Here is a 72089-nt window from a genome sequence, read left to right as displayed (position 1 = left end):
CACCAAGTTTCTGGTTCTTATTTGATACAGGAATTTTTGTTGTACCAATTAAATTGTTTGTTACTGTATAACTTGGCTTGGTTTTTTACACACAAAATGACACCAGAATTGCTGCGATCAGATGGGGCATTCTCTCGCTACAGTGGTCTCAAGCATTGTAAATCAATCAAAATCAGAAGTTCGCGGAGCGGCTTCCTCCGCCGCCTGATGAGGTTAGTACGACACGATTGTCGTTTATTTTCTTCCGCTAACCGATTATAAATGATTGCTTTAGTTGATTTCGAAAAATGGACCTGACAATTATTGGCCTCCTCCAAGGTCGTGCGATTTGATATATCTGGATTATTTGCTGTAAAACTTCGTAGAGTCACTGGTTTATGCTGATAAATCCAATGGAAGCCAATATTGTTCACGATATAGAACCAGTAGTGCTCAAATAAGGAACATCCAAATTGGGTGATCAGAATTTTCTTTGTCGAGAAACTGCGGTGCCATATTAATTTTAATGCCCTATAGATATCGACGTTTCGAATATAAAAAAATGTTTAAAAGTTGTAATATTAGTGAACATTTAAATGAACGTACCTGGTCTACTGGGCTGTATTGTCGATAGGAGGAGCCGGGTTGAGGATTCATATTATTGATTTGGCGAATTGCATCGTCAACAATTTCTTGTTTGATGATGACACCCTCATTATCATTCTCCGAACTTATATTGATCAGGCTGTCTTCACACTCCTGAAAATAACAACATGATTAATATTATTATGTAATAGTATCACCATTGTGATCAGCCAGAGTCAATCCATTTATGGATAAGACCTCCCACAGCTGTATCATCTGCTTTCAGTGGCCACCAATGTACGACTTCATTTGGCAAGTGAATGTATACTCACCGAAAGACATTCCAGCTAACTGCAGCACATTGCGTACTTTAATCTGCCTTTTTGTAAACATATCGTACATTGAGATCTATCGGGTCGTAACTGCAATTACATTAGTCTGAATGTAAAATAATTAACTACAATTTAATTAATTGCAGTAGACCGCAGAATATTGTACCATGTTAGAATAATCTTGTGTACTTCATCCTACTGTAGTTCTTAAATTTATAAATATATATTGTGGATTTTTGCAGTTCCGGCAATATAGTTTGAGAATTGTGAACAAACTTGCAGATGCGGCTTCATCGTTTTAATAGAAAAAAAACAAAATGCACCTTTTTCATATAAAAATTTATTAAAATAAGTGTTTTATATAAAAATTCTTTTATTATAGAAATAAAAAAAATCAATAAAAATAACATAAAAATAGAGAAATAAAGGAGAACAAATAAAATAACTTAATCATCAGTTGGATTCGAAATATAATTTATTTCAATGTCTGATAATTTAAATTAAATGGGTGTGTGTACTTATGTACGCACGTTAGAAGTTATACTTCTTTGGCGTAACAAAACAAAACGTGTGATAACCTAGATTTTTCAACTAGCTCTTAATTATCTTGTTAAATTACACATGTTAAAAAACGGGCCGCTTTTTGAAACGCCGTTGGTTTATTTCTATAAATTTTAACTTATATGACTAAATTATATAATTATTTATCGTTTTTTTTATTTTTAAAGTACCAACTGTCACTCTGACGTTTAATAGTTTGTTTAAGTAAGGAATTGCTAATGGCCGACAATAATAGATTCACTACCTAGGCAACGGAACAATTCTATAATATTATACTGTATTATCGATCATGATTAGTGTAGTACTGTGGTGTAAAAAAAGTGCGTTCGGCTGATGACCGAACAATAGGTGGTTCGAATCCAATCGAGTGCTTGTTTTTTCGTGTGAAAAAATAAATTATGTGTTACATATTGTCACACGCCAAAAATACACTCTGATCTGATTTTCCAAACGCGTCAAAAGAAGTATAACTTCAAAAATATATGTGCGTATGTACTTACTCGATAAGAATGAAAATCATCAGCAAATACGGCGGTCTACTACAATAAATATTGTACCAAAGATTAAATATTCTTTAGGCAAAAGGGGCTCATGTAAGATAATGCCATAATATAGCTCTAAATTAAAATTTTAAATATAAAATAACCATATGGACACAATTGTGTAAGAAGCTACTGCTTCCAAGTGGCAGTAAATGCCATATAGCATTAAAAAATAGGTTTTTTTTCTATCGAACTGCATTCATAAGACATTTTTGGGTTAATTTGCAATTACGACCCTATAGATCTCAGGGTGCGATATGTATTTACCTTACCATGTTAAACATACATAATTTTGACTCCTGAGAAAATATAGCCAATAGAGAAAATCTTTTTTGAAAAAAAGTAAGAATCAAAACTCCGTCTCTTGGGTATCGCGCACTGTGCATTACTACTATCCTAAGACTGCCATGCTTAATTACGACAAATTTTCACTATTGGCCTTTTTAATACGTGCTCATAAGCGCTCTCCAAAACTGAAAAAATCCGTAAACACAAAAATGTCGAGCCTCAGCCATGAGTGTTCGACCAAGACGAAGAGCGAAGCATAGTCTTTGCCGCGTTAAGCTGGCTCTTACGTTAAAATTTGTCCGCCTGCAACGTGTCGAATACGTCATCGTTATTCACAAAATAGACGTTGCCAAATGGAGGCTCTGCAGATTGGTTAAATGCGACTTTTTAATTTGAAAAAAAAAATGTATTGTTGCAATTGACAACAAAAACGAATTGGTCATTCTTTTGCCGACTAGCAGGCCACATACAGCTGTCCATGTGAGAAGCATGGCTTTTCCGAATTCGGTATAGGAACGCATAGCGGGTATGCGCACAAAACTGACAAAAGTTTCATCGCAATCGGATGAATGGTATAGGAACGCATACGAATAGAAGAAAAAAAGAAGTTTATTTGAAATAATTCAGAAACCTTCGCAGGTGTGCGCACAAAAACTCACCAAAGTTTCATCGCAATCGAACGAATGGTATATGAACGCACATGGGACAGACAGACAGACAAACAAACAAACATTCATTTTTATATATTATTATATATAGATATTACATATTTATAAAGCCAGTGTAAATATAAAAGTTGTTTATATAAAGTTGATCCCGACGTTCCATAATACCAAACTAGTGAACTCTATTGGCATTGGAATAAGGGTGAAATTTATATCTCTGTCAAATAGTATACGCCATAACGGTTTTATCTGCCCTGCGCTTCTGCTGATATGCATAAAGAACTGCCACTGGACCGCGCTCCTGCGAGAAGAAGAAAACTGAGCTGATCTACCACACTCTCGCGCTCGGTCCTCTTCGTGTTTATTCGTGAGATTGTAGAGCAACATAGTAAAGCCATCCTCTCACGTGGATACTCAAAAAAGACGAGACTGAAACTCCAGTATCCAGCTAATATATTTCAATGGCGGCTCGCTGACGGCAAGACAGGAATCTCTCAGTTTCAAAATCTCCGCAACTGAAACCGAGTAGACGCGACATGCTAGTCTCCTAGTCTCTCAGTTTCCAGTCACCCATTAAATAGTGGTACCAATATCAGTAAAGTCGATGAAAAATCATATATTCTTACCAAAATTGGTACCACTGAACTGAAGTACACAAGCAATAACAAGTGAAAATGGAAAGATGGGCAAACTGATTTTTTATTTTAAATATGTGGCAGGTGTTGATAAATACTCCTGCCTGTACAATTACAGGCTGCCAGAATATTCCCGTAAAGGTGTTACGGGAAAAGCTTAAGATGCAGTAGGAAAGATAATGGGTTTGACAGTTTGAGGTTATGAGATTATTGGGTTTCAGTAGCCCGGTGTGCGAAGCATGTCACTGGCCAGTTTATGAATTCCATCAACAAGTTTGTCGGATTTTAGTTTCTGCGTGAGACGATGGCCTTAGTCTAAGCTCAAGCAATTCAACCTTGCCGTGTTAGGAAAATACTCGCAGTTTGAAATAATATGTATGGAGCGACTCGCAACGACCGTCGCCGAGCACAGCGGAGATATTTTAGAGGCGCTGAGTCGCTAGACTAGCTCCTGGCGATTTTTCAATAAAATTAGTTTTGAATGTACATTTATGTGCTCTGTTGATAGATCTACCAACTTTTCCAGTTGAGAGTTTCAAATTCAAAAAAAAAAAAAAAATCAAAATGAATATTGACGTGAGTCGCCAAGCGCGCTCTTTGAAAAAATAACGCGTCACTAAATTGTCTCTTCATAACCGACCAATCAGACGCCGCCATTCAAATACTGATTTTAAACGTACTTTAAATTCTCTACACAATCGTGTCAAACTGGTTACGTGTGTGCAGTGAGAAAATCGTGATTTTGCTTCGTCTATTTGATTGTTTTTACTAATTAATAATAGATGTTTCATTAGTTAGTGTAAGGGAATCTCAACCAGGAGAATCAAGGAAGCGTTTGAGATATTTAGCTGGCTGGAAATATGATGCGGGCATTCCGAACATTAATTTTTGCTATAGTTGATTGAATAATCCAGTGGTGTCACATATTAATTTTTAGTTTCGTATGCGTTTTTGTATGCCGTTAATATTGAATATTAAGCGTGTTGTAATTAAGATTTTTAAATAAAAGTTTTTAACATAATTTTAGTTTGTGTCAAAAAATATTATTATTGGGCCCTTATTAATTGAACATTATTTTTGAATCACTTGACGACTTTCTATGCGAATCCATAATTATGATAAATTATTTAACGTAACCACCTTAAAGGTCTTTATACATATTTACATATCTATATTCAATGCTGATAACCCGTGTATAGGTTTGGTTGGACACTGCGCTACCCTAATATTGGTTTATGCCATAGACCAACTCAGATAATTTCAATAAGTCATAGGAAATGACTTACATGTTGATATGTTTACTCATAGGATTGCGTTTGGTTTAAAAACATACTTTTTGGGATGTTTTTATTTAGTTAAAAGTAGACACATGTTTCGACTTACATCATTAAATTCGTTTTTCGGCTTTACTCTAGTAAACACCGATTAAAATTATTTTTCGTTACCCACTTAATAGTCCCCATACAAGATACGAGAAAAAAATATTTCGAAAAATTTTGTATATGGCGATTATCGCTTATTCAAAATCTAATTTTTATGGACCCCTGTATTTTGAGTTAACGAGATTATACTTTCCTAATATTTTATTTAATCAACTTATTTCCATTCATCCCCAGAAATCACTTATTCTTTTATTTTGTATACTTCTGTAATTTCTTCTTGCAATTCATTAATAAACAACGATTCATTATTCCGAAAAATGCTTTTTATGTATGTATGTATACCACTTTAAAAGCTAAATAGATGCAATGTAAAAAAGATCTACCAGCTAGTAGGTAAGTGAGGCTACAAAATATTTGTTTGGCAAAATAAATTCTAAAATATCTATATTAATTGAAATAAATACGGGCCGCTACTGAGCTGTCATTTCCGGCCGACCATGTTCCCGCAAGTGCCAAATTCGACTCTATTGACATGGAATGTCAAAATGTGAGTAACAAATTTTGCTCCTTGCGACAGCGAGTGAGTCAAGGACGCTCTCCGGACAATCAAAATGCATTTATTTGGAATATTGCCGCATATCAATTGAATTTGACGTTTTATTTTACTTTTAATATTAACTGGAAGATACAAAACCACTTAAATTACACATAAAGTTAACACACTGTCGTTAACAGTTTTTCATGATTTACTCAAAACTCAAAAAAGCATCAGGAGCCACTCAGCGCCTCTAAAAAAATTTCATGCATTCGCCCATAGATAACGACACTCAAAAACTAAAAGCGTCTCTTAAACCGAATAGTCCAGTCAATCTGTACTTTTTGGTTGCAAAAGGTGGGGTAGAAGATTTTTTATTATTATTATTATTGTATATAATGATAATGAGTACGAAAAAAACGATTTTTCCAACTCGTGCCAAGTTTAAAATTTCGGAAAACTCAAATTCGAACGTGCGTACTGTTTTGGAAAAGGGTTCCCGCCTCCGCTCCCGTTATGTATATGCAGTCACGTCGATGCGCGACCGTCTATCATAACCCTTAAGTGTGCCAGTTCAAAGAATTTAAGCCTTCATTTTTGTCCCAAGCGGAGCCGCCGAAGTGCAAAAGTAAATGGATTTTATTTATTTATCGGCAACTATCAAAATGTATTTAGTTTGAAGAGTCGCAAGGGGAGTTGGGGTTGTCCCGCTCTCCGTACGCTCTGGTGAATTTAGTAAAGGCCTCAAAATTGGCGTCGGTTGCCACCATATCCGCGTGGTGTCCTATTGGGCCCGAATGGGGTCGGACCCGGGCAAACAACTCCGCTCGTTCGAGGCCCATAAGTGGACAGTCCCAGAGTACGTGCTCTGCGTCCTGCTGGTCATGTCCACATGAGCAACCCGACCCATGTCCTGCCAGGCCAAACTCCTGTAATTTGGCCGCAAAGTTTCTATGGCCAGTCAATAATTGACTGGTCCAGTGGGTCGGCAACAATCTCCTCGTCATATGTCTCGCCGAGACATACGGGAAGTAAAGAAATGTCTGGCGGCCCTTAGCGGAGGCCACCCATCTCGCCTGCCATGATGCGTATGCGGTCTTTAAAACCAGCTTAGTTACAGTCTTTCTGTATAAAACGCCCTCAACACTCAGTGGCGGTATCAAAGGAACACCGTCCAGTGTTGTACTGATCCCCCTCAGAAGGAGGGTGATCGAACCTCTTATTTGGACGTGCAGGTCAAGGGGTAAGACTCCCGCCAGAACCGCCAGGGCGTCTGTCGAAGTAGTTCTGAAAACATTGGTAAGGCCAATCAGGGCAGCCCTCTGGCCGCTAAGCAGAGCCCTCTTGACATGTGACAGCGAGGTTTTTGTGTACCAGACGCTGGAGGCATAGCCAGCAATGCCCATGAATATAGCCCCATAGGCAATCTTCAAGGCACAAGGCTTTAGGCCCCAGTTGTTACCCGCTAAGCGAGAAACCGTTTGATAGGCGGAATTGGCCTTCGCAACAATTACTTGGACATGTTTCAGAAAGGTTAGCTTATCGTCCAGAGCGACCCCCAGGTAGGTCACCACACGAGAAAACCTGACGGCGAAGTCGCCAAAGCGTACACTAGGTGCTCTTTTAACAATGTTTATTCTCGAGCTGCCCTTGAGGAGGACAGCTTCTGTTTTGCCAGGTGCAAAAGTGAGTTTGTTACGTTTACCCCAGTCAAGAATTCTCGACAGCGCCTCCGAAGACACGCGCTCGAGAGCGGCACGACTCGACGAACCGACTAGCAGAAGAAGGTCGTCGGCATACGCCACAAGCGCGCATCCCTAGAACGTGCGTACTGTCAATTATTCATCCCATACGTCATTATTCATAACCTCAAAATATGCGGTGTTTGACGTTTGTCATACCTTCTGAAGAAACATCCGCCATCACTAGGTTACACAATAAAAATAACCAACACGTTTGTTCGCCGGGAGACTCACTAGGCGACTAATAATCACGTAGCGAGGCGCAAAGCGTGCAGTGTGGCCGTTTCGATAGTACAGTGTGCGTCCGTATAGTAGGATATGTCACCAAGCACGTAGCCACCAAGCAAGGCGCATGCCTATGTGACCTTAGCCTAAAGCATTCACCCTAACCTTAACTTAATCTAGTATAGTTAATATAGTAGGTATTTGTATTAAATTTGTTTGCCGTTGGCCTCCACTATACAGACAAGAACCGTGATTACTTTTGCAATACTTATTTCGTAAAATCGAATGAAGAAGCTCTGTATACTTACGTTTGTATACAGTTAACTGTATACAAACGTTACTTTGTTTGTTCCGTCCGATATTAAAACAATATTGTCTTCAATATTTTGTTGTTCACTTTGTAGATTAGTCGTGGTTAGTTACTGCGCATTTGAAACAGAATTTTGAATATCCTCGCCTAAACAAATTAGAAATCTATTTACCTCTTTTATGTGGATACTATTGTTGTCCTCTATGTTTTCCTGTTTGACTGACACGTCAAATCGACCCTTGCTGTTGGAGTGATCTACGTCAATCCATTGGTATGCACCGTCGCTGATTACCACCGCCGTTTCGTCATGTGATAATTCACCGGTTTCTTCTTCCATTGTATGCGGTATTTGATAATAAACTCTGTCAATCGCTTCACGACCTACGTCTAACGTGTTTCACTGGCAAATGTACTATGCAGTGTTGCCAACTAAAATTTTCAAAATTCAGTAGATTTTTTGATTTTTTCTTCAAAATACCAGTAGATTGACAAAAATGTATGAAATTCAGCGATTGTGTTTGGTGAAAGCGTGCATATTGACATAATCTCACATAAAAGTGACTTTTATTCATGACAAATATCATAATTTCTTCTTTTCCAGACCAAAATTTCACTAGATCTACTGAAATTTCAGTAGACATGGCAACACTGGCTATGCGATCAACCCAGTGTTGCCGACCAGATATTCGACGGTATGGTTATGGGGAAAATACAATATTCTTTCACTGTTACATTCATATTATTCTAAAACATTTGTTGGTTCTTGTATATTTACAGGAAGCCAAATAAATTTTGAAAATAGCCGATTAGGTATACTGCATTATTAGGTCAGTGATCAGATGACAAAACCTGATATGTGCACTTTTGTTAATTAATTGTGCAGGAGAGCTGTTTTAAATTTAGAGATTGTTTGAATCGTTCTGGCGAATATGTCTTGAAAATAATTTAATGTAACGATGTATTCGAAATGAGTTTTAGATATAGAATAAATATTTCAAAGTTTTGATTCCCCACGTTTGGTAGAATAAAAGATTTTCCAGATTTTCCAAGTTATCGTGTTTTGCCATCCTATGTTCCAATATGTTATAATTATATGGTAAGATAAACCAACATGATATGTGAGGTAATTGGATAGTAAAACTTCAATAAATAGCTTTAAAATATATATTATGTTTAATGCTTGACACAAATTAAAAATGTTACATAGGTACATATTGATACAGACATTGGCATCAAATATTTTCAGAGGGTTGCAAAAATAATTCCTAATGAAAATTTTCCGTTCCATGAAATAATATGAATTCAATATTAGGTATGTTCTTACAGGTAGATATACTAATATAAAGAAACGATCAAATCATTATATATTTTTTTAAATTTTAATCCGCAACAATATCTTTTACGTCTACATTGCCCTCAAGCTCATTGCCATCAAAGCCATCTAATTTTTATCAACTTCAACTTATTAATATCTTCTTTATCTTATTTGCGATGAATTTGTGAATTTGTAAGTAGTTAGAAAAAGCAAAAAAATATTTTGGGACATATTTATCACTTCAAACGGCTTCCGATCTATGGCAACTCTTAAATTGGAATCAATCCCGGAGTACCATATTTTTTAAGTTCTTGTCGTCAACCTTTTTTTGCTATCTCTATTCTTGAATGGTCACTATCCCAATCGAGTCTAGTATGATAGGATAGAAGAAATTTTTGGTCAATCAGCTTCTTCATCGAGGTATTTTTTATAATGCATAAGTAAACATATATGCCACATTAATATTTCTGTTCTGTCCTTCTGCAGCATCTGAGTATGTGACAACGTGTTTGATTTCAGGTGAAGGATTCATGATTTTCTGAAATACACATGAATACGTGTATTAATTAAGGCTCTAAGTACCAAAAACAAAAAAACTGACATTTTTATAGAAAAGTGTTCTACATACTAACGCCAATAACTTCAGCTATGGTCTAAGTGCCTCAAGCAAGTCAAAAAAATACAGTAAAATATTTAAACCTGTCGACGTTGTAAGTCCGTTGGCCTGTTTTATTTATAATGGTGTAAATAGCACTACAGTGGTCAACTTCATTCAATATAAAATGGCTGACGATGGTGTGTTGACACTTGCGAGTTCCTAATATCTAAAATTATAGAAGCTGCCGTGATTGCTTCACACTGTAAAACCACATTTTTCAAAAGGTCTGCTTCATGAAATTTTACTGCAATGACTCGGTATTTTGTATCTACAGGCAATACTACTTTTTGGTACTTAGAGCCTTAATTAATACACGTATTCACATGATGCGATGTCTTTAGAACCTCTCCACCGGTTGACTCGTACCACATTATAACCTTCGGAGAATTCTTGAGAGAACATTCTCTAATAGTTAAATTGTACATAAACAATAATCTTTTATAGTACACAATATTTGTGGATAATAGCAGACATGGTAGAATCTGTTGTAAACAACTATAACTAGTTGGTTTGATATATTTTCCTTAGCTGTAGTTTTATCTCCTGGTTTACTGTAATAACCTGTATGTGCATCAATGAAATGTGCATTGTGTTATTTGGAGATTTAATTCCTAGCCTCTTTGATAGATATATAACGTTTACATGTAATATATTCATCGCCTTATGTATCTAAATAAGATTTATTGAATTTGAAACCCGTTTTGTTAAATACATCATAATATACAGTTTTCACACTTCCATTTTCCAACTTCATTGTTTTATATTCACCATTACATAATTTTAATATTTTAATGACTTGGAAAGCATATTTAAATAGGAATATCTTCACAGGAGTAATGGCTCTCGTGTTTTGGACGCTTTCTTGTAAATGCCTCGATCTGGACTCGTTCATCAACCAATTTGTTTTTTTGTGGATATCTTCCTCTTAAATCTTGTCCATGAAAGCCATCTGGCGATGAATTTGTCAGAATGAATTGTTGTAGTATCTGTTAATTCAGCATCACTAACTGACATTTGAGGATCAGATTTGACGGATTTTTCTGGAAAATTAATTCTTACACCGACTTCCGGATCATTATTTGCACCTAAAGGTATATAGAGAGAGGTAGGTATTTTTAAAACTACGTTACCTATGAGAGTATTCCTCTAATAGATTTATTAGGGTTTTCTTTATCCTACTGTTTCTTCGTTATTCGTTAGTTCCAACCATCTTGTCATCTTAGCCATCTTATAATACCTACCATGATGTTAGCAAACAAAATATCGGATGGCAAAATCACAGTATTGGAACTTTCGAAAATCAACATTTTGGGGATATAACAAAATGCCAACGCTCATAACTCCAATACTAGTGGGTCTACGATATATTGGGTTTTGCCATCTTATAGATCTCAACGAGAGGAATCTGAATATGGTGATAACTCAATTTCGTCAAAAAGTCAAGTTATCAGGTTTTGTCATCTGATCACTGAGGTTAGGTTGGGTTTGGTTTCCATTCTTTAATATAATAATATTTATTTTGGCCCTATACCTACCTTATGCTTCAAATACACTCTATGACGATCGGTCACAATATATATGTCGAAAAACCCGTTTCTTACTCTGGATACCGTGAATACACATAAAATAATATTTGATTTAGGTACCCTACCTACCTATATTATAACATTGAGAAAAGGTCGAATAATATAATGCAACATTTTCTCTATGTAAGTCAGGTTTCTAGATATTTATAAAATAGGTAGGTTCCAAAGAGATTGGACTCCTCCCCAGAGGTAGCACACAAATATCAGTGTGTACTCGTTTTGTGAGAGAAAGTTCTATTTCTCTGAAATTAGGTACACTTTGCTACAAATGGGCCATACTCGGACATAAAAACGCCCCACTGAGTATTTTTTTTTATCAACACAAACTTACAACCAATTTATGATAAACGTATTTTCATTATAAAAAGTTCCCGCAATAAAAACTTTATTAGGATTCAGGGTAAGAAAAAATAATGCAAATGGATATAAGTATTTTATTTTTAATAACACAAAAAACACAATAATATTATGAAAAATTATACACAAATCAATGGTTAAATATTGGAATAAGAAATATGGTCTTGTTTTTACATATTGTTCTATATAAAATAACATAGGTAGCATTATTGTTTAGATAAAACGGTTAAATAAAAAACACAAATAATTACAGTTAACTACAAACAAAAAAAAAGTTTATTATATTACCTACCTATTTACACATGTGTATTTTGAAAATATTTTATGAAATAAAAATATAACATGGGTTCGTTTTTGACATATTGTGTATAAAATTACTTGTTTATATTAACCTATTAGACACAAAATACAGGTAGGTATGTTGAAAATTTGATTATATAGTTAATTGCAATATTTTATCTATTTAACATAATATTATTATCAGAGAAGCCCTGCATATATATATATATATATTTTTAATTTTGGATGCATACGAATGCCTCCACTTTAGTGCAGGGGAAAATATATTTAACTCTGAAAACTATTATAAATTTATCTAAATAATGAATGTCATTAACTAGTACTAATATTTTTTACTTTGAAAAACAAATCTTATATTTTGGGTTCAAAATAATATTACGAGTGCGGCCCTGGCACATGGCATTGGAGAGTAAACATTTGACGTTTGACATAATTGTTATTGTAACATATGTTTTAGGAAAAACTATCAATGTATAAATAATAATATCAATATATTGTTCCGAAATGCTGTTACTCCTTTGTATTCTTCCTTTAAAAACACTTTTTTAGCCGAATAACATCTGAAATCTTTGTAAAATACAATAACAATATCCGCTATGTTTTTTTACAACACAAAAGCAAGCGATAGTGTGTTTATATCAAGACATTATTATATAAAAACAACCTTTATATAACGAAATAAGGTAATTAATATTTTCAATACTGGCAATACTGAATTTTATAATATTAACTTAGCTGTCAATATTTGTATTTCTTGATGCGTACCTATTATAATAGATTATATAATAAAGTAAGTAAACACGAAAAATGGATATAAACCGTGAACCAAATGAAGAAAAATGTGGTGCAGAAAGACAAATGCCGAGTCTCATTTGGTTTGATGTTCCATTGACCAGTGGAGTGGACATAAAAAGCGAACCAGGTGAAGGTGAATCTAGCACAGACGGAATGCCGGATCTGGCCTGGTTTGATGTACCAATACAACCTTCAAATAACCAAGATGGCCATACGTGTGTCAAACAAGAAACTCTAAATGAATCTAATTGCAGTTTCGAGGTTTGTTTTTGTTTTCACAGTATGGTTTTCTAACTGTTGGTACCTACCTACTACATTGCAACGTTTTTATGGGTTTCAAGTGTTTGCGAGTTTGTGTAGGTACCTATCATATTTATTATAACGTATTTTCTTCTTCTGCCGTGTCCAATACTTATGTGAAGCATATTGACACCACACGGTGCCTACATGAATTCCAGTCGTGTCATTATGCCAGAATTCTATAGTAAAGTTCTCTTTGCAAAATGACATCTCCCGTGATGTCTACATATTGATATTATATTGTAAATATTTTCCGGTGGCGTATTCTTTATCGAATTTATTTCAATACTACGGAGGTGGCCACGTGGTCCAGTACTTAGCCCACTGACCTTTCATCCGGGGGTTCCGGTATCGACTCGGTGAGGTCACAATATATTTGATGTAATTTTCACAAAGCCTGGCTGTTTGTGATTGTTTCATTTATATTACAAACTACATAGCTACCATTGGGATTCACGGCCTATTTTGGTGTTATATAGTAGTATATTGGTATAATATTTATATATTACAATGGCGAAGGTGGACTGGTAGGCTGTTAAGATCCGCCATAAATAGGGCACACTAAACTTTTCCAGTCATACGTATTTGTTTTCATTGAACTAAGACTAAAATTTACAGGTGAAGACTGATGATGGTTAGTTTTTTTTAAATTCAATTAAACCCTGCGAAACTAAGCCATACTAGATAATACTGAAAAAATATTCCTCTATCTATAAAATATCTAAAACTATGCCATTAAATCTTATGTACATAATTTTGGATATTTTATAGATGGAATATTATTTTTTATGGTGGTTTGGTTGGCAAGGCTTAATGAATTTTAAAAAAACTAACCAACATCATACGTAATAATATGAAGTATTCTTAATCCAACGAAAACAAATAAGAAAGAATGAAAAAGTCTGCACTATTTTGTCGGACCACCCATAACATACGAACGCTGTTAAGGTTTGCTTTGGCCGGGCTTAATTGATTTTTAAAAACTAACCATCATCTGTAAATTGTAGTCTCAATTCAATAAAAACAAATGCGTATGACTGACAAAGTTTAGTGTGCATTTTTTATGTCGGATCTTAACAGCCTACCTCCACCCTTCGCCACTGGTATATTATAACATTGTTAAACTGGTTAAACTGACGCCCTGAGGTAGTCTTCGAATGCTTTTCATTTCAAGTCTCAAATGTTACACAATATTGTTAAGTTCACCTACTTATTTTATTACCTATTTTAAACTGACATATTCAACAAAAATATTAAAAAAAAAAAAAAAAAAAAACGTACCCATCATCCACTGAAGATTGGAGTATTTCTAACAAACTTACTCTCAAACAAACTTACTTACCCGTAACGTCCAATTATGGCAAACTCAGTGAATAGCTTACTGCAATTATAATAATTACTTCCCAAATATTATTAAGTATCTCAGTCTGTATCGCTCCGTGCAACATCTCATTCTACCATGACTCGGACCTTGGAATCGTAACATAAGTATTATAACTTAACTACTATGACATACTCTCGTACCGACTGTTTATGCTTCATATAAAACTCGCTCCTCTATTCATCGGAACAACCACCAAATCGCGACTTTTTTATCCACAACACCATACGATGAACATCCACAGTGGATTGCATTAAGCTATTTACTGATTTTACCATAATTGGACACTACGGGAAATGGATATTAAAGAATGTGTAATTGCGGTGTTGTATTTAATATCGCCGATCATTATGCTGACACGGATTGAGTTGTTTATCCCCATAAATTTATTACTGAATTTGCTGCCCTTTATAATTTACTGCACCTATGTAACACATGATCTGTCTATCCCCGCATTGGTCCCTCCCTATTATTTATTTTGATTTTGTTACAAAGTTGTCACTTCCCTCCAACAGGCAATCTATGATTCGATCAATCGATCACATGGTAGTGCTGAAAATTTGAGGCTGTTTACCGGTGAGATTTGTCTTAAAGAAGTCACAAATCAACTTCATTTTGGTATGCATTGTAAAAGTTTAAATAAGAAATTTATATACCTACTTACATGTTTTTTTTAGATTGACATCAAACCTGACGTCGAACTGATATCTGAAACCGATCCTCTGCGTACACAAGCAGTCGATAATAACTGTCAATCATTTGAAGAACCCAGCCAATGCTCGAATGCCCCAATGCTGCCGAAGGATTTACAGGTATAAACATACGCATAGGTAAGATAGCTTTGCCACGTGGTCATAGTCAGAGCAGAGTAATGAATAAAAGTGATTTAAGTAAGTGGAGCATAGTAACCGTAATAATAATCACAATAGCCGTTCCTAATTGGTGCACAAGAAGCAAATTTGTCTCTGCATTCTCATGATGTATCTGTGGGGAGTCACCACTGTGGGAGTCATGGTGTTGTGGATGAAGAGGTCGTCATAAGGAGAGACGAGAAGTCGAAATTTGGTGGTTCAATGGATGGAGGAGCGAGTTTTACTTGCACAGTAAACAGTCGGTAAGAGAGTATGTAACAGTTTTTATGTTACAATACGTATTATACTGTTCTGAGGTCCGATCTCGGTAGATAAGATGTTGTGCGGAGCGATTCTAAGACAGATACTAGCAGACCGGAACTTATATTCGAGTGACATGTCCAATGAATTATGATTCGCTGTTTATTGTACTCACAATCAAAATAATATCTTGAAAAGAATATTTAAGAAATAGTTATAGTAATTGAGTTAGCTACTATATTATGGAGTTTGCGTCGTCGGATAAAGATGACTATGTGGAAAAATGGATATCGCGGAAACAATCTGCAGTAAGCTATTTACTGAATTGACAATAATTGGACACTCCGGCAAATGGATATAATTAGAGAATTTCTAATGTAGGTAACATTTATTTAATATCGTCGATCAATATTCTGACATGGATTGAGTTATTTATCACTGATCTATTGTTTACTATACACATTGACATCGAAGGGTTTATATTAAGAAAAAGTCTGTTTTAACGGTAATAAAACCCCAGATTCGATCAATTGAATATTAGATATATTTTACTAACAGGTACCTACATTTCGGAACCTCCTAAAAAATAGCATATTTTAACAGTAGTTTATATAATAATTAGAAACCACAATAAATCACAGCAAAAAACCAAAAAGAATATAATAATAATAATTATTATATTATTTTTGGCATTTGCTATGTAATATTGCATGTATATACCTATTTCAAACACAAATATTTTGCATATAGTGGTTTCTGATATAAAAATGATTTATTTATAGGAAAATTTCTTCGCCGCTTGCTATGCTTAATATGTTAATCTTTTCTTGGATGACAATTTGTGGATTATTGTAATTTTGTCCCCATAATATGGCCAAGTTAGTTTTTTTTTTGATACCACACAGAACTTATTCCTTTCTATTTGATTTTTGCTTCGACATTAATACCATAACCCGGTCAGTCCTAGGAATTTTGAAGATACGTCTATACTCTTTATATAAAGTCACAGTAGATTTCAATCAGTCAAATTCAGGAATCAGGAAACACATTCTTCATAGTAGAAAGGTATATTAATTAATTAATAACAATGGACGAATGTGTTTATTTTTTCGTAGGTTCTTACACAACGATGTTTCGATGGAAGTCAAGGTACAAGTGGCAGACTACAAAGCAACCAATGCATATTAATACAGTCTTCAGATCCAACAATAGACGAAGAAAACATCAAAAGGGAATTCTTATTTACAAATTCTCCAAAAATGTTAAATAAAAAGTCTCGTACCAGTAAAAAACTTGAATGCGATGAGTGTACTTTTACATGCAAATCGTCTCTACATTTAACAACACATAAAATGAAACATTCTGGTGAAAAACCATTTAAATGCGATGAATGCTCATATGTATGTTCGCAGTCTTTTAGTCTAAAAAGACATAAAACAACACACACTAATGAAAAAATACACAAATGCAATGTGTGTACATATACGAGCAAAACGCTTCAAACATTAAAAACGCATTTAATTATGCATAGTGATGAAAAACCATTTACATGTGAAGTATGCACATTTACCTGTAAAAAAAAATGTCAATTGAAAATTCACAAGATGACACATACTGGTGAAAAGCCATTCAAATGCGACGTGTGCTCGTATAGTTGCAGACAATATAAAGATTTAAAATCACATAAATTGAGACACATTGATGATAAACCATTTAAATGTGAAGAATGTTCGTATACGTGCACAACGACTCGCCGGTTAAAAGTACACAATACACATACTGGTGAAAAGCCATTGAAATGTGATATCTGTTCTTACACTTGCAGGCAATTGGAACACTTAAAATCACATAAAATGAAACACAATCAAGAAACACCGTATAAATGCGATGTGTGTTCTTTTACGTGTACTAGGTCTCAGCATTTAAGAATACACAAAATGATACATTCTGGTGAAAAACCGTATAAATGCAGTATTTGTTCATATCAATCATCGCGACTAGGTAATTTAAAATTACATAAAATGCGACATACCGATAAAAAAACACATTCATGCCATGTGTGTTCTTATACATGTATACGGTCTCAAGATATGAAATCACACAAACTGACACATACTGGTGAAATGGAGAATGTCTGAATTTGTTGCCGTAGAAAGAAGAAGTTGCCAAAAAAAAACGTAACCAATCATTTGTTTATACATTCTGATAGCTTTTATCTATCAGCACTTCTAAAGACGAATAGAGAGAGCATAGTGGCGATATATACCTTATTCAAGTCATAATTCGAAGTCAACTTTACGGTTTGTGTTTATTTTTACATATTGATGTTACAATATATTTAATAGTATATTATTGTAAACAGTCTTCCGCAGTACACTCTTCAAAAGTTTGACAACGACAACTTTAACTAATACCCCGTTTACACATGCATGGATATACTGCTGACAGTAGGTATAATTGCGGCCTTAATAATAAAATTCACTCGTAAACACGTTATATCTTGGAAGTTGCAAGGTTCTATGCATTGATCAAAAAATATAGACAGCGGTATAGCATATAAATCCCCATCTCTGTAAGAAATAATACCTACTTAACTGAGGGTCGTGAATACCATGATGTATGTTCGAAATAGTTCCTCCAGGTTAAAGTACTTCGGGTTAAGAATGTCAAATTAATTATTGTATAATTGTATAAAGGGCGCCACTTGGCCAGATTCCTCCCACGGCATATTTCAATACACGGGACATATCAGGACAAGAATTAAATAATAAAACCGTTTAAATACGTTCCAAGATGGACACTATGAAATTTATTGAAACAAGTAGAAGCAACAAGTTACATGCGGATCCACCGCCAAAGTATAGTAATAAAGAGTTACAATTTAAATTGAACAAATGCCACACCTAACACAACAAAGCTAGAGTTTCTGTGGGGAGTTATTACAAAGTTAAGAATAAGGAATCTAATCCTGTAGACAAGTGATATAATAAATACCAGTTGAATGCGTCCGCCATTTTGGGGCGACCAGGCGTCCGAAACCCGGCACCTCGTTCAAAACTGGACTGTCCTCGTTCCACTCCGGATATTGACTGTCCCGAAACCGCACCGACGCGCTCTAAGCTCACAGCCCAGAATTGCCAACTTCAAGATGCATGCCGTGCAGTCTGCCATGTTAACAACGATTAATTTCCGAGGCATAGTGTTGCCATTAGAAATGTGCAAACGTTTTTATTCTAAGTTACTTGAATAAATTACGTTACAATTTACACGTAATTATTTAAACTTGCATAGCGGATGCGCGTGCTCAGTAGAACGATAGTGGCACACCTATCGGAAATAGTATGAACTACACCACGCAGAACATTTTTTAAGTTAACAACTTTTCACAACCTATCAAATAACACCATACAACGACTTACGCTTGAAGACTGATTGGCGAGACAGTCAGCACTTTTGCGCGATAATTTAAAATACACACTATCGGTGTCAGTGAAACCATGCACGTGTCCATGCGCTTATAGGGTGCAGTGATTTTCGATTTTAATATTCGATACAATATACTCACAATGCGCCACTAGCAGCAATGCCACGTCTCAGGTTTTTGTGTTTTTAGTAATATTGTGAAAAAACTTTATTAGCAGTTTTGGAAACTATGCCACGTGAGAGCAGGGAAAAATACTTTAAGATCATAAGTGACGTACGAGCTTCGAGAAAATGAAATGCGAGCATGCCTTGAAGAAAAGTTCGTCGGGAAATACTCGTTTGTTAATATAAACTGTTAAAATAAAGATATCGAAGAAATTTCTTCTGAACACTCTCTAAAACAAGCTTAAAGGAAACCTCATAAGGACTCCAAGTCTTTACTGCCAAAAGTTGGTAAGTCTCGAAATCATGTTATGGAGCAGTGTTTCCTAACCTTTCTACATCTGCAGACCGGTGAAAATATGATAAACATATCGTGGACCGTTATTTCAAAAATAAAACTAGTATTTATATATGAATGTGTTTAATAGTTTTTAAATCTTGTATTTATAACTGATGGATATAACAGACATTTAACAGTGAGATGGAGAAAATATTCAGATATTTGTTTGTAAATAATTTTTAATGATAGTGGGAAATTTGCTGCAGCATCTTTACTAGAATAGTTTACGAAGTACTGTATTGACATCAGTTTCTCTATTTAATTTTAATTTCTGACATGCCTGATAAAGTCTTATAACATCAATCTGTAAATGAAACTTGGGACAATAATTTAAGTGATTTTAGTGTTATCAAAAACTGATTCGTATGTTTAATTTTTTAATGACAATTTGCTTGTGGTTTTTGATATAATACAATTTGTAGTAAATATATTTGATATAATAATGTTACTCTAGAGTAGGTATCAGAGTTGATATTTGATTTATACATGTCTAAATTTAGTGAATTAATGGTTTGTAATTTATGTCAAATTAAGAAAATAAAATATAATAAAAACTGAAAAATTTCTAGACAATTCATTGTACCCAAACGTACGATTATTCTTGTGTTTCTAGTTTTTCTCTCGTCAAAGGAAGCGCATAACTCATGTTTGAGTCCAGTGAATAAATGCAAAGCTTTATACCTACCTAGCAAAATGAACCTCAATAGTAACAAGTCATCATTTTCTTGTTTTACATCAAAATTACTATCTGAACTTCTTGCGCGCTGTAGGGTTACATCATGCCAAACTGGGATAAGCGTATATTCTGCTAAACCAATCTTCCAAAGCTATTACGGTTTGGTTCGGGCAGGGTTTAATTGATTTTTAAATACTAACCAATATCATCTCTAAATAAATCTGTTATGTTCAATAAAAACAAATACGTAGGTATAGCCAACAAAGTTGAATGTGCACTATTTATGGCGGATCTTACCAGCCTCCCTTCACTCTTCCATGCTGCTTTATATAAAGTATTCAACGGCCTTCCAGGACGTTAGAATTCGGTCGACTTGAAGATCAGGCAAGCCAAGTTTCATGAATATTATATAAGTCTGTCTTTGTTACGATTTAATGTAGGTATTGTCCCAGGTTACAAAAAATTGACAACGATTATCTACAATGAATGTAATATTTTAGTTCATAGAAGCTGCATTAGATTTGAAAGTATAATTTTGATGTCAGTTGATTCAATCTCCATTAGATTCCTAGGTCTCAGGTAATAATAACATTATATTATGGGCCTCTACAGGGTGGAGGTTTGTATTAACATTTTTTTTTGTTTTCACGAGAAATGGAAGTTAACCACTTTCCCAACTAATTGAGTACATACTCACAAATTTGAAAAACAATATGTTTATTTGCAAGACCCAGGATTCGTATCTGGGAACCACAACGTTTTAAGCTGATCGGCCATCGTGGGCATATAATTCGTATGCTAATATAGTAGGTACCTACTTTAGTTTTGTACTGAAATGTGTCATTCTATGTCGTTTGAGATTACTAAGCTGTGAGCATTTATGTGAGCAAACGTCGCAATGATATGGTTTTTCGCCGGTATGTGTTAGGTGATGTATATTGAGAAGACGAAGATGCGAGCATTTAAATGCGCATATATTGCATTGGTAAAGTTTTTCATCAGAATGTGTTATTTTGTGAGTTTTGAGATGAGAAATATAAGAAGTTTTGAAAGAACATACATCGCACTGATAAGGTTTTTCACCGCTATGAGTCAATTTATGTGTTTTTAGATTGCCAAGCCGTGAGGATTTAAACGAACAAACATCGCATTTGTGTGGCTTTTCACCACTGTGAACCATTTCATGTTTTTTTAAATCCCATATTTTTGCGCATTTATATGAACACAGGTCGCATTGATATCGTTTTCCAATGAAATGTGTTATTTTACCTGATTTTAGGGCTGTAAACTCCACGCATGAATTTTTGTGATTTTCTAGATTCTTTAGTGACCCAAAGAATGCGTAACAAATACTACAAGTAAAATAATGTGGAAAATATTTCACTCTTCTCAGCTTAATTCGAACCTCCTTTGGCAAGTGAGGTATGTGTAGGTACTTCATGTTTGATGCTTTGTTCGTCTAATGTTACTTCGGCATGCTCAATATTCCCATCTTGGATTTTTTTGGTTCCAGAATCCATGTGTTCGATAACATCATCCCGCCTGTCAACTGTGTCCTTCCTAATAATGCCCAGTGGAGTATCATACTTGGCGTGACGTTGCTGTGTGGTGATCTACAAAAACATTTATCGTCGTGGTAAATGCAATAGGTCGTATGTCAAAAAAATTTCAATTTTGTTTTATTGCACCATAGTGACCAGCCCAGTCATCTACACCATCTCCAATAGGTCTTATGTCGTTAGACCAATAAGAAGTCGACTATCCCAACACTTGCAAAAAGACGAACCGACACGTCATTGATATTGGTCACGCCAAACAGTCGTATGTCAGAGCTCATCATAATGATAGTAATGTTTTTGTTTGTTTTTATTCCTCGTTCTTGACTTTATACTAAAGAATTCGTCAAATAATACGATGTAAGTAATTTACATATCACTGTTTTTTAAAATCTACTTTATAATTACATTATTGTCGTCAGATTTAGTAAAATTTTCAAGATTCTTTCTACAGATAATCTGACATTACTTTTTGTCTCAAACTAAAGAAAAATTCTCCGCCGTATATATGGACCGATCAGGGACGGCACCAATTGGAGGAGAAGATATATTGCTGAGCTCTACGGGCTATACGAAGATTGCAGCGCAGTTCAATCAATTAAGATTCGGGGACTGCGATGGCTAGGTCATGTGCACCGTATGAATGTACGTACGTATGATGTCCGGCAATCCAATCGGGCGTAGAAGAAGAGGCAGGCCAAAGATTCGCTGGTTGGATGGAGCTGCCAATGACTGCCGTGTTCTAGGGGTACCAAATTGGAAAGCGGCCACACTGGATAGGGACAGGTGGAGAGAGCTGTTGGAGGAGGCCAAGACCCACACCGGGTTGTCGTGCCCCTGATGATGATGATGACTTTTCGTCTCATTTATTTATTGCCAAAGTAATTATTTGTTCACCAATCACGATTGACAGTTTTAATAAGACACTGTTTATTTAGTTAAAAATTATTTAGTAAAAAGCTATTAAAATGATTAATGGAAGTTGTGGGCGGTACTTGGTATATTTAGCAGTCAGCAACATTACTTCACCGGATACTAATGGTAAGAATAAGTATGATTATGTCACCACATAACAATAAGATGTGGAGTGGAGATGATATTTTGCTGAGATGCATGCATTAACGATTATCAAATTTAAAAATTATTATTTTCTTCAGGACCTCAAATAACCTGTGAAGTCGTAAGAACCACTGACGATATGGCGTTACAAGTTGAACCTGGGAATGCAGCGGAACTTGAACTCTTAATCTTAGAGCATCCATTTGAAGTCACTTTTCAAAATATTGGTTCAGAAATAGAACTCGATTTCGCTGAGGTTAATAATACTTTGACTATCGAAACTCCAATTTTAGAACAAGCCGAATCATTGCTAAGGCAACCTTCGGAAATAAAGATAGCAGAAAACATTGTATCAACACAATCAGCCCCGAGATAAAATATAGATTGTGATATGACGATGACTGAACATCTAAGTGGCCCTGAAAATTTACTATCTGATATCAGTAGTGACTCTGAAGCTCTGTATCAACCTGAATCAAATCAATCAAGCTCATCAGAAGACTTAGAGGAGTTTGCTATGCAGTCTGACACCCATGGTGACGAACCTACTGAGCAAGTCAATCAAAGAAAACGAAAAGGGCAAAGCAATAATTGTAAAGAGTGGAAGAGGCAAAAAAAACTCTCAACTGCTTAGACTATAGATACATCTCAACTGCTCAACTCAACTCAATCAGCTCAACTGCGATTGCTAGGCAAGTCTTATGCAGGTTTTGAGAAGTATGAAGAGTCCGGCAAGGGCGGCAAGTATAGACAGAAAAGTTTGGTATCTTTGACATACGACCTATTGCATTTACCACGACGTTATTCAAAAGAATTACACTAAACCTACTGTTTACCCGTCTTGGATAGGCATTTTAATAATCAGTGACGTCAGGTGAGAGTAGGCAGGTCATGCGTTCCATAGGGGCACATTATAAAGGTAGGCATATGAAGGAACATAAACATATTACAATAATCTGTGGCCTTCACGGTGCAGTGCGAAAGACGTTGGCCTTTTATCCGGGAGCTCAGTATTCAGGATGAGTACACAATATATCTATGTGATTTTGTCATACCCTGGGTGTTTGTGTTTGTTTCACTTCTATTACTAAATATTAAACTGTTAAACTAGGTACACTACTGTCATTTTTGCCTCTAAGTATGTTGGAGTAGTAGTGTGGCTTTCATTGTGGGCGGTAGGGGTTTTAAAAATATTTTAACAACTCTATATATATAAAAATCTCGTGTCACGATGTTTGTGGTCGAACTCCTCCGAAACGGCTCGACTGATTTTTATGAATTTTTTTATGTATAATTTTTAGGTATGAGAATAGGTCAACAAGTATATTTCATACCGCTAGGTGATTCGGGTATCTCTATCCAGAAAAAAATTTCTTTAAGGCTCGACCGATTTTTATGATTTTTTTTATGTATAATTGTTAGGTATGAGAATAGGTCAACAAGTATATTTCATACCGCTAGGTGATTCGGGTATCTCTATCCAGAAAAAAATTTCTTTTATTTTTTTGACAATTTTTTTTTTGTATTTTTTTTTTATTTGGCATCAAAAAATACGTATAACCCTAAATTTTCACCTTGCTACCTCCACTCTCCCATTTTTTAATCGCGATTTTAGTATTTTTGTATGAACAAATGAACCGTCGTTCGTATTTCAAACAGAACGAAATTATTTATGTTGTTGAATGACAGATGGCGGTACGTCCGAGAAGAATTCACGAGAAGCGTCACGTTATTTTGACAATTCATTCGGCATATCACAAGGCAGTGTGTGCAAAATGTTGTACGATTTATTTTAATTTATCTATTTGTGTGTGTGTGTATGTGTTGTGTTACAGTGTACAATGCCAGCAAGACGTAAGGGGGCCTATTTGAGCCGTCAAACGAATAAAGCAACAAACATGCGAAACATTAGAGCAGAAATCACAGACGAACAAATCCAACAAGATAACGAAAATGTGCGTGTGAGCATGTCGCGATTGCGTGAATCTCAATCACAAGAGGCACAAGCTGAAAGAAATCAACAACAACAATTGGAACGGAGACAAGCGCGCCGGTTTGCAGTTAACACGCGCAGAGCAAATGACCGACAACGCCAACAAGTACATCGAGCATTATCCGCTTCGTTCCTTCGTCTTGCATTCGAATACGAGCCAGATATTGAATATTCCGCTCATCCGAAAGTGCTGATTGGTGCTATGGACAAAGAATGTCCCCATTGTCATGCGCTAAAATTCAAACATGAGTCAGCCGGTATGTGTTGCGCATCAGGAAAAGTGCAACTACCAGAAATTGAGACACCACCAGAACCATTGAACGGCTTGCTCATCGGCACGGATCCAGATTCAAACCTGTTCCTGAAATCCATTCGCACATTCAATTCATGCTTCCAAATGACTTCTTTCGGAGCTACAGAAATAGTTCACAATACTGCGGCAAATGGTCAACAATTCCATTCAACGTTCAAAATCAAAGGCCAAGTGTACCACAAAGTAGGCTCATTGCTGCCAATGCCAAACGAACCACATAAATTTTTACAAATTTACTTCATGGGCGGTGAGGACATCAATCGCGTAGATGCACGTTGCGGCTACAATAACCTCAATTTGCCTAATGCTAGGCGCATCGTCGGCGAACTGGACACCCTATTGAATGAGCACAACGAATTATTGAAATTCTTCAAATCATACATGCACGAATTGCAAAGTGACAACCACGCTATTGTCATCAATCCTGATAAAACACCAGCTGGAGAGCACGTGCGTCGATTCAATGCGCCTGGTGTTGACGACGTTGCTGGAATCATGGTTGGCGACCGCACATCGCCGCGAGAAATCGTGATTCGAAGAAGAAACAATAATCTGGAGTTCATCGCTGACACACACCGTTCATACGACGCTCTCCAATATCCGCTAATTTTCTGGAAGGGACAAGACGGATATTGCATAAACATTAAACAACGTGATCCCGCCACAGGTAATTCATTCATTATAAACATCATTATTCATTTTGAATTAATATTTATGAATGAATTAATATTTTTGAATATGTTGTTACAGGAGCCGAAAAAGCCAAAGTGGCAGGAGATTACATCTTTGCTATTGCCAGGCCAAAATGCAATACATCGTCATGATATTACAGCACGTGTGTTCAAACAAAAATTGAAGTCTTTAATGAGCTTCATTACAAAATTACACGTATTCGGTCCCACACGTTGCTGGATGTATTCGGTAGAATGGCAAAAGCGAGGATTACCTCATGCACACATTTTGATTTGGTTAGTCGACAAAATACGCCCTGAAGAAATCGATAGTGTAATTTCCGCGGAAATTATAGATCCGTCTACTGATCAACTACTGTTCGATATTGTTACCACAAACATGATTCATGGCCCATGCGGTGATCTGAATCGTTTATCGCCTTGCATGGCAGATGGAAAATGTACAAAGCGTTTTCCTAAACATTTCACCAACGACACGATCACAAATGTCGACGGATATCCAATGTATCGTCGAAGAAATACTGATAATGGCGGACAATCATTTACACTAAATATCAACAACGCAGACATTGACATTGACAATCGTTGGGTGGTACCATATTCGCCTCTGCTGAGCAAAACATTCAATGCTCATATCAATGTTGAGTTCTGCAGTTTGGTGAAGAGCATCAAATACATTTGCAAGTATGTGAATAAAGGCAGCGATATGGCTGTATTTCAAATTCAAAATACCGATGTGAATGCTCCTCGATTGAATGACAACGACGAAATAATGCGCTACCAAATTGGCCGGTACATCAGCTCCAATGAAGCTGTCTGGCGTATCTTTGGTTTCCCAATTCATGAACGGGACCCAGCAGTTATACATTTAGCCGTCCATCTTGAAAACGGCCAGCGCGTATTTTTCACCAACGAGACAGCAATTGAGCGTGCCATAAATCCACCAAAAACTACACTCACCGAATTTTTCGAATTGTGTAATCGTGCGGATACTTTCGGTGCCTTTGCACGAACATTACTCTATTCCGAAGTACCTCGCTATTTCACATGGAATCAAACAAAAAAATGGATGCCCCGCAAGCAAGGCACACCAATTGTTGCGTGCCCCGGCCTATTCAAATCAAACACTTTGGGCCGAGTATATACAGTCAATCCAAGGCAGATTGAGTGTTTCTATCTGCGACTGTTGTTGGTTAATGTCACCGGCTCATTATCATTTCAAGATATACGCAAAGTGAATGGGCAACAGTATCCAACATATAAAGATGCATGCCTTGCACTCGGCTTGCTCGAAGACGACAATCACTGGGACGATATGCTTGCTGAAGCAGCATTGGGCTGTACAGCAACACAAATTCGTCTACTATTCGCTATAGTGTTGACTACATGTTTCCCGGGACGAGCAGACACGTTGTGGGATAAGCACAAAGATTCAATGACTGACGATATATTGCATCGAATTCGTACACGGCGCAACGTTCTAACGATTACATTCAGTGACGCTATGTACAATGAAGCATTGATTACTATCGAGGATCTTTGCGTTGTCATTGCCAATTTACCACTCAGTCATTTCGGTATGAGTTCGCCAAATCGAAGTACTTCTGATTTAATGGACACCGAAATGAATCGTGAACTGCAGTACGATACTGCAGAAATGGCAGCGATTGTTACTCGCAATGTCCCACTACTGACTCATGAACAAAAAATCATTTACGACCGCATTATGCTGGCAGTTTTGGCGGGACAAGGTGGATTCTTTTTTTTGGATGCACCAGGTGGAACTGGCAAAACATTTCTCATTTCGCTAATTCTCGCCAAAATACGATCAAATAATGGCATTGCATTGGCTGTTGCATCATCTGGCATTGCAGCAACTTTATTGGATGGAGGCAGAACAGCTCATTCAGCATTTAAGCTGCCACTGAATATTCATAATAACCCAGACGCAATGTGCAATATAAAAAAACAATCGTCCATGGCCACAGTGCTGAAACAATGCAAAATTATCATCTGGGATGAATGCACTATGGCACACAAACATTCTCTTGAGGCGTTGAACAGAACACTTAAAGATATAAAAAACAACGACAAACTATTCGGCGGCACTCTATTATTCCTTTCAGGTGATTTCAGACAAACACTTCCCATCATTCCACGTTCAACGTACGCTGATGAGATCAACGCTTGCTTGAAATCATCGCCACTGTGGCGTAATGTTGAAAAGGTCCAGCTAAAAATAAACATGCGCGTGCAAATGTTACAAGATCCATCTGCTGACACATTTTCGAACCAATTGTTAGATATCGGCGATGGAAAAGTTGCTGTCTATGAAAATACTGGATGCATAAAATTGCCCACTAATTTCTGCAGAATCGTTGATTCGCAAAATGCTCTCATTGACCGCATATTTCCCGATGTACGCACACAATACATAAATCATGCGTGGCTAGCAGAAAGAGCCATTTTGGCAGCAAAAAATGTGGACGTTGACGATTTAAACTTCAAGATACAGCAGTCATTGCCAGGCGATTTGGTATCATACAAATCGATCGATACAGTTTGCGATGTCAACGAAGCTGTAAATTATCCAACAGAGTTTTTGAACTCACTGGATTTACCAGGCATGTCAACACACCTTCTACGACTGAAAGTTGGATCTCCGGTTATTTTACTTCGGAATTTGAACCCACCACGGCTGTGCAATGGCACGCGATTGGTCATTAAAAAATTGATGAAAAACATTATCGAAGCCACCATTTTGAATGGCAAATTCCAAGCCGAAAATGTTTTGCTGCCACGAATTCCAATGATTCTTACAGACGTGCCAATTGAATTCAAACGCGTTCAATTTCCTATTAGATTGGCATTCACAATGACAATCAATAAGTCGCAAGGCCAAACTATGTCTGTTTGCGGCTTAGATCTGGGCACACCATGTTTTTCACACGGACAATTGTACGTGGCATGTTCTCGCGTGGGCAAACCATCGAGCTTATTCGTGTTAGCTAAAGACGGACTGACAAAAAATATTGTACACTCAATTGCTCTTCAAAATTAATATTGATTTTCTTTATTTCATTTTCCTACTTTAGGATAAAAAAATTATAATTTTTTTTCACTTTACATTTAACTTTTAAGAGATCAAACAATGAATATGTTATCGGCGGTCATCGTCTACAGTGCTCCATTCCTCTTTCTGTCATAGATATCATCCCCACACACTTACAATACATTCGTTATTTTTTATTTAACAACCAAAATATTTACTAGAAATAATTTAGATGGCAGAACAACGTTTGCCGGGTCAGCTAGTCGCTACCTTAGTATTGGTTTGTGACACAGACCACTTTTATCAAAAAAAACTTTTTTACGTAAAACGATCATTGAGTATTGTTATATTACATATCCAGTGACAAAAGACGGAAAAATATTGAAATAAACTAGTTTTAAGTATATTTTTGTTCCAAATCCATAAAAATAATACAAAAGATTGGATTGGTTTGTTCCATATCCGGATATAGAACAAACCAATAGTATTAATTCGCTACGCTATATTATAAGTTGTATTGGTTTGTTCCATATCCTTTTCAACCAATGGCATTGCGCATTTTATCTGGAAGAATGTGGACAAAGAACAAAACAATACATAATTTAGTGAGTTTTTTTAGTCATAGTTACATTTAGTTACGTCATGCATAACGTTTGACTGGCTTTAATTTGTTTGTGATTCGTCTTGTATTGTTATAAATAGATATTTTAAAGTAAATAATGGATTTTTCTCCATCTCCCCGTAGAATTTCTGATAATATTTGATTTGGAAAATGTTTTTTTCTCTTCCGAAGGCAAACGTATAATTTTTTAAGTCTTAACTACAGCTTATTGCAATATAAATAAAAATGTATACGATTGTTTTTGGCACGAATTCCTGAATGGCAGATCTGGAAATATTTTGAAAATACTGCCGCAGATCATTCGTGACATTCCAACCGTAAATCATATAGGTACTTAATAATTTTATGGCCGGATAAAAATGTGTAGGTACCTCAAAATAAAAATTTCGTTATGTCAACTGCTCTCCTTGATATAGGTATTTTCTAATATTAACGTAATTGAACAAAAGTTTTCTGAACCTGGGCATGGAACATTACAAGAGGTATATACTGCTCATAGCATAATTGAACGTTTCCTAAGAAATTGGGAGATTTATTCTCCATTTTCATTGATTCGGTAGGTACTCAGGTATATTGAAAATAATATCATCGAAAAAATATGTTTTTTTTAAGTTTTACAGATGTTAGAGGCTGATTTTTTCGACTACCTCCCAAGCCATTGCAGCCTCTTATGCTTTTACTAATATGCAATTCACAAAATTAAAGCATTTAAAATACGAAAAACAATCTATTCTGTCAAATGTGAAATGGAAGATGGATTTCAATGATGACTTCATTGAAATAAATTTGATTTGTCATAATATAATTATCCCTCCCAGTAGCTCTAGAAAAAAAATGGGTTCCTCTTCCTATACAAAATAGTAATTGCAATATTTTACCTCAAATTCCTATTTAAAAAAAATATGTTCCAACAGAAAACAAGAAAATCGTTGACATTGATTAGTCACAAAATGATAAGGATTTCTTCAAAGCATTATATGCAATAAAAATTAAATTAATTTTTTTTTCTGGAAACGTTCAATTGCCTTATTTCCCTTTATATTTCTTATTTTTTCAATGATATTGTATTATAATTTACATTATCTCCTTTTTCAATCACTTACCAAGATTAAGTATTTTAATATTCTTATTGTAACAATTTTTCTTATCGCAATTAATGATAAATATAATGACCTATAATGTGTCTATTATTATTGACGAAAACACAGTAACAATGAAATATTACGCGCATTGTAACACAAAAATAGGAAAAAATATTATCTTGGTTTGTTCCATATCCATAATTTGTGCCATATCCACAAAAACGAAAAACATTTTGCATTTTGTGGATATGGAACATAACAAAAACGTAAAATAAAGCATTACGGTGTATAAGTGCCATGTAAAATCACTATTTATAAGATATATAGTAGAATATAATAATATCCCAACAGAAAGTTTGTTTCTAAACCAAACGCAATCGTAGTAGTAAGCATGTGTACATGAAGTGCTCGTTTCCCGCTGATTATTGAAGTTATTTGAATTGGTCTGTGTCACAAACCAATAGTAGGCTAGCGTAGTGTATAAATAAAGATAGATTTAACTAGGTACAGTAAGTTGTTTTATAATGATTTACTCTGCCAAACATAGAGAAAGTTAGACATAAAGTATTTTGTAAGTAATTATTATTATATGCTTTAACTTGCTGTAATTCTGCTTTATAAATTTTATTATTCGAAATTTTACTACTAACAGAGATACAAAAGTGGGCGGTAGATATACAAAGGTTGACTGAGAGCAGTGGCGTTTTTCCTTGAAGCAGACGATGCGCTTACTTAACTAGTCCAGTCAAATTAGACCGAAAAATACGTTTTGGTTGCAAAAAGTGGGGTAGAAGATTTTTTTTCCCTCCTTGTATATATGATAGTAAATAAGAAAAGAACGAGTTTGCCAATTTGGATGACTTCGGCACAACTTTTGGCGGGTAAAAAACCGCAAAATTTTGGGATTTTTTTTGGTTTTTCACTTATATCTCAAAAACGGTCGGTCATAGCAAAAATATTGTGATATACAATTTTAAAGCTTATTGATTGAGATTGACTGGACTAAATTGGAAAGTATCAATATCATTGTTAAAAAAAGGAAAAAGTCCTGACAGCATAACTATTGTATTATTATAATACCCGTCTTTGTTATAGGAGTTGCCTAGAGTCATAAATTATTTAAGTTAAACATATGTCAATAATACGTCATTCTAAGCTTGTCCTCCGTGCTGACAACCGCTCTCGGTTTATGCACTGACGCTCATTCAATGTTGGTGTATTTAAAGATTGCAACACGTCTACAATGTGTGCTTCATTTTCGTAAGATACTCACACATTCAGTGTACTTACAGCCTCAAAAGTGTTGTTTTTCCAATACTCGATGCATGGCAGAGTTCTGTCACGAATATCATCTGTAAGGGATCTTGGCATTACGTTTGAGAGTAAACTGACATTTATTAGCCATATAGTTACCATTTGTAACAAGGCGCTTAAAATGTTGGGCTTCGTCATGCGTACTTCCCGGGTCTTTTCGGATGTTACGGTATTAAAACTTTTATTTAATTCTTTAGTTCGAAGCAGACTTGAGAGTGGGTCTATTGTTTGGGCACCGCATCAGTTGAAGTATGGCCTTATGGTGGAGAGGGTTCAGAAGAAATTCTTGAGACTCCTTTATTTGAGGTTGTACGGATACTATCCGTGGCTTTATCCAACTGACTTTCTCTTAGGCATGCTTACATACTGCAGTTTGCAATTTAGAAGAAATCTTTATTTAGCTATGTATTTTTTTCGACTTATACGAGGTATAAATGAGAACTCTGCCATTCTGGGCAGTGTTGACCTGTGTGTCCCTGATAACTATCTTAGAAATAGAGAACATCAGTTGTTTATTCTCCCAAGGTGCAGAAACAACCTGCCACTGGTAATGCCAATTGGGAGGGCGATAACTATGTTCAACGAAATTGCTTCGGGTGTTGATATATTCCACCTACGTGAGGATGAGTATAGGTGGACGTTATTTTATAAATTTTTAAAATAGGGTCTGCTTAACTCATCCGGTGTATTTCCATGTACCTATATAATTAATATTTTTGTATGTACATATTTCTACTGTTTAATAACATATTATCTATCTCTTTTTTATGTCATGTTGTGAACGTCTTAAACTTATAATTTGTAATGTCCACAATATGTAAAAATAAATAAATTGAAATTGAAATTGAAATTGAATTCTATTTATTAATCTGTTCTGTGGTTATAACATAACGTAATTTCAGTCTAATATAGATTCTGGGCCCCCAATAAATTTGACACTTGATATAGATTTTGTAAATGAGATGCAGGTAAGTAGATAATAATTATATATTCATTGTTAAAAATTGATTAGATAATAAAAATAATATGTTTCATTGATTTATCACATTGTATTTTATCGTATAGTAACGGATTATATTTTAATTTACGCCAATATTTATCGGCGATATGATTAAGTGCCTATACCATATCGCTATGTACCCACCTAATTAAATCCACGAAAGATATTTGAATATATTTTGTTTATTTGCTCGGACTGATAAGAGTGGTAAACCATAATCACTCAAATAAGATTTATTCTCTTCATTCCATATAATCTCTTTACATTATATGTAAATAGGTACCTACCTAAGATAACATAGTTGGGTTATCCTACATCGTTTATGATTTTTTTTTGGTTCATAAATACATAATAATATGTCTAAACACCTAATCAATATCTTACAAATATTAACTCTTGATAAATATTAATAAATAATCTTATTAAGTGGATACCTCGATGAAAGATGATGAATATTCATAATTATCAACAGGAAACAATTCACCGTTGGACAAATGCCCTAATTAATCATTACAATAAAGTTCGATAGTTTTGCCAGTGATAGAAAGCGATGAAATTTGCTAAAGGTAGACTCTAATGACCCGAACACATTACCGTCACTGCATGTCCTGTCACATGCGCTCACGGTAATAACAGTTTCGATCTCCTCTTCCTAAAATTTTTGAATTCCCGGCATAATTATAAGTTTAAGACGTTCACAACATGACACGAAACATTATTATAAAGAAGAAAGAAAAACAAAAGTAATAAAAGGGATAAAAATGACAATATAAAAAGAGAACATAATTAATATAAACATACAAATGCAGTGAAAATACAATTATACATATATATACTAATACCGACAGAACTGTCTGCCTTCAGCAAACGGCCCCTGAACGCTGAAGAATCAGTCCACCTTAGAGGGTTAGAGTGGCGTGATATAGACAGGTCGATCGGGATTGGTTGAGATACCCCGTACAATATGTCGCATAGCCTGTCGACGCTCCAAGGCCAGGAAGCAAACAGGATAAATAAAATTTAAAAAAAAGCAGTAGAAAAAAGACCTTTCGAGCGAGATGACGTTATGTTAAGAAGGAGTTGTTAAGGTGCGAGTAAAGATAATAATGTTAAAATAAGCTATTGTATTAAATTTAAGTTATTGTGAAGTTATTTTATATTTAAATATAACAGTTTTAACGTACGCTGAGTTATTTATTGTGAACCCTTCCTTACTCCCGGCAGTTAAGAAATAACGGGAAAGATGTATCAAAAAAAAATGTGGTGAAATGTACGAGGTAGCAATACCTAAGTTCAAAAAAGTACCAACACCGAGTGTGCTAAGGAAACCCTATTTTAAGAATTTATAAAATAGCGTCCACCTAAACTCACCTCACGCAAGTGGAATATATCAACATCCGAAGCAATTTGGTTAAACATTTTTATCGCCCTCCCAATTCCCATTACCAGAGGAGGGTTGGTTCTGCACCTTGGGAGAATAAACAACTGATGCTCCCTATTTCTAAGATAGTTATCAGAGACACACAAGTCAACACTGCCCAGAATGGCAGACTTCTCATTGATACCTCTCGTATAATTCGAAAAAAACGTAGCTAAATAAAAAAATCTCTACAGAGAGGTCCAGAAGCGTACAGAGTAACATAGCGTGATATGGAGACGTGCATACTATGCATAACGCGTACCTATAAAAATAGGAAAATTGGGTAAGACAACAACACATATACCCCTCCAAACCAAATCGCCCTGCACTACATCCGGTCTTAATCAATCGTATTACGAAACAGATTTGAATGTGAAGTATCATTAGTTATTTATACCGTTAACTATCTCACAAGCAATTACCCAAAAATGAGGGCACTCCGCACTCACGTGTGCTTTCACTGACTTTAAGTGAAGGGTAGTCATGGAAGAGAGGAGGACGCAGAAAAGATATAAGTAAATGAATAATACTCGTAAATACGCCAATAATATAGGTAAGTGTAGAATTCGCAGTAGACACCGATGAAAACCAATAAAATAGGATTTTGTAGCGACTGGATCGGACGGCCCAATGAGCCCAACACAGCTGGTTAAACTGACTTGATCAGTTCATTCCTTTCGGAATACATTTCAGGGCATTTCCAGCGAATATGGTTTGCACCCTGTACTTCTCCACCACATGGACATGTTGGTCGGGAAATAAGTCCAAACTCTAAAGCTTGCCAGCGAAACCACCATATCCAGTCAAAAATTGATTGATGTAGTGGTCCGAACACAGTGCGGTTATCTCCAATCGCCATTGTACATTCGGGAACACCAATCATGTGTGCCTGTCCTTCATGGATACATCCCACGTCCTCTGCCGGGTCGACACCACATCCACAGTATGTACTTATTGGCCGGTTCCTCATAAACAGTTTTTGCTGCTTCATCCCATTAAATGTATCCAAAAGTTTCCTTTTTCATCCAATTTGAGATTATAATCGGATGCATTTGGAATTAAGTAATTAACTGTGGTATTCAGCGACATTTGACAGCTCGCTGTTAACACTCAACGTCATGACCGGCCGTGTTAAAAAAATATCACGACTGACAGTTAATTTCCCGGGACAATTAACTATCTGAATACGACATATCTTAGTTATTACTTTTAATTTATTTTAATGGAAGGGTGGAGATACTCACCTTGTATGAAAAACCAATTGCATGGTAATCTTAAAAGTGGTAACAGGCTGTGGAGATCTGACATAAATAGTGCACAATAAACGTTGTGAGTCATACTTAACTGTTTTTATTACATTAAGGGGGGACATGCTCGTCGAAGGTCAAAATTGAGTTTTTATTGTATTTTCAAACCATGATCCTGGACACTCCTTAAATGTTGTAGATAATCTTTTTTTATATTTTGAAGCCTTATTATCCTTTATAGTTATTTTAAACATTTGATGACTGCATAAAGTATTTTTGTTACATAAAATAGTATTCTTTTAAACCTCTCGCTCTAATGTTTTAGAATATAGTCATATTTCAGTACATAACTGTGCAGTGGTATTAAGATTTTTTACATTTATTAATTTTTAAACGCATTTATAAAACCATTAGTATAATTTATTACGAGATAATTTTTGTAAAATATTCACGATAAAAAATTATATTGATAATCTCTGTGATCCCAAATTTGAAAAGAATTAGGTATTTTATTATTCAAAAAGTCGGCAAGATTAACACATTTGAAGATGATTCTAAAGATACTTATTATAAGCTATGTCTTTGACCATCTAAGTGTGATAAACATCTTATGAATAATGATTGCTTTATAATAATTATTGACCTAAGAATAAGGTAGTGTTTTTTTTAAAATACGCCATTTCTTTTGTCATTCCCCAGTGGTTAAGCTACAACATACGGCCGTAGCCATAAATTGACAAACTATAATTGATGTAGGGAGTAAAATGATATTGACGCGCGTGTGGAGAAGAACTAGATGCCTTCCGTTTAATGTCAGAGTTTAAAATCGAAGATCCAACTCAATTTGTGAACTTTGTGAGAATGTAAACTAGTTTGCAAGATTGGACCGTTTGCCAAAAAACAAGACACACAATTTAGAAATGCCATAAGTGTAGAAAAACGATTAACAGTATTATTGCGATATCTAGCAACTGGAAAGAAGTCAATCATCCTTGCATATTCAATAATAATATATTATCGAATTATATATTATATTACGTAATACGAGTGGGCCAAAATGAATTAATACCATTTGAAGCGCATTTTTTCTTCACAGACTGCATCAGAATTAATCGTATGTGCCAAGAACATCATCATCAAAATCCATAGAACACGGCACATCTGATTTATTTCTCACTGTCTATGATATTTGACCAATGACATTGTATTTGACAGATCGCTACAGTGCATTTATTTACGTGCGTTGGGGTTAGAGTTGTTTTGAACAAAAAACTCCCACAAATCAATATTTATTGATGAAATACTTCAATGTGTGTTTGGTCCAATGCGAATATGAGAATGTGCCAAATGTCACATAAGAATATACTTATATTGAATATGCAGTGACGGAATATTAAAAACATATTGTATAGGTGCTTTGACATGTTTGTTCACACAAATATTTTTACAATTCTTGGTGATTCGTACGCTAGTCTTGGTTATTTATTTAGTATACCCAAATGCACAATCAGTTTGATCGTTCCAGAGATCTGCCAAATACTTGTCGATGTTTTGGAAAAGGATTACATGTCAGTAGGTTCAGTTGGTATCGCAGCTGTCAGTTTCGTTTTCAATATAGGTAGGTAGGCGGCTCTCGTGGTGCAGTGGGTAAGGCGCTGGCCTTCCACGCGAGAGTTCTGGGTTCGATTCCCGGTCATGACAAAAACATTTATGTGTTTTTCTCAAAGCCTGGGTGTTTGTGATTGTTCAAAAATTACTAACAACCACCTTGTACGAAAAAGCAAGGACATGGTAATTAATAATTCGAAAAAAAAAATATAGGTAGGTAGTGCACTATCCGATGGGCTCGGAGATATTATAAGGGATTATGGAAGTAAAGAGGTTACTTTTTTACATTTTTCCTATTGTTCCAAACTATATTGATGCCCAATTACTTTGAATAATCGAGACTCTACTGTACTTACCTTTTTCAAGTTTCAAGGTGACAATTTATATTACTGCGTTAAACATGACTGACAGCTAAGCTTAATTTTTGGGATTGCCTTCTTGCTGTGCTTGGTCGATAAACTTGGATTACAGGAATTAAATTAAAGCTGACAGTAATGTATGTGGTCTAATAACTTCCAGGTAGACCTCAGTCTCTTCAACTATTTAGGCATTTACGTTTTAATTTATCAACTTGAACGTGTCTGCCTTTACTGCCTTACCTGTTGGTATTGCATTTTAGCAAATTACAATATTTAATCAATAATTATTATTTATAGTGTGTTTTAGGTGCACGGATGGGAGTACCTAATATATAATAAAATATCTTGAAAAATTATAATAGATTTCCTGAAAAGTAAACACAAAACCTAGAAATAAAAATAGTAAGATGAAAAAAAAAATGGTTTAAAATACTTAAAGATTAACAAAAAGACGAGGAAACAGTAAAAACACTATTGAAACACAATTGAAATTAATAATAAAATACAAAGCAATGTACGATTAATTCCCACCCAAAGATTAATCATTGTTCTAATGTTTTTGAAAAACTTGTGTTAAAATGATATAGTATACAATATAATAGTCTCAATAGAAAACTGCATGATATGGTACTATAATAAAAGCGCCGTAATTTTGGATTTAAATATGATAAAACAAAATTACTTAGGTCGCTTGTAATAAGTTATTTACATAGGTAGTTATTTGGTTATTAACTCAAACGTATAGAATTATTTGGTTGACCACAACTGTATTTTTAAGAAACCTATCAATATATATGTATTTAATTAGAAAGTCAATTTATAATAATATTACCGTTGATTAAATATAATTTATTATTTTTATAATCAAATAAATTCCATCTACATATCACTAGCCGGTGCAAAAATATTTGAAATTGAATGTCGGTAGGTTCAGTTTCGCAGCTGTCAGTTTCGTTTTTAATATAGTGCACTATTAAATGAGGTTGATATTCAATCTGAATATCAACCTCATTCGACAGTGTACTATCCGTTACGCACGGTGATGGTAAGGATGAAGAGGAATACATTCCTGCTCGTATCATTTCCTCTTCCTCTTCAGTTACCTCTAACATCGCCAGCGTTATTTTTCTTTTCATCTTTTTTCTTAAATATTCAGATTTCGTCGTTCTAATTTGTGATGCAGTAACATGCCGAAAATGTCATTGTCATCATCATCCTGAGAGAGTATGTGTGTGGATTTTTGCATTAATAAGGCATCACGATCGTCCAGTGTCCTCTTTCCTGGTTTTTTGTTGGCCTTTCTTGTATTATCCGCCCTTTTATATTCTGGTTTCGTAACTGAGGACGATCCTTCAGCTTGTTCTCCAGTTGTTATGTATAATGTACCTATCGTCTAATTCGTTTCTATTTGTTGAAGCATCGTCCTAAAAATAGAAATTATAATAAATAGGTTGTAGTTTGAACCGTTACAAATAATTATTTTGATGTTTTTGTAGGCACCATCAAAATTTGCAAAATTGCAAAAATTTTCAATTAAAATGGAACTTTCCCCATTGCTTGGGTGCTATAGACAGCAAACATGTTGTTATTCAAGCCCTCAAGAAAAGTGGAAGTTATTATTTCAATTATAAAGGACAGCATAGTGTTGTTTTAATGGCGATTGTTGATGTACACTATAAATTTATCATAGCTTCCGTTGGTGGAAATGGCAGAATTTCTGATGGTGGAGTTTTTTGAGCTAGTCGAATTTCAAGTTACATTCAAGAGCAAGCAAACAGTTTACAACAAACACCTCTTGTTGGTAGAAATATTAAAGTTCCTTATGTCTTTGTCGCTGATGATGCGTTTCCTCTTCAACCACATATAATGAAACCATAATATGCACATAAACGCAAGGATCAATGAGAATTTTCAACTACAGGCTTTTTAGAGGAAGAAATGTTGTCGAAAATGCTTTTGGTGTAGGTACTTTTTCGTGGAAAACTAGCTCAACGTCAGTTAGGTTAATTTAGTTCAAAAATATTTTTAAGATTGAATTTAGGCTTGGAATGATCTAAGCTGATAACTTTTTTTATATTGATAATTCAGATAAGCCTGTTCTGACTCCAAATAGAGAATCAAAAAATGGAATTTTTCAGTCAAATAAAAAAAAAATCACAAATAATCAGTCAGGCTAGTTCTGCAATAAGGGGACGAAATATCTATAGTTATGTATGATTTTTGCATAAATTAAAATTTAAAAAAAATATTTTTAGATATTTTATAGATAGACAAGTATTTTTTTGCTATTATTTATTATGGCTTGGTTTCGCAGGGTTTAATTAAATTTTAAAAATTAACCTACACTATCTGTTAATTAGTATAGTCTTATTTCAATGAAAACAAATACGTATGACTGGCAATGTTTAATATGCACTACTTATGGCGGATCTTAAGAGCCTACCTCCACCCTTTGCCACTGCTGCTTAGTTTCTTAACCGTTGACGTCACCAGGTTCTAGTATTGGTCGCCATAATGACGTTGGATGCCACAATGACGTTTCCAGATTGGCGGCTTAGCTCGCTTATGGAAGCCAGAAGTATGTAAGTAGGTGGAGCGTAGTAGTACCACCACTAATAGTTCTGAATGAAAACTCCAATTTGTATTTTCTAACTTTATTAGCTTCGTCAAAAGTTCACATAATATGATCACAATTTTATTACCATAATTTATTATATTATTATAGTTATATAAACTTAGGGAAACTATAAATAGTTTTTCCGCTAAACGTCACATAATATAACGTATTGTTAGTATAGCCAATAATAACTACATCCAGTTTAATAAAAGTTTATTTTATAGGACCATGAGGTCATAGAAAATAGCTTGAAAGGGATAGAAAATCTATCTGTGTTTCATGCTTTATGAAAAGTTAAAGAATCGCGTAGTATTACCATATGGAGCAATTTTCTTTGCAAGATTTCCCAATGAACATTGGCGTACTGGGGTTTTTTTCTTATAGGTCCCAATACATAGACTAACAAATTCTTTAACAACTAATTTCCGTACGGGTGAAATTTTACAAGCGGACAGGTGTGGAATAAACGCAAGCTCTATATAGCTTTAAAATGGCGTACAATGGTAACAATAATTCGGCTTACGGGAAGTAGGAAAATTTATGAGTTTAATATCCCGATACCATCCCTTTGCAGGCCTCTAGCTGTCACAACTTCCCCTACCCTGAATTATGAAAATAGCCCAATCAAATTTAACCACGTTTTTGAGGAAGAAATTATGAACTAATTTTTACTGTCTGACGAAGCTATCTAACGTACGGCTTTCCAATCCGAGATTTAGTTAAATGGTTTAAGTCAGGGATTGGCAGTTTGTCAAGTGAGAAGAGCCAAATTGTCAAGGAGAGCCATATATATTGATACCAGATGAAGGTCTCCCACAGGAGACCACCTCAAAGGGCGGACCGAACCATCAACTTTTACAAAACACCATAGCCTACGTCCACTCTTCACAGCTCTCGCGCCCCTCAGGAAGCGGAGCCTACCTCCACTGAAATTTTTGAATTTCAAATACGTCCGCGCTCCCGCCAAAAAACAGAGACGCGGTCTGTCTAAAACGGCCGCTAAAGACAGCGCCACCGTTAGAGGGAGAGCCAGACAGAACAACAAAGAAGTCCGTCTATCGCAGCCCGACGACGAACAGCACCCGCGCCCGCCGGCAAATTCTTCGGGCCTCTGACGTCCTACAGCCAACATCTCCCTCGCGTACCACAGCACAACACCGCCGCGACCGCCATTTTTTGACTATTCGCGCATCACCCTCGAGCCAGCGGCGTACCTACGATCCAGCCAAGCCGTACACCTACTGCTGTGGCCATCAGCATCATTGACTTCCGTTCTTGACATATCATTAATTGCTTGACTTACAACTTATCTTCTGTGAATAATAAACCAGGATCAACAGCATACACCGTTCTTTTCTGTCTCCCACACCCGTCTTTGGCCATGACATTATCACGGTCTGCCATCTTCGTCTAAGCGCGAAGTAGGCCGGTGATAATATGAAATATACATACTTATATATAATTTAAATTATTATTTAGAATAAAAAACCCAGTGACGATAAAATGCTCTAGTCTTTACATTGTTTTACAAGCTTACAGTACACGAAATGGAACATTTTACAAGCCGGAGCGCTCGTTAATTTGCAGAAACTATTAACAATATAGTTAGGTAGGTACATAATATTCAATTATTTGTGTAAAGAGAATTATTATTTCCGGACTCTACATTAAATTAAATATATAGATAGGAACGTCTTTCTACCGATAACATAAACAATATTTAACTTATAATTCATCTTAAAATCCCTTAATTAACAGTCACCTGTATCGCCCGTCCACATCCCTCGCTTTAATATTTATCAAATCCATTATATTATGTTACAATAATTTTAACCCTGTTTATTACTAATCTATACCTGCTAAACATTTTTACATATTAAAGTAGAACTTTAAAATAAGTATTTATTTATTATTATTGTAGTTTTTACCTAGATTGTTTTGTCACCTATATGTGCATGGTCTGTGACCGACTTATTCCTTCTACAGCTCACCTTGAGAGGTCGTTAGATCCGTCAAGCTGAGCTGTAGGACTTTTGTACATATTTAATTATGTTTAGCTTTGTCAAGGGTCATCGTCTTTTACCTAGTGACAGATTTGACTATGAGGGTCAGATCAAAATGGTTGCGTCGCCAACTACTCCACCTGGGGGTTACCCACGGAGGGTTGACAATTTATGTTCGTATCATTAGGTATAGTGGGAAGAGCTTACTCGGTATAACGTTACTTGCTCGTATCGATAGTCTCACTAGTATAATACTTCACTCTTTCATTTCGTTACAATAAACCATAAAGTTTGTAACAATAATAGTATAATAACTTATTCATTTTTCGACAAACATGGCACCAAAATGAGGAAAGAGCGACTTTAATCAAGAAATAATATGTTATCCCATATCCACTTTCCCCATACCCAGGCGGACCTGCCTTCCTTCATAATTCCCATCCTATCCATATCATGAATCCTACCCACTCCTACATCCATTTTCATACGTTACAATGTCATTATTTACATAATTCCCATCCTATCCATATCATAAATCCTACCCACCTTCACATCCCATTCTATAATGTCATGTTATTTACATGGCCACTTTTTTTATGCTGGCAACTCGACGCAAAAAGACTACATAAGGACGCATGCGCGCGTCGAAAAGTTTGAACAAAGTTCGTTGAACTATTTCTGGCGCCAAGCGGGAACGCTTTTTAACGAGAAGCAGGAGCAGCGTTGCAAACCGTACTATAATTATAGTATTTGTACTATAATTTTGGTCCGCGTACTATGTACGATATAAAACAGGTATAGTACGCCCAAAATACTATAATTTTGAATATCGGAAAAAATATGTAAAAAGTAGGTACCTACTAATATTACGATATTATTTCCGTTTGATAAATTGGTGCAAAGTACTATAATTTCGCAATATCTATAAGAAGATTTGGAGAACTTGGATAAAATTGCTCGAAAAACGTAAAAAAATCCCTTGACTTTGGTTAAAAATGAAATTTCTTGAATTCTTCGGTAAGCATTTTTGGTCGGAAGAGGGAGGTACCTACATAAAAAAGGGTCCTGGAGTTTCTTAAATTCTCCGTTAATTTTTTTCTGAGAAATAAAAAAGCTATACATTTTCAATAGATGACAACGCGTAGGTACTGCATATATTTTTTCCCTAAATACTATAATTTTGAAGGCTGTTAGCGTGCCCGCTTGGCGCCGGAAATAGTTCAACGAACTTTGTTCAAACTTTTCGACGCGCGCATGTTTTCCAAAATCACCTTTTATTCTTAATCGTTATGATCTTAAATATTTTTTTTTGCCTCAAAATATCAATCTTTCTGATGGGAGCCCGTTGTGTCTAAAAAGTAGAATTTCAAAAAATTATTGTCACAATTATAATATAAGTACATAATTTTAAAAATACTACTACTTGGGCCTTCACAGAATACTACTATAGGCCTCTACAGAATAGAGGTCGTATTAAAAGATTTTGTTTTTACGAGACATGGATTTTAGCTACTTGCTCAACCTATTAAGTCCATACTCCAAACACAAATTGACAAACAATATGTGTAAATGCTAGACCCAGGATTCAAACCTGGGACTCACGACATCATAGGCCGATGCTTAAGCCGCTCAGCCATCGTGGGTGACTAAAACAAGAACAATGATAGAAAAAAAATAGTATTTCATAACCATTTACCCAATTGAATAAATAGGTCACAGAAGCTTTAAATAAATGCAGGTTAATAATCGAAAAAGGACAATAGTTGGACAAATTTAGTCATCCAGTGATATCCAAGACGTCCGCAAGGTAGACCGAGAGGCCGCTGAATCGATGAAATGATAAAGATCTACAGAAGTACGTGTCAACGCAACACACAGGACCAAGATAGGTGGAACCAGCTTGGAGAGGCCTTCATACAGCAGTGGCTAGATTCGGGCTGATAATTATGAATTAAGTCATAATTTTATATGTACGTAACATTAATTTTATTTTTTTTCTGACCATGTTTGACCCTAATAGGATCATATGGGCCTCCACAGAGTAGAGGTTTGTATTAACAGATTTGGTTTTTTATGAGAAATGGATGTCAGCCACTTGCTCAGCCTATTAGGTCCATACCCTGACTCACACACAAATTGAAAAACAATATGTGTACTTGCCAGACCCAGGATTCGAACCTGGGACCCATGGCGTGATATTCCAACGCTAAAGCCGCGCAATTAATTAATTTTTTCTTTCGACCATGTCCGATCCTGATAGGATCATATGGGCCTCCACAGAGTGGAGGTTTGTATTGACAGATTTTGTTTTTACGAAAAATGGATGTCAGCCACTTGCTCAACCTATGAGGTCCATACCCTGAGACACACAAATTGAAAAACAATATGTGTACTTGCCAGACCCAGGATTCGAACCTGGGACCCACGGCTTTATAGTCCAACGCTTATGCCTCGTGGCCACCGTGGGTTAGTGTAACATTAATTATTAATAAACTAGCAGAGCCAGTTTTAGCGCTAGGTCTTGCAGACAGCGTGGCGTCCTAAAGACATTAATGTATTTGAGGTGTTGGATTTTAATAAAACGATGGTAAAGGAAATAAAAAAAAAATAATTATATGCATTATCAGCGGTGAAGTTTTCTATTAACAATAATTATTATTTTTATTAGAAATATAAAATTATATCACTACGCAATTAATTATGAATAGCAAACAAAAGACATAAGAAATTTTCGAAAAACTATTTATTGAAACTACTTTCTTTTGAAGTTAACATAATACCTGTCACGTACGTAGACATCACGCAAGATTTTATTTAAATGTACAAAACTTTTATTCGATAATTTAAGATTACATTGTGACTACTTCCCGATCGTACCTTCTGCGCGGCAGCACCGTTAGTCAAACACGTTCGAACTTCGAAGCAAACAGAAACGAGAGAAAATTAATTCATTTCCGACACTTCAACAAGGAATATTAGTAAGTTATAATTATAGTTTCCAGAGCGCGTGTTGCATGCTATAAAAATTTGCAAATACAAGAAACTATTTTTTAGTAGAAACGTACTCAGGTACTCAGATGTAACCTGTTTCAAGCAATTGCAGCCACCGTTTTGCAATAAGACGGTCCCCAGGGTCCAAATATCTCGAAACCCAGAGGACAAACGACATCATTCTCTTAGCTCATCATCGCTCTTAAAACCAAACATATTTTAAATAAAATCATTATATTGTTTTCACATAGGCACGAATTGAAGATTTAAAATTAAAACTGTTAATAACTGAAATAATTGTATATCAAAATACTGAGAAGTTTATAAAAATAAATTTTAATATTGACACTACAATGTATATAATGGAAATATGTCACAAGAATGATTCTTTTTGTGTCTTTTCATGTGACCAGACTGTCAATGTGTTATCACATCGGTCACAGTTAAATGGCTTTTCACAAGAATGGATCATTTGGTTATATTAGTATGTATTATACAAGAGTAAACACTTTAATGGGGTTTCCCCACTGTGCGTCATTTTGTGTAATTTCATAGTATGTTATAGATTGTTACATGTCGTGTAGTAAAATTTGATCCCATTTTAATAGATTTCAACAGAATGGTCCATTTTGCGTATTTTCATCGCACTAGATTGTATACATGAGTAATTACATTGGACACACTAAATGCCTTTGACCACAATAAATAATTGTTGTGAAATTATTGTGTGTTTTCAAATTATTGGATGCTATGGTTGAGTAATTGCATTGGTCACATTTAAATGATTTTTTACAAGAATGAGTCATTTTGTGTTTTTTCATTGCACTTGATGTTATACACATGTACAGACATTGACCAAATTTAAATGGCTTCTCACCAGAATGTATCATGTTGTGTCTACTTATCCCGCTAGACACTATACACGAGTAATCGCATAGATCACATTTAAATGGCTTTACCAGAATGCATCAATGTGTGTTTTTTCATTCCGCTAGATGTTGTACACGAGAAATCATATCGACCACAGACACAATCAATTTGTGTTTTCATGTTGCTGAATGTTATACACGAGTACTTACACTGACCACATTTAAATGGCTTTCTACTTGAATGTATCATTTTGTGTATTTTTATTCCGCTAGATGTTGTACACGAAAAATCGCATTGACCACATTTAAATGGCTTTTCACCAAAATAAGTCATTTTGTGTGTTGTCATGTTGGTGGATGTTATACACGAGTACGTAAACTGACCTCATTTACATGGCTTTTCACCACAATGAGTCATTTTGTGTGTTTTCATGTTGCTCTATGTTAGTACTTACACTGGCCACATTTAAATGGCTTTCACCAGAATGAGTTATTTTGTGTTTTTTCATAGCACCAGATGTTATACAAGAGTAGTCACATCGGTCACATTTAAATGGTTTTTCACCAGAATGATTTATTTTGTGTGTTTTCATGTTGCTGGATGTTATACACGAAAAATCACATTGGTCACATTTAAATGGCTTTTCACCAGAATGAGTCATTTTGTGATTACTCATAACACTAGATTTTATACAAGAGTAATCACATTGGTCACATTTAAATGGCTTTTCACCAGAATGATTTATTTTGTGTGTTTTCATGTTGCTGGATGTTATACACGAGAAATCACATTGGTCACATTTAAATGGCTTTTCACCAGAATGAGTCATTTTGTGATTTTTCATGTTTTCAGATGTTTTACTACAGTAATTACATTGGTCACATTTAAATGGCTTTTCACCAGAATGAGTCATTTTATGTTTTTTCATATCATTAGATCGAATACAAGAGTAACCACATTGGTCACATTTAAATGGTTTTTCACCAGAATGAGACATTTTGTGTAATTTCATATTACTAGATTGTATACATGAGTAATTACACTGGTCACATTGAAATTTCCTTTCACCAGAATGAGTCATTTTGTGTATTTTCATCGCACTAGCTTGTATACAAGAGTAATCACATTGGTTACATTTTAATGGTTTTTCGCCAGAATGAGTCATTTTGTGAATTTTCATCGTACGAGGTTGTATACAAGAGTATTCACATTGGTCACATTTAAATGGCTTTTCACCAGAATGATTTATTTTGTGTGTTTTCATGTTGCTGGATGTTATACACGAGAAATCACATTGGTCACATTTAAATGGCTTTTCACCAGAGTGAGTCATTTTGTGATTTTTCATGTTTTCAGATGTTTTACTACAGTAATTACATTGGTCACATTTAAATGGTTTTTCACCAGAATGTGTCATTTTGTGAATTTTAATATTACTAGATTGTATACATGAGTAATTACACTGGTCACATTTAAATGGCTTTTTACCAGAATGAGTCATTTTGTGTACATTCATGTTACTAGATCGTTTACATGAGTAGACACATTGATCGCATTTAAAAGGCTTTTCTTCAGAATGATTTATTATATTTAGATACTTGACATCATATCGAATGCTTTCAAAATTTTTCATTTTATCCGCTATTGATTTTTTATGACACGTTTTGTGAAGTTTCAATAGAGATAACGATGCAAAAAAATCAAAACAAAAACTGCACGCAAAATTTTCGTTATTGAACGATTTTTTTTCTAACTTTATTACGGCTACTAATAATTTGGGGTCTGTGACTGTAGATTGTGTGTGCTTACGTTTAGCAGTGCGACTGCCTATATTCGTGATAGTTTCATATATTCTCAATTCTTTTTTAATGTCTTGATAGTCAATCTGTATTTCATCGTATGACTCCCGTTCTTCTAAGATCCTCTCTGGCAATCCGAGACTAGCGGAACATATCATGGCAGTGGTTTCAGGAATCAACTAAAAGAACATGGAGTATTGAAAATAAAGAAAAAATGAAAGTATATCAGAGTTAAAAATGGAGATTTTATGCTATTTTTTAAGCATGATCCTGAATATTCCGTAAACGTTGTAGATAAACTATATATATATATATAATTTTGAAGCCTTATTATCCTTTATATTTATTTTAAATATTTGATGACTGCATAAAGTATTTTTATTACATGAAACAGTATTCTTTTAAACCTCTCGCTCTAATGTTTTAGAATATAGTCATATTTCGGAATATTTATGTCCAGTGGTGTTAATATTTTTTAGATGTATTAATTTTTAAACGCATACTGATTATAAGCTATGTCTTTGAACATTCAAATGTGATAAACAAACTGCGCATGTGGGCCGTTAAAGATATGTAAGATTTTCAAAATACAGAGAAGGTAGAAATTAGAGGGAGAATGGGTGTGTTGAAAAGTTATATCAGTATATTTATTGGAAGTATATACGCATGGATCCTAAATATATAATTTCAGACGATTGCTTATGTTCCTTACACTACATATATTATTATCCGATGCCCATTTCTAAGTTATGCGTAAGAATTAAAGATATCACTTATACGGAATCTGGCTACATGTATTCACTTGACCTTATAGGGACTCATAATAAAACACCAGTCTCCCATATATTTGTATCAAATAATAGTAATCGGGGCCCAGTGGCGAATGGTGGAGGTAGGCTATTAACATACGACATAAAAATAGTTCATATTAAACTTTGTCAGTCATAATTATGTTCATGAAATAAGACTACAGTTTACAGTTGGTGAAATAATTACATACATTTTAACGTTTGCGGAAGTTACCATAACGTACTTCGTGCGAAAAGGATAAAAAATATCTTGTATATACATTCACCGACTCCGTAGTTCAGCCAATTAATAAAACAGTAGATACCTAATAATAACAAAGTGCACGTGACATATTAACAATTATTACTTCAACTTTCACTTTGTGGAAGAACCCATATCATCTACAAATTTCCTAATATCTCTTGTGAAAAAAAGGCTTTTATTACATTGCCCCGATGTGTGCTTTCAAAGTCGCAACAAACCCTCTGACATAAACTCCTCCATATAGTACGTACATACACTGTTCAAATTTCTAAGAATATTGTGTACCTACCTGACTTACTGGTGTGCATTCCGAATAAGGGCAACCGTGTTTTGGAACCTCATGAATGCTTTGGATTATTGTGTCTTCAACATACTCCTCTTTAAAATCAACTCCCTGAAAATTAATATCAGATTGTTTAGTGACCTTTTGAAACTATAATAATTTATTTCAAATACATTTTAAAATAAAACAAATCGGTATTGTGATAAGGTTGCAGCCTACTATCGGTATTGGAAAATCTGGTAGGAGATTGTTCTATAACGGACATCACGTGCGGGTTTTTATTCCGCCTGCAGCCACCGCATGAAGAAGCATGAGTTAGGTGAAAGTACAGCATGTTGTAAGGAAAGAGTGACAACTGAGGGGTAAGTACGTCGTGTACATGGGATTCGGAATGGCCAAAACGATGGCAGATAAAAACCATAGCAAACAAAATGTTTGTAGGACTGAGACATTGAACGGTGATCAAGCAGTTCATTTTGTTATTATTAATAAAACATCCCTTTACATTTATTCACGTTGTAAAATCAAGACAGATGGTAAATCAATGGGATATACGACGGTTAGACTTGAGCAGTTATAGTTTGTTATCTGATCACTTAAGCAAGTGGTGATGAATTGTCTTTCTCCGCGTTATCACTCCTCCACTGCAATCCGACTACTTTACGCAGTGTGCTTAGAAGTACACCTAATAAATATTGATCTAGTAGTTTTTAAATTGTTGCAGAACACGAGAAAACTATAAAAACCATTAAGTATATAAAAAGCAAAAATTTATATCGGAATCATCACTTAATTATTGTATTAGGTATTAGTATTGGGCCCATGATGACCGAGCGGTTTAAGCAGCGGCCTATAATATCGTGGGACCAGGTACAGTGGCGCACCCAGGGTGGGGGCCAAGGGGCCCTGGCACCCCCAAAAATGAAAATTATCAGAATGATTTTAAACATTGAAATTGAAAGCCAATAAAATACACCTTTGGGCTTAGACAAATAAAAACACGGCAAAAAAAATATTTGTAATAATTCTTTAGCACCCTTTTTAGAAAAATTTCTTAGATTTTAATTTCTAACACAAAAATTTCGAAACACTAATGTCAGGTTTTTTTAGAAACCCAATCCCTAATCGAACTGTCAAAAAATTCTCGGTGTCCACCCGAATTCCGGAGTGGTGTAGGTCATGGCTGGGGAGGGCTGACAGGGCTCTAGTCTGGGGGCCTGGGCTGTGGGGGGCCCGGCGTGTCGGGTTGACCAGATAAGTGAGATAAACCCACATCATAAATTAGCTTTAATAGTAACTAGTAACTATTATACTTCATGGTCATAAGCATTTTAATAACTTATATAATTGTGCAATATACTTTTTGATTATTATGTGTCAATACTCGACAGCTTTATTATTAAAGTAGATGTATTAAAAATTACCACTAATTCACTGTATAAGTACCCTTAATTTGAAATAAAACACAATTTAAAAAACGTTAATGTAGTGTTTCACACTGCCTTTGATCTTAGCGGTAGGTAGAGGCCCCCCAAATATCCTAGCCTGAGGGCGCGCTTCAGGATGTGGGGACCATGATGTAGGTACACCAAATGCAATAGACAAAAGACCGATAAACGAGAAATTAGGCTGTGAAGAAAAAAAAGAGCCTATAGGACTAATTGACATTCTCCTCCTTGGGCCCCGCCCCCAATATTAAATCCTGGGTGCGCCACTGTCCAGGTACGAATCCTAGGTCTGGCAAATAATATTTTTTTCTGTTCCTGTTTGTAGTCTTAAGAGTATTAACCTCATAGGTTGAGCACGTGGCAACATCCATTTCTCGTAAAAAAATCTGTTAATACAAACCTCTACTTTTTGGCGGCACAATATTATCATCCTATTAAGATCGGACATGGTCGAAAGAAATAAATTAGTATTCGAAGATTTTGTCGTCACTGGCATTACTGATTTTTCATGTATTCATGTATTCGAGTGTTGTCAGTTCATTGCATCCCTTACACGATCAGTATTTCTGTCAATATCAGTGTTGCCAACCGTACTATAATTATAGTACAATACTATAATTTTGAAGGATTCGAGACGAAAAATGTTTCTGTAATATACTTTTTTCTGAAATACTATAATTTTTACCCTTTTGTACTATAGTCAACATAGAAAAAGATGGCAACACTGGTCAGTATTTAAAATAAAAGTACCTACCCGATGAACTCGCTCCGAATAAGACCCACCCTGTTGCTGATCTTCATAATTTATTGGGGATTTTACGTCTTCAATAAACTCAGTCTTGATGTCAATTAGCGGAGTGTCTGACTTCAATGTTATTAGTTTCGGGTCTGAAACAATATTCTGAAAAACAAAATATTATGTTATAAGTCATACGTGTGTAGCTCGACCACATACTTGAAGGGTATCAGCTCGTACACTCTGCAATGTGGACATGGTGTCTGTCGTTATCTACCTACTAAACAAAATAAACTAGCAAACAATAGGTACTAATCTACGAAAAAATTTAATTGTTAATGTCAATTATTCATAACTAGTACCTATAAATTAATTTGAAATAAAACAAAATACTTAATATTATTAATATAATTGTGTCGCTAGATTTCAAAATCAGCCAAGTCCATAATATATGAATAGGAGAAAAACAGCTTTTGTTTTCTCAAATACACAGTCACAAGGGTGGAAGTTTATATTATTTCGAGTATAGAATATTTAAAATTAATAAATTCCACATTTTGATAATGCAGAAATGTTAGAAAGCAGTAGTTCTTCAGCAATTCAAAAAAAAGTAAAAAATACCTAAAGGTGGACTTGGCTGATTTTGAAATGTAGCGACACAATTGGAGGAAACTTGTCGATAGGTACTCAATTATGTCGACCAATCAATGGCTATTAACCTTTTGAATAAGAATACTCAATGTCCATTCAAAAATAAATGATCTGACGATTCAATTCGTCGCTTGTGTTATTGGTGTTTGTGAAAACCGGCCCTAGAAAAACAAATGAATCCAGTTTCAAAATCGTCGCCGCCAATAATAAAACTTTTATTATCATTTGTTGCACTGTCGAGAACAGGAATGTATTTTGTATTAGTTTCGTTTATGAAAATAAACGCCTTGTTTGTGGGCAATCAATAACAATGACAATGTTAGGTGTGGTATCAATTGTTACGAAAACTCATAGTTGAGCGTAGTTATGCACAAAGCAGCCAAGCCACAATTTTGAAAAAAGTGAGTTATTGTGATTTCCATAATCTCACACGTTTGTTTTACGTTCTGCACAAATCAGCCAAGCTGCTGTCATACAAACATCTCATATAAATGCGTTTTAAAGATTTTGCAAATCGCAGAATATGACATTTTCGATTTGCATAAAGCAACCAAGCTGCTGTCATACAAAAATGTCATATAAATGCGTTCTAAAAATATGCAATATTCGTTTTGCAAAAAGCAGCCAAATGATAATATTATGTACTTACGTAAATTTTTAAAATCGTAACTGTAAGGTGTGTTTTTCTACATTCAATTAATAAACATTATTTTCTCAATTACATTATATGTTTTTCATTTTATTATATGTAATATAATATACAGATTTTTCATATAAAAAATAGTGCCAGGCAGCTAAATATTGATGTATAATTTACAAGTTTTTCGAATTATTTTTAGAATTTTGAAATTTCCATTATAATTTAGTAACTTAGAAGGCTATTTTTAAAGAAAATAATCAAAAATAAAGACTTTTCTTACAAAAATAAGAGATGGCTGCATTCTGCAAAATGCACATTCTAAAAAAAATCATTTTACTCAAAACACCTGGACTGCTAAAACACCAAAATTTCATAGATTATATGCTTTTATCTCTTCAAAAGTTATACAAAATCATATATATATATAATATCTATCATTCAAAAAGTATACACAGTATATAGAGGCTTTGCTGATTTAAAGAAACACAATTTACATAAAAGTGCTTCTATCTCTGTTTGAGGTTTGTGTGGCTCGGCTGCTTTGTGCATAACTACGCTCAGTTAAAAGTACAGGGACAGTGTTGGCAGCATTAACTGGGGTTATACGGGTGACGTAGGCCGCTCGGAACTGTGTCGCATTTGCACGCGGTTTTTATTACACAAAATACATAGGTACACTGATTATTACGTCTGACGACACACATCTTAAAACAAACAATACTACGACATACAACAATCCGTTATGAAAAACTAACCTCAAAAGTGTATCTAGCCTCGACGGTGTCCTTTTGCTTTATGTAGGTAAGCAGTTGACTGTTTGGATCATGATCCACAGGTACCTCAAACCTTTGTTTCCCTTCTGCAAAAGGTTCGGAGTCTTCTCGTTCGCGTTTAATATCCATTTTATGCATGCAATTGATCATCAAGTTGACCGTGGCACACAGAACGCAACCATAGATAAGAACGTAACAGACGTGACGTGGCGTAGGCATTTCGCCATAGACAAAAATAGTTAACTGTGTTGCCACTTTCGCAATATTATAAAAATTAAATACAAAACTAAACTTCCTTTGGTACAACTCCACAGCCGCCTTCCCGTTATAATCTTCTTCCTAGTCCACTTATGTCCAAAATGACGGGATCGGATCTAGAATGTAAAATTTTTGATAATTGACCCATTTTTGTTGAGCATCAAGTATTGGGTCAGTGAAATTCGTTCGGATTTAAACATGTTAAACGAGTTTTTGCTCGTTGATAGATTTATGTACCTAATGAAAAGTATTCTGTTCACCTGAGCAGCCGAAAGCAATCATATACGTTTGATCATTTTGACTAACAATACACTAAGTAGGTACCTAGGTACTATGTAGGTAGGTGAGCGATTTCGAAAAATAATATCTCGAAAGATAATAATATTATTATAACGTCGTCATTATAATATATTGACCTTATGTGAGTAGAGGTGTGGGCAGACACTTATTTGTAGATCCATCATTGTAACAACACTTTTACCAACTTTAAAAGTAAAATAATTATTCGTAAACTTAAGGTTGGTAATATACCTATTAAAGCAAACCTATTTGTGGTGGCTTGAACCGTCAAACTTTTTCAGTTTAAAAATAAATTTATATTTTTAATTCGACAACATAATAATATATAACGACGATATAACAAACGCCTGAAATATCTGTTAACAACATCGCCATAAACCGACTTATTTGTTTAAATAATTTATTGATCTAGTTTTTACTAACGTAAGTACCTAATACCATAAAAAATTATCTATGATGTAGTTGTCGGTAATGATTTTTTTCTTAGATTCTACAACAGGTCCATTTACCTGGATCACCCAATGTTAAAACTCCAACTTTTTTTGGGTGCATTTGTTTGTGCATCGTTAGTGCACGTTTATGCACGATTTAAAAGGTCCATTTACCTGGATCACCCAATGTTAAAACTACAACTTTTTTGGGTGCATTTGTTTGTGCATTGTTAGTGCACGTTTGTGCACGATTTTTTTTCGATGTGCACCTATAAAAACCGAAAAATTCCAATTTTAAATTGGGTGTTCCAGCTAAACGTTGGGTCACCCAATGTTAAAACTCCAACTTTTTTTGAGTGCATTTGTTTGTGCATCGTTAGTGCACGTTTGTGCATGCATTTTTTTCGTTTGTGCACGCACATTAAGGGGGTTATTTGCATTTCAATTTGGGTGACCTAGCTAAATGCTGGATACTTGTGTCACTAAACTTGGATTTTTAAAAAAATTTAAATTGTAAACTCTTGTGCGTCGGTAGTAAACGTTAGTGCATGATTCTTTTTTTGCCTTTTCACCTATATTGAGCGCGCTATTTGATTTTTAAGTTTGTATGCAAAACCTGACTGCGTGAGTTTAAAATTTTTTTTATAGTGAATTCTCTTGTCGCATAACTATTGAAAAATTCTGCATACTTTTTAATTTTTTTTCTCATATAGTTCGTGAGATATTTGATATGAAATATTTGATGAACGTTAACTAGAACCACCCAACAAACTTTTTTAACTTTTTATTAAATCATTAATTTGTCTATTATTGGCTTACGTTTGTGCACGTGCTTTTATTGTTTTCAAGATTACATCGTGAGAGATATTATTTTTTTTAATTTAGTGACTTGATACTTGAACCAATAAATTTAACTTAAATTTTTTTTGTTAAATGTATACGATTATGTATATTTATTTAAACTTTTTTCACGTTTTTCAAATTTTTATCTCTTACATTAAGCTAGAAATTTATTTTGAATGGCCGTCAAGTTTTAACACCAAACATTTTTTTTTCACATTTTTTAAATGCATTCCTTTGATTAATTTAATTACATGATTTTTCATGAAGTTTTTATTGTTTTTCTATTTGAATTACGCGAAAAATTCGCATTTTTCCATTTTTACTAAGTACCCCGTCAAAATATCCCGAACAAAAACAACCGCATCCGTATGAATGGTCCGGTCAAAAGAGTTTCTTAACAGCCAACACGGCCCCTACCTACCTGTTTTCCATTTATGTACTAATCCAAGATTATCAACATCTTCGTGCTTCAATTTGGAAAGCACCTGTATATATTTTTATCGGTGCGTCGTCAAAATATCCTTTGCGAAACCATTTGCAACAATCATAGCTGTCACCAAAAACTGTTTTCACCACTCCAATGTCACAATATAATAATATTATATTATTTATCTTACAAATTATTGATGGCTTTCACTATAATATTATCTTTAGAACTCGTGCGTTCATAAATGTTTCGTTGTGCATTAATTTATGACGAGCAAGCTTTATATCCAATACTAGTTACTTTAAAAATCTCTTTTTATTAATTTTAAGTATGTTTAATAATAAGACAACCAATAAAAAAATTATAAGTAGTTATTATCCACCTTATCGTTTCGAATGACAGCGAATAATTAGTAATAATTATTTAAATATTAGTAATCTGTCATATATTGTCTATTAATATATCTGTGGCCAGGGTTTAAAACTACATAAGTCAAAAAACAACATTTTTCAGGAGAGTGTTTTTTGTGAATATCTTTTTTTTTTTCAAGAAAGCTTTGCTATTCAATTGTTTTTTTTTCAGTTTATAATTATTTTATATGTAATACATTCATAAGACAGTATGAAATATTAAAAATTAAGTAAATAGTTGACTTATGTATATATACACATGAGTTTTTTTCTTGTTTGGCTGACTTATGTGATTATGGCCAATTAGTAGAACATTAAAAAAATCATAATAATAATGAAAAAAATTGATTTTTATCAAGGAATACCAGATTTATTGAATATAATTAATTATTACAAAGAGGAACCTAATCTATTATAAAAAATGAGAGAAAAAAAAGAACCAGGAGACATAAAAAACAAAATTTTACTTCAAAAATCCACCAAGATACAAATGAAACACCAAAAAAAACATACATCATTGAAAATTAAATATAATTATATTTCTTATAGTTTTCATGTTTCCACAAAATCTGGCTGAATATCAGGTATGTTCCTGGAGGGCAGTTGGTGATAAAAGTCATGAGATGTAGTTGGAATTAGCGGAAATAGAGATATAAGGGCATTCTTTATCTCTTGGCTTATAGGTAAAGGAGCGTTGGTTATCTGAGGAAAAGTTAGATCAGTTGTTTCCATCTTTTCTGGAACACCTCGCCGTCTTAAACACAGTGTTTTTAAAGATTCTTCTTCTTCTAGGTTTGGTTTGAAATAAACAATTCCGATTTTTTATATAGGTATCTCAGCCAACGAGCATCGTGCCTCTTAAATGGGTTGCCAGATTCGTCTTTCTTTCTCAGTACAAGTGGGCCTTTCAACAAACTGGAAAATTCTAGAAATTCAGATTGATCATTTCAACGACTTCAAATCTATTTCCGCACGATCTGACTAGCTGAAACCAATCGTACGGGTGGTTAAATTGGCTAATAATTTTCTTTTTCTTTTGTTCAATCATGGTCCGAATCAACTTCTGAAGTCTGTGAAATTCCTCCCTCTAGAGAATAGATACATAATTCTCAGTTTCCGCTTTGTACATATCGAACATTTTTTATGGTTTAATGTGATGGCAAGAGTATAGTGGCTTTCATAAGATGGAAATTTATTTATGTGTTTAGAAACTTTCATCAAATTTTCATCGCTCCATTTATTTGAAAGGATATGCTGACCTAGATTGTCAGTGGTTTGTGTGTCACCTACAGTTGTTTATTTTTTTGTGGCGACAAGAATAACAAAATCGTCTGTTTCACCAAACGTTTTTGGAAAACAACCCTTGCATACTTTAATTTTACTACCGTCAATATCCAAAGAATAATTATATGATTTTAACCTAAATTTTTCCTTACTGGGATCTTGAAATCTAGGTCGGTAAATGGCCGTATTTTGAATGGAAATTAATAACGATATGTAAGCACTCATTTTGTCATGCTGTGTAAGATTCAAATATTCTTCAAAAAGCTTGATGCGATTACTTTCTATGATTCGATCTTGACACAACATTCTGCGTTTAAATAAAAGGAGTTGAATACGTTTTCTAATTAACTTCCCAGCCTATGAATGGTATTCTTGGCCACTGTTCCTTTTGCGTTTTCTTTCTTCACGTATACTTCTTGTGTCTTTTGTTGATGATTGCGGAGACTTTTTTGAAACTATTACTTCAATTTCATTATGTTCCGAAACTGGAGCTATAGTGTCAGTTATAATATGGCATTGAGGAATATATGACGGGTCAATGACAGAGTCATCAGAGCTAGAGCCTTGTACTGTAGTTTCATTTTGGGCATACAAATAATTAAATTCATGTGTTGAAGCCAAACATTGAAGATTCTGGCTCGATGTACCTATCCGGATTAATGTCATTTCTGCAGTTATTGATATGGTTAGTATCACTAGAGATAAAAGGTCGATCTTGATCCAAAAACTCATACGCGGAGTCAAATGGCAACGTTTTTGCTTGTGCTGAAATTTCACAATCACATTAATATGTTGTTAACGTTAACAAATGAAACTTAAATTCAAATTGTATATTGTGTGAAATTAAAAGCACACTCCCAATAAAATTATGTTTATGAAAAAATAACATAAAGTTAGGAAAGTGTGGTAAACTTACCTTGCAACTTTATCAATGATGTTTTATTGGATAATGATAATGCAAGTATTTTTTTTTTTGATCTCTCTGACATTATTTTGTATTTAAGTATAACGTATTAATCAATTTAAATAGTTTACACGCCTTTTATGAGTTCAGAACATCAATACTACAATCAACTAAATGAACTGTCTAACGGCGACTAACACCATAAGAGGGCTCGCACATCAGAACTCGCCGCATGCGTCTTACGACGAATTCGTCGATGTGACGTCATCGTAAACCAAGAAACAAACGTTATCAAATGGACCTTCGCAGATTGGCCGATGCAACTGCAACTCTGCGACCCTGCGACATTCGTCTAGTTGCAATGGCCAAAGCGTGCATGTCGATCTCGGGAATGTCGCCTCCGCGCAAGCGCACAGCTGGCGGCCATCGGTCATTTCTGTCTTTTTCTCTGTCTACAATGTCATTGCTCGCTCACGCCGCCGCGTTTGACGTTTGTTCATACAATCAACACAATAAAAATGGCAGACGAGAGACTTCTCTTTTTTCGTGTTTGACGTTTGCCGCTGGGCAGATGTGCGAGGATGTACGATGCAACATTCGTCGAAATTTTGTCAACTTTTGATTTATGGCCGTTAGGCACACAAGGCGAATTGTGATGTGCGAGCCGGCTAAGTCATCCGTTGTTGCCAATTAAAATTTTAACTTTTGTGCATAATCACATAAGTCAGACTTATGTGTTTTTACACCCCGCTTTTCAGAGGGAAATAACTTATGTGGTTTTGTTTATTTGTATTATAACGCCATCCAAACATGATTTGACTTATGTGTTTATACACAAGTGTGCAGAATCACTTTGACTTATAGAATCAGTAAAAACCGAAAAATTTAATTTTTTGACTTATGTGGTTTTACACCCGAGCCATAGATATATTAACAAGTTTGTTGTCGTTGCCTATCAAACGTCACAATCATCTGTCACATGAGATGCGCCTTTCATGTTTAGGGTACTGGATATACTATTTAATACACATTTATCCATCTATTTACCACATCCATGCTTAAGCAATTATAGTGGATAATAATTCGGGGGTCTAGGATCATAAGGGCGAAACTACAAAAATGGATGTTTTGAGTTAAATATTGCATTGTCTTGCTAGAACGCAGTTCTATCATATGTAAAAAGATGAAACTCGTACGTATAGCGGTTTGCCAGATATTACTTGGCGTATCTACAAATCCACATGGAATTTTAATGTCATATGGGTGAATGTCCTCTTACACCTGTGTGACTCTGACATTAATGCCGATTAATCAAAGACACATCGACGTAAGCGGCGTTTCGCCTTTATGTCACTGACATAAAGTTTAGTTTATGGAAGTTTCGTAATTTTTAGTTTGGCGTAAGTTGTCAATTTGACTTAAGTAAACACTTGTTATCGGTTCATATTTGCATATCAACAATGTTTTGGAGAGGTAATGATTGTGGATATCTTTAAACAGAACCAACGTACAAGCATGCGAAGTAAATAATTACTTATGTATATTTAAGTTATGTTATTTCGACTCCTAACCGGTCAAATTGTTTTTAAATGTAATCTGATTAAATATTAATATACTTACAGCATCATTATAAATCATGTTTTGCAGATCGAAATACAGAATTGGAAGACGAAGAACTGAATGTTTTGAACTCAAATCATGTACCAGATAATACACCGACTAATGATTATAATTTCAAGGAGAATAACTTGATGAAATATTATAATGAATTGTTCATTTGTTCAGATATGGCTTTATCTACTAGCTGATTGTATTAAAAATACGATTTTTTTTCTCAGACATGAGTTACTTCGTGGTTGCAGAGCTCAAGATAATATTTTTGAGAGTTTCTCCCTGATACGTTACCAGGATGGCCAGCAAAATGACTAATGGAAAATAATGCAGAATATTCACTCATCATAAAAGACAGAATTGAACTCTATTATGTAATTAATATTTTACATTTTTTTTAGAAAACCGGACTCAAAATATCTGTCTGTTGTATTAAAAATACTATTTATTTTCTTAGACGTGCACATCATCCCAGAATTTACTTCGTGGTTGAATAGTGAAATAGGATTTTTTGAAGTGATTGTATTTGAGCCATTACCAGGACATTCAAACCTACGCATGAACCACCATCATATGCTGAATTTAACCATGGTATATACTTCATAATATTATATTATGAAAACAGATAAAAATGAGTTAATTCATCGATTTCCTGTAGAACAAACTCATTTACAGCATCTCAGGAATTACTACGTGTTTGAATAGCTCAACCGGTTTTTTGAAAAATCTAATGGATGCCCAGAAGAAATTACAATAAGAAATGATGTCGGTGATGTCCGATAATGTTCAATTCAGAAATAAGATTGTGTTTTTGATGAGTTAAATAGTAAACGAACACGTATTGTTAAGCCGTAAAAATGCAAAAGAAATAAACATATAACTAATAGACAAAACGGAATGTCATATGTTTCAGTTACAGGTAAGCAAATTGAAGGAAGTTATTTAAAGCCCAAAGACTGTTCTAAATGTCCCAGAAAGTGCAATGAGAATTTTACCGAAACAGTACGGCAGAAAATGTTGAATTCATATTGGTCTTTAGGCGATATTGAAAAACAAAGAACGGATGGTGCCACAAGATGCTCATTATAAAACATAGTCGTTCCCAAAAATTCCGATAGTAATGAGCCGTTGCCCGGAATAACGTTGTATCCAACAATATTCTTGTTTTGAGAAAAATGGAAAAAACTAAATCAGTTATGTTTTTTTACATTTTATATTTGAAATACAATAAACAAACAATTATTAAGAGTTTTAAAATATAAAGTGTGAAGAAAGACAATTAAATTTGAATTTATTACAAAAAAATATAGTGAATTAATGGAATAATGTTATATGAAAATTTCACATACAACATTATTCCACAAAATGCTTTTTATTTATTCTACTTCACTCAATAGTGCCTTATAGAAAGCAGCGTGCTCATCTAGCATGAATTCACACATATCATTGAGGTCTTTGAGCTTAGCAGCCTTGATTGGCAGCGGATTGGAGTACATTGGAGTGAGTTCCAAGCTCCCTAACTGCATGAAATTTCTCCGTACGTTAGCCAATCTTCCCCGTCCTCCACGAAGAGGTGGTAGAAGACTGTATGATGTCCATGATTCCAGTTCATTGTGGGAGGTTCGAGCTCTGATTGTCGTGGGATCATCAGCAGAGAGCTGAAGCCAAATGGCACCAGTGATCTTCATTTTTGTTGGTCTCTGCATTGCATTTTCAACATCTGTGAAATTTTTAAAGTCAATGCGATCCATATTCTGTATATGAAATGGGTTGTTTGGACGGCTTTCTTTAATAACCTGATTCCACTGATCCGGCACCATTACCTTCGAAACCCGTTTCCTTTGCTCTATTAAAGCAAATTCACGGTCACAAAGCATAAGTCAATCGGTGAGTGATTATCATAATTAGCACTATCTTCGTCTGCTCTCTGAATACGGCGTCCGACATTCAATTTCTCGATACATGAGACGAGATAATGACTCTGTCCATTATGATTTAGCAACCTGAATGCTGATTGTATTTCTGTCTTAATGTTAAAATCGAGAACACATCCGCGATTCAAACATTTTTCGGCACAAACGCGACCCTGCGAAAAATAGAAAGAAACGATTAAAAAATTTGAAAAGGTATTATATTAAGTAACAATATAAAGAGTAATATAATGCAAGCATTATTATCAAATAACAATATGGATAAATCATTTGAATACAATCGATTAACGTTCGACGAGGAATAATATGTCGAACATAGTAATTTTATTCGTGACATCAATAGAACTGTCAAATCGTATACAACATTATTCCACAAACCTGTTTCGGTGGCTCAATTGCAGGTTTAATAATATTTTTTCTGGATAAATATTCTTTTCCTGCATCCTTCAACTTCTTGGCTTTATTATCTCTCCAGTTTAAAACATTGGATGTCCGTTTTCTTCCTTTATTTACATGAATTAAGCCACGCTCCGTGATATTGACGGACGGCGACGCCATTTTGACAACTGCATAGACAACGTTCTTCCATAAACCAATAACTTTAAAATGCTGCCACAAGCTTAAATATTGTTTCCCGACCATAATACTTACCTTAAAAGATGCATAATAACATACCCAACATTATTCCATCAATAACTCAACATTGACAGTTTTGTTGGATACAACATTATTCCGGGCAACGGCTCAGTTAATCAAATGTTCTTTGAATCCGGGCACTCGCAAATGAAATGAGATTCCGTTCATGCGAGAATCGAAAACTAAAGCATTTGGATATAAATACCATCCATCCGCATGGTACTCTGCTGTTCAGATGGCACACAAAAAATACAATCTAACTGAGATGGATCAACAAAATTTTCTTGATTTTTCTGAATTACAAAAATGCATAATAAGAAATCTATATATATAAAACACAGTCGGGTTAGTTACACCATTTATAACTCAAGAACGGCTGGGCCGATTTTTATGATTTTTGATTTGTTGGATTTGTCTCCGCCCCGAATAGCAGAATAACTATTAAAACATTGGATAAATCACGGAAAAAATAAATTATGAAGAAAATTAATTTTCTCATACATTTTGTATGAAAAGGCTTTTGACTGACATCGATGAATTTGAACGATGAAAACCTCGCGCATTCGAAAATAAAAGAAAATCATAAAAAAATTTAATTCGTATACAACGCCATCTCTCATACATGACAGAAATAAGGAAGAAGAAACAAACAAACAAAAAAAATAATGATAGTCGAAATGTCTAACTGTCAATGGTGTAGTGTGCCCAACATTTCGTGCTTCATGTTAACAGCTCAATTTGCTTGAAAACGATACTCATTGGGATATGACAATCGCTGAAGCAATTGTTTCTGCATCTCCAAGTCAGATAGGCACATTATTTGATATCATTATTTCGACATGCTTCCCATCGAATCCACCTGAACTGTGGAACAAGTGAAAGGATGACATGTCAGAAGACATTTTACATAGAATTTGTGTCAGTTCAGGAAATCCCGATCTCGAGGTGAATGAGGAGATACATAACCAGGCTTTGCTTTTGATCGAATACATATTGTGTTACCTCATGTGCGGCAGTTTTTTAGTCAAGTTAGGAATGCCAACGCCACATCGTGGAATGAACGACGCTTTCAATCGAGAATTAGAACGTGATCGTGAATATGATCGAGATGCATTGAACCAATCAGTTCGAACGAATGTACCACTGTTGAACCCTCAACAGAAGGAAGTGTACGATACGTTAATGAAGACAATTGATGATGGAAATGGTGGCTTATTTTTCCTCGACGCGCCCGATGGAACTGGGAAGACATTCCTCATGTCATTGATTTTGGCTACTGTTCGTACGAGATCCGAAAATGCTGTAGCAGTTGCTTCTTCTGTGATAGCGGCCACGTTGTTAGAAGGATGCCGAACGCCTCATTCAATGTTGAAATTGCCGACTGAAAAACCGACATGCAACATTGCGAAATACTCAGCAATGGCCAAAGTTCTGTTAGCAAGTAAAATCATCACCTGGGATGGATGCACAATGGCGCACAAACTCGCATTGAAAGCACTCAATCGAACTATGAAAGATCTGCGCAATGACTCAAGAAGCTTTGGAGGCCCAATGATTCTACTATCTGGCGATTTTCGCCAAACACTACCAGTCATTCCAAGATCAACCGCTACTGATGAAATAAATGCTTGCCCCAAATCATCGACTCTGTGGTACTATGTGAAGACACTTCAGCTGATGACAAACATGCGAGTTGCATTGCTAAACGATCCATCTGCCGAAGATTTCTCCAAGCAATTGCTGACTATCGGTAACGGCCGTATTCCTGTCGATAAATCGAGCGGATTAATTTCGTTTCCGCTGAATTTTTCCAATTTCGTCTCAACTAAGGACGAACTCATCAACAAAGTATTACCGAACATCATTGCTAATCACAAACATGACAATTGGTTGAGTGAACGAGCATTCTTGCGGTAAAGAACAAAGATGTGGATCACTTAAACTTCACAATTCAAAATCAAATCGTTGGTCCACTGCATTCCTTCAAATCTGTGTAACAAACGAAGACGAAGCAACCAACTATCCAACTGAATTTTTAAACTCATTGGATCTGCCTGGCTTGCCACCGCACAATTTACGATTGAAGGTTAGCTCGGTAGTCATCATTGAATGGAAATAGAATTACAATATGTGAATTTACCAGACCCAGGATTCGAACATGGGACCCTCGACACTGTAGACCGGCGCTTAATCCACGCGGCCATCGTGTGTGTACAGTGTGTACAGTTCAATATATTTAAAATAATTTTCATTTTGATTTGATTTTTGCACATTTATTGAACTTATTCATTTTGAGTATTCATTGTAACTTAATAAAAAACTGAATTTAATTCATCTAATAAGTTAACACAAGATTATTCATTCTGAGGCGGTAAGAAGTTTGCCGGGTCAGCTAGTATAGAATAAAATAAAAAAGAATAAAATAAAAAAGAATAAAAATAAGAAGATTGATACGGATGGAGAAAATTTGGATTTGACGAGCCATTCAAAATGCTCCAAGTCATGCGAAGAGAAACCAGAATACTTAACCATTCATCTTTTCGACTCCAGCCTAAATATAACGCAGCATTTTCCCTCACTGCGAAAAAGATATCAATGGGCATTATTCAGGAACAATATCATTATTTTTACAATTCTTTAAAGTTGTCAAATCTTGAAAATAATTAGGAAGACATGGATGAAGAAGATGCATAACAAAATTATGTATATAGTTAGATTTAGGAATAGAATTTGATGAAAGATATTTCGCCTATGTTTTGTATTATCTATATTGTAGTATGAACAAATATTTACCAGTAACCTTATTTGAAAATATTTTGAGAGACAAAAGGGCGAATGTCTCCCATTAATTATATTTTATTTTTTTCCCATCTAACTAATGCCTAAAATGAAGATATTGATGCTCTACATTATTCTTATGAATATGTTACAATAGCTTAAATTTTTTTTTTATTTGTTTTTTTTAACAATAAAAACTATTTTACCCTATTTTCCCATTTATCGCAGTACAGTGTTTTTGTAGTTTCGCCCTTATGATCCTAGACCCCCGAATTATTGTTCTCCCTAGAATTTTCCCAGCACCTATTAAGAGTGCGAAGTGCGAAAACATCTTTTTGGCTACATAAAGAAACGCTGTTGGCGACTAAATGGGAGGAGTTTGTTAGTTTATAATGGAATTGCGGTTAAAAATGGGCGGAGCATGTTAGTTCACAGTTTTAACACGTAGCCAAGAAGATGTTTTCGCACTATACATTTAAGTATTCTATGGTATTAATGTCACGATAAAGTCAATATTTTTTCATTTCCTCATACCTATCATTTTCTACACACCCAGTGCCGAGGTCAATGTTGATGGATGAGCCATAATGCACCAGCACCTATGCCACGTACGCTCCACGAAAATAACTAGAATGCTGTCTGAACTGAGAGAATCTTACACTGTTTAACACTGTCATGATTGAGACTCTATAGCACACCGGTGCGCCGTGAGACATTGCTAGGTGTGCTGCAGTGCATAGCTTGCAAAAAAACAAATAATTTTGTATATTATACCATAATTACTTAATAGCCAAATTTGCGTACATGGCTGGTAATATATTTTAGCACCTGCATGAACTTAATAAAACAATGCAAAGTCAGAATGAAAATAATATATTGACATGCTCTGATAAATTAGAAGGAGTTAAAACAAGGATCTCTACAAATGTACCAAAGGACCTACCAGACCACCATTAAAAACAAACAAATAATTTTGGATCCGTCTCAAAAACAATTAACTTTGCTGCAAAAGAAATTTCATCATTTTATTCATACAATCAATATGACTGGATTCGAAACCCTTTCGCAATCAATGCCGGAAATTCTATAGAAGCGCGTTCTCAATAAATTTGAGAGGAATTAGTTGAATTGAGAAACGATGGGACTCTTAAAACTGAACTTTGCCGATGTTCCATTGTCTATTTTCTGAATTTCGGTTAATAAAGAATAATTTCCGATAACGCTATTGCAGTTCGGCTCCCATATCTACGATATATATTATGTGTGCAAAAGTTTTTCAACTCAAGTTATAATTAAAAATTTCGAGAATATAGTCAGCGCTCGAAGTGGACTGGAACGCACCGCAGCACAGCTCCTGTTCATGAATTCCTCGAGATTATCGCTCCGTCTCGTGGAAAAATGAAAAATTGCACTACAATTTGTGAATTATTAAAAAGTAATATAATTATTTACATATTTAAATATAATTCTTAAAGTCTATAATATGAAACTTATTGGAATCATATAAAAAAATAATGTTTATGACGTGACGTAAACCTCAATTGTCATCTACCTTGCAGCTTATGCCCAAATCTCGCATGCCACAAAACTGGCCCATTAAACCGTCTAATCTTGGTAGGAAGATAGGATTCGAATCTGTATACATCGAATTCTGGCCGATGCGCTTTACCAATTCCAATTTAGTCACCAGTGTTATATCCAATTACGGTGTAACTAACTAGCCGTAATGTGACTGAAGCTTTTTACAAATTATGCAAGTATTTTTGGCCTTTGCGGCTTGGTCAGAATAGACACCAGCTTCGAGTCCTGTTCAGCGGTTCCATTAATCGAGCAGATATGTTTCAGAGGTGTTTTAAAATTGTGTATGTTCAATAAAGAATATCACCTTCACAAATATTGTGATTTAGTGTATTCTATAAGATCCCTTTAGAGCACGGTGGACTCCTCCAAAAGTGCAATTAGTAATATTATGCTCTCTGCGAATATAATAATATTTTATAACATAATAGCTGAGCGAAGGAAAAGGTAAAAAAATAAAATTCAACATTTATCATAAAACATCAATTATTTTTATTAAAATACTTAAAACTACCTATCTATTAACAATCATCAATCCAAGAGGTACTTAACTGGGTAGTCGACAAATGTAAAGCAGGTGTAACGTGTAATTTCTTTGCTTGGTCGAAATATACTACAATAAATCATCAATGTTATAAAGGAAAAATTATGAAATTTATGATACAAAAATTAATCAACTTTCTGTGGGTAGGTAGGTACATAGGTAAGTATTGAAAGTAATAAACTTCTGTGACCAAGCAAAACGTGGGCGGCCATTCTTCTCAGGATGAGCACCATGCTGTAGAGTAGAGAGCCGTTACACGGCCCAACTCAAAACAAAAAAGCATTGATAAGATTAAGCAAATGTGATATAGATTTTATACAGAATATTACTTAAAATATTTGCTGTATAAACGTATATTACAGTCAACAATTTATTGTTTTTACATTTCATTGATTGTTTGACCATTAGATGGGTGAGCAGCACATTGCATAGAAAGCCTTGGGGCATAGATAGCAGTGGTGAAGGGTGGAGGTAGGCTGTTAAGAACTGCCATAAATAGTGCACATCAAACTTTGTCAGTCATGCATATTTTTTTCATTGAAATAAGACAACTTACAGATGGTGTTGGGTTAGTTTTTAAAATTCAATTAAACCCTGCGAAAGTAAGTCTTTTACAGGCTAACCATCCACATAGACTTTTTTGGAATACACTTTTTTATCTCAAATTGCTCCATGAGATTTAGTCGATCACCCTTGTCATTACAGCGCTCGGAATGGAGCGGAACGCCCCGGAGCGCCGTTCCGGTTCGTGAATTCCTTGACAATTCCGTTTCGTCTCGTGGAATCCTCGAATCTACCGTTCCTTCTCGTGGAATCCTGATAGCGAGATGTCTCGTAAAATTCTTGAGCCTCATCTGAATATTCAATATGGCGTTCCGGTTCAGATTGTGTTGAAATTGAAGAAAATGAATCGGTTTATAAATATATTTAAAAAAAAAATCTTTTTATTAAACAATGATTTTACTTGTTGACTACCCCTGATTTTTAATAATTCGTACATGTCGATACAAATGGGTGCCACAGTCAGCCAAATTTCTTCTTAGAAATGCATCTAGGTATATTTTTTCCTAACAATGCATTTCTAGACAACCCATGCCTAATAATAAAAAATACAGTTTTTATTGAAGAAAGCACCCTTACATGACTGTATTGCTCTCTTCCGTTTTCTTTAAGACAATGTGAGATAATAGTATATTATTCTATTCTTTAGCTATTCAACAAGTTTTTTTTGCTTGCAGACAAAATCACAAAATACATCATTTATTTAGGGTAGGTACCTACTACCAATATCGATAATAACGTTAAATTATTACGTACCTTTTTTTGATTTTCAATTAAAACACATGAAATATCTACATAGGTATTGTGTAAAATAATTCATTTGTTAATTAATGTTTTATGAATAAATAAACTACCTCTGTGTAGGTATCTACCAAGGCTTGGATTTTCGACACTTTGGTATGAACCACAGGGCTTAGCTGACTCGGGTAAGATTGTAAATCGCGGGTTGCCAAACAGTTATGATTTTGAGTACATTAAATTTGTGATCAATACGGGAGTGGAAGTCACAATATTTTATGGAATGAAACGGGAGAGAAATGAATGGGACAAACAAAACCATAACTGTCCGATTGACGATTGCATAAAATATAGGATATAGGATAGCTAACTCTAGGTACTAGGTAGGCTTAACCCATTCATAGTTTTGACAATACATCATAACACAACCGAGGCCGTTCATTAGTCGACCTGTTGATATTAGATGGTATGCAACCAACGAGGTGTCTTCCCATCGGTATGGAGCGATATACATTCGAGGAGGTTTAATATCGCTATTGTGCAAGTAAATCAGTGGTCTCTGTACAATTTTTGCGTGTATGGGCATCTTCATCAGGGGCAACGAACAAATTTAAACGTGCATAGTATTACCCATATTATGCTGGGCTAGGTACCTATTCTTATTTTTTTATTTCGGTTTTAGTTCGGCAGAAATAATTTGCAGTGAAAAAATACTCGTAGGTAGGTTCCTACCTAAACTCTTTACCTATCCTTCATGTTATACAGAAAATAAAGCTGATGGAAAAAATATATTGTTGAGGACATTAAAATAACCATAGTAATACGGTCCTTTGAAATAAATCAATATAGGTAGGTACCTACTTAGTTCATATTTTTTGTTTCACAAAACTTCTACGTAGCAAAGCTGTTTACTATTCAATAATAATACAATGAATCCTACCTAAATTGTGCATTGAAAAAAATATTGTCGGTGAAGATTTATTGCTTTCAAATCCACAGAAATGTTACGTAACGAAGAGATTTTTTTCTCTCAAAAAAGGTTTTATAAACAATAACTAATAGCACATGTAATTTTTGATTTGAGGGCTTTGAAAGAATAAATTTTCTTACAAAATATTAGTTTAAACAACAATCCTCGACCAGCAAGAGGTCGTGGTCGTTTATTACGTTTATCGTCGTAGTATTTATTTATAAAACCATAATAATTATAAAAAAGTACATACCCACCTAAATCAAGTAGGTACTATAATAATTATTGTGTCTTGATTGTGAGGTTTTGTTGGTGTTTTGAATTATTGTTTGTCTTGTGATTGGAGAAACTTGTCGCATACTATGCAAACCACAAACATAGTGGTACTATGATAGTACTAAAGATTTGTATATAGGTACCTACTGTACAATAATAGCAGAGTACAAATGAGTAAAAATAACAAAACTGTGTAGGTATTGCCAAGTAGTGGTAACGACGAAATCTTAGAACAATGTATTTTGAGTTGTTTCCCTATAGAAGTTGGGTACCGAATAGGACCTTACACTCCGGTGACTTGGGTAAGTGTCTAAACTCTATCTTATACCTAGTAACATAAAAAGCGAATAAATATTATGTATTAGTTATTAATTTCATATACCTATTATCGCAAAGGTCTTTTTTGTTATATATTCATAGAACAGATTCCTTATTACAGAGGTATTTGAGTCATCGTAGGGAGATTTAAAATACTGTAGAAAAATAATAAATAAATTATTGACGCGGCATTTTGTTTAGGAACATCACTGTGTGACGTGTTTCTTCTCACCCTCATATGCACATATATAGTATATAATACATAACATATAGATTGCATTGAGCAAATAATAAATTGCGAAAACTCATGCGATAGATGTTGACGAAATAAAAGAGGTAGCATACATTTAAATAAAATCATAGAGGAATCCAATGGGAATTTACTTACATAATAATTAATAGTTTCAACAACATCAGAAACCCATTAGAATAAAATTATCCCACATGCCCACATAGTGTAAATATTTGAATATTTTTTTCTAATATCTACAAGTCTGGGGTTGTTTAAAATTATGCATATTTAATGATGAATGCTACATTCGTAAAACTTGTGTATTCATTAAGTACTTAATTTTATTAAATTAATTTATTATGAACCATGCTCCTGCTTTTTCGTACATGATGGATTTTGATGTGATTAAAAAATAGTTTAATCAAAATATTTCCAATTTAGGTACTAGCTTTTAATAAAGTAGCATGTAACTTGGTTTAACCAATGTACTTATCTTCTGTTTGAGACTTTCACGGTTGTTTGTCATCGTAATTATTTTTGGGTTTTCACCGTGTGTAATTCTTCATTCTTTGCTCGACGTTTCGGGCTTGTTGCAGAGGCCATTATCAAGAGATATTATATGATATCGAGGAAAGAAGGAAGAAGTGAAAACCCAAAAATCAATCACGATAGGGTATCTTCACTCATGTTTCCATTTACACTTAATTACATGTTTTTATTCAAACTACTGACGAAACAAATGGACAATTGTATTGGTTTGTCCATTATTTCATATATTTTTATGTTCCCTACTCCAATAAGATTCATATACTTACATTTAGGTGTACATATTTGTATAATTATTATTATTATTATTATGAATGATGTATTTTTTAGTAAACTTATATTATGATATATTTTTTATGTTACAAACAACTGATTCGGGCGAAGGTAATGATGAAAATGTTTTATAAAGTACATTATGTAAAACTAAGATATTTTTTTATATTATAGATATTATATCTAATACTGCACATTTTTGAAAAATTATTGAGCGTTCCTGTTCGTAAAATTTTCCATTTCGAGCACTGTTGTCATATAGAAACACATATTTCGGACCATGAATTGGATCTACAATATGGCTGCTGCTCTCTATAAAGACATGCTTGGTGAATTGTGAATCTGTTTTCCATAAATTGATGTGGTGTCTATAACCATTATTCCGCCTACCTGACCCAGATAAACTGTTTTACAAGTTTCACATTGCAGAAAATAAACACCTCTTTTCTGAAGTGTACATTTTATCTATCTAGTATCAACGATGAAACAAAGACAGATGACGAGATGATTATACATAATTATTATGTCTTTAAAAATGAAAGTTTATGTCTATTATATTAATAAAAATGGGATGATGTAACTGCAAATCAGACTGCTCTAATTAAATCCGAGCTTCGATGCCATCTGGGAATTGATCGGTCACTCTCTTGAGATGTGCACGAGCTATATCTCGTTAAGATTAAAAAGTAGATGCAGCGTATAGGGATCCAAGAATTTTCATTATCTCATAGTTATTTGGTTTAGCCTTTAAGATTTTTTTGAAACATAGGGCGACCTAATGAAGGAATATTGAAAGCAATAAAACAACTTAAGATATTTATACATTGTCTTTGCATGAATTGTCTTTGCATACATATTTAAATTTGCACATTA

The 72089-nt window shown here is 34.7% G+C and overlaps 2 protein-coding genes and 1 long non-coding RNA gene across 4 annotated transcripts in view; 1 reads left to right on the top strand and 2 right to left on the bottom strand.

Annotated features, from left to right (window-relative positions):
- The window catches only part of LOC147080109 (uncharacterized), a 9739-nt gene extending 1618 nt beyond the window's left edge, over positions 1-8121 (bottom strand). The window contains exons 1-2 of the mRNA XM_085946528.1: positions 7954-8121; positions 586-738 (exon numbers count right to left, since the gene is read on the bottom strand). Of these exons, the coding sequence (XP_085802654.1) occupies positions 586-738; positions 7954-8118 (318 nt within the window). The 5' untranslated portion in view covers positions 8119-8121. The remainder of the gene's footprint in view (positions 1-585; positions 739-7953) is intronic.
- A 4632-nt stretch (positions 8122-12753) lies between these two features.
- On the top strand, positions 12754-17037 carry LOC147080108 (uncharacterized). Its single transcript, XR_015072184.1, has 3 exons — positions 12754-13053; positions 15151-15285; positions 16701-17037. It is a non-coding gene; the product is annotated as an uncharacterized LOC147080108 (long non-coding RNA).
- Positions 17038-38752: 21715 nt separating this feature from the next.
- Positions 38753-53553, bottom strand: LOC147080107 (uncharacterized). 2 transcript variants are annotated; one of them, XM_085960210.1, is made up of 4 exons: positions 53350-53531; positions 51322-51468; positions 49126-49230; positions 38753-38927 (listed from the first exon to the last, which is right to left on the bottom strand). In XM_085960210.1, the coding sequence occupies exons 1-4, from the start codon at positions 53515-53517 to the stop codon at positions 38856-38858; spliced, it is 492 nt and encodes a 163-aa protein (XP_085816336.1). In that variant the 5' UTR covers positions 53518-53531; the 3' UTR covers positions 38753-38855. The 2 variants fall into 2 exon arrangements, 1 of the variants encoding a protein (XP_085816336.1); XR_015072183.1 differs by lacking the exon at positions 38753-38927 and adding an exon at positions 44856-47962 and having other exon boundaries at positions 53350-53553.
- Positions 53554-72089: the final 18536 nt, after the last annotated feature.

This window comes from Rhyacophila brunnea, unplaced genomic scaffold, assembly GCF_057557595.1.
Source record: "Rhyacophila brunnea isolate RB1 unplaced genomic scaffold, BYU_Rbru_1.0 scaffold_1, whole genome shotgun sequence".
NCBI lineage: Eukaryota > Metazoa > Arthropoda > Insecta > Trichoptera > Rhyacophilidae > Rhyacophila > Rhyacophila brunnea.
This window is presented reverse-complemented; position numbering and strand designations above follow the sequence as displayed.

Bases quoted from the DNA above. Each gene is read 5' to 3' on its own strand.
- LOC147080107 (XM_085960210.1), bottom strand. From the start codon at position 53,517: ATGATCAATTGCATGCATAAAATGGATATTAAACGCGAACGAGAAGAC. The intron at 49,231-51,321 runs GTAGGTACTTTT...ATTAATTTTCAG, and splicing joins ATTCGGAGCGAGTTCATCGG to GGAGTTGATTTTAAAGAGGA. The intron at 38,928-49,125 runs GTAGGTACACAA...TTCTATTTTTAG, and splicing joins AATGCACACCAGTAAGTCAG to GACGATGCTTCAACAAATAG.